Source organism: Mytilus galloprovincialis, chromosome 6 (assembly GCF_965363235.1).
Source record: "Mytilus galloprovincialis chromosome 6, xbMytGall1.hap1.1, whole genome shotgun sequence".
Taxonomy (NCBI): domain Eukaryota; kingdom Metazoa; phylum Mollusca; class Bivalvia; order Mytilida; family Mytilidae; genus Mytilus; species Mytilus galloprovincialis.
Window position 1 is genome coordinate 43688733 of NC_134843.1, and position 60948 is coordinate 43749680.

Here is a 60948-nt window from a genome sequence, read left to right on the forward strand (position 1 = left end):
GTTTCCATTTCTAGTTCCTGTCTACTGAATGTTTGTTTAGGTTGCCCTGTCACTATGTGAGTTGGTCTATCTAGATCAATGGTTAAGTTGTCTGCAATAGATGAAATAATAAATGCATAGCAAAATCCTAATTATCCAACCATAAAAATCTGCACTGACAAAATGAAATTGAAAATTTCTTGTTTACCCTCTCATGAAAGAGGGGGGATAGGACCTTGATCGGGACTGCGGGATCAGGTGTTTTTAAGCTCAGGCTTTGGGGATTATCCTTTCAGGATCCGGAGATTTTATTTTCAAATTTTGGGATGTCAGAATTTAAATTTCATTAAATTCAGGACCTCAGGATTTCATGTTTTTAAGCCTGGGACAATAGTTTGCAGATGACAAAAATGTCTTAAATTCATTGAATGGTGTTTATTAGTTAGAAATTTGTCTTTTAAAGTAGAACTTTCTAGTAAGGATTGTACAGATACAGTTTGAGTACATTTAAGTTTTTTAAGAGCTAAATTGACACCAATTCATCCTTACAATTGATTCCCTTATCCTTATTGTAAAATTCTGATCAAAAAGGGGAGACAATTCAGAATTGCTGAAGCTACAAAATTTTATCAATATCTTATTTCATACATTTTAATTAATAATTTTAAAGAAACTAGAGGCTCTAAAGAGCCTGTGTCGCTCACATTGGTCTATGTGAATATTAAACAAAGGACACAGATGGATTCAAGACAAAATTGTGGTTTGGTGATGGTGATGTGTTTGTAGATCTTACTTTACTGAACATTCTTGCTGCTTACAATTATCTCTATCTATAATGAACTTGGCCTGGTAGTTACAGTGGAAAATGTTAGTAAAATTTTACAAATTTTGTGAAAATTGTTAAAAAAAAAATGACTATATAAAGGGCAATAACTCCTTAGGGGTCAATTGACCATTTTGGTCATCTTGACTTCTTTTTAGGTCTTACTTTGCTGTACATTATTGCTGTTTACAATTTATCTCTATCTATAATAATATTCCAAGATAATAACCAAAAACAGTAAAATGTCAATACCAATACAGGGGCAGCAACCCAACAAAGGGTTGTCCAATTGGTCTGTAAATTTCAGGGCAGATAGATCTTCACCTGATTAACAATTTTACACCGTGTCAGATTTGCTCTAAATGCTTTGGTTTTTGAGTTATAACCCAAAAACTGCATTTTACCCCTATGTTCTATTTTTAGCCATGGCAGTCATCTTGGTTGGAAGGCCGAGTCATCGGACACATTTTTAAAACTAAATACCCCAAAGATGATTGTGGCCAAGTTTGGATTAATTTGGCCCATCAGTTTCAGAGAAGAAGATTTTTGTAAAAGATTACTAAGATTTACGAAACGTTGTTAAAAATTGACTATAAAGGGCAATAACTCCTAAAGGGGTCAACTGACCATTTCAGTCATGTTGTCTTATTTGTAAATCTTACTTTGCTGAACATTATTGCTGTTTACAGTTTATCTCTATCTATAATAATGTTCAAGATAATAACCAAAAACAGCAAAATTTCCTTAAAATTACCAATTGAGGGGCAGCAACCCAACAACAGGTTGTCCGATTCATCTCAAAATTTCAGGGTAGATAGATCTTGACCTGATAAACAATTTTCCTCGTGTCAGATTTGCTCTAAATGCTTTGGTTTTTGAGTTATAAGCCAAAAACTGCATTTTACCCCTATGTTCTATTTTTAGACGTGGCGGCCATCTTGGTTAGTTGGCCGGGTCACCGGACACATTTTTTAAACTAGATACCCCATTGATGATTGTGGCCAAGTTTGGTTTAATTTGGCCCTGTAGTTTCAGAGGAGGAGATTTTTGTAAAAGTTAACAAAGCAGGACGACGCCGGACGCCGGACGCAAAGTGATGGGAAAAGCTCACTTGGCCCTTTGGGCCAGGTGAGCTAATAAAAAGTTAAATATTGTTTATGCCTGTCAAAGACGAATTTAGCTTTACTCTTTGGATCCTATTGGTCAAATTGCTCTTCACGTTATTAACTATTTATACATCCTTAATTTCAAATGTATGGGTTTGAGCATACCTCATGAAAATAAATCAAGAAAACACTTTGGACATGCAAAATTTCAAACATGCTCTTTTTGTCTCACTCAGTATATTTCTGAATATGACTGATTTATATAAAGAGCAACTATCTTTAATGCCCTGTATACTTTTTAGATTGCTGTATGTTTTTTCTATTGTTGTTTTGCAATGGATTTTGTCTGTTTTTCATTAGTTTAAGGGTTTGTTGCCCACTCCCTCTTCCCAGTATAATAATCCCCTTACCTGTTGCTGAGTCATCCCCACTGTTTGTTTTAGCTATCTCTAATGCCTTTAAAGCCTGAAAAAGTTAAGCAGAATTACTTGTTAATTTATTATATAAAGGATAGCAAACCAAAAGTATTTCACTAGTTTAAAAATTTGCATTCTTCCAAATAGCTACATGTTGTAAATATTGAGTTAATTTTCAAAAGATATCTCTTTTCTGCTATGCTATATGCTTAAAATAACACCTTGTTCTAAATTGTAATGTAATATACTTTCAAAGTGGAATGTGAAAATAATCAAAAAGTCTTTAAGATAATTATAAAATACATATTTTGATTTATGAAAATACAGCATTTTGTTAACCTCAACTGTAACTTTCAAAGCTGCAATTTTTTTTTATAGAAAATTCTTATTGGATGAATTGATAGGTAAATTTTAAATATTCAATAGCAAATATTATATGCATATCAGAATAAGAAAATCTCAATGTAATTTACACAATAAATCAAGTTTTGTACTAGAACAACAGGCTGAGAAAGATTTTTAGTGTACCTGTACTAATTAATAAGTCCTCAAGAAGACTACTTGATGAAATCAAACAGTAGAAATATAATTCACACGTATAACCAAACTTTAAGGTACCATCTAAGTTAGAAGAGGTCTCATATACTTTATAAGTACTAAATAAAACACAATGCATAATTACATGTGACTGTATTACAGCCTCTACTTGATTTCTAATAGCCTCTTCTAAGCTATGTGTAGATACTGATGTTGGGCTGCCGCCATCCTGTACAACCTCAACCATCATTTCCTCCATTTGTTTCTCAGCAACTAAATTCTGTAATCTAGATGTTACCTCCTCCACACTACCATTTGGATGGACGATCACAACTTTGGGGGCGGAGCCTAATTTCCCATCTCTCATGTCATTGAGTAATGACCCTTGGATCAGATCCTCCGTTGACAAGGCAACATTTCCTCCGTCTCCTAACTTCTTGTTCCAGTATTCTGGATCATGGTTCTGCATGTGACGTAACAAATTACCTTTATTGGCAAAAGATTTATCACATAAATTACATTCATAAGTTTTCTCTTTGGGTTCTGGTCGGCTGTAGTCTGGTGTGTGGTACAAATTTTTGTGACGCTTAAGAAGCTGTTTTTGTCTAAATGTTTGTTCACACTCGTCACATTCAAAAGGTTTTTCTCCTGAAAAAGACAAGAACAGGGCATTAAAGTTTAATGAACTGATAAAATATTCTTATCTATTAACATTAGTAAACAAAGTTATTATTTCTATAAAAGCAGAAATTTTAAATGTTTTTAATATGTTGGATAGGAATTGAAATTAATTGTTATAAGAACATCTTTTTCTTCAACTTGGAAGATAAAAAAAAAATCCCCTTAGAAATTAATTTCAGAGCCAATACAATAAAATTTGACCACACACTTTTCTACAGTATACCATGTACATGTATACATTTGTACGCACATTCCTGAAAGAAAAATCAAATCCAAATACATTTAGTACTCCTCACAATGCATTTCAATTCCTTACATGGCTCAATTCAGTTTCAATTTGTTAAAAAAATTATCTGCCAATCAAACTGGCTGAACATGAAAGCAAAGTAGTTTAAATAACAACCTTTTGAAATAATTGTTTTTAAAGATCTGATCATGCTGATAAGGAATTATTGTCACCATACATTGAGGAGGCTCACATATAAATTCAAATATGGTAATTATAAGAAATTAACTCAACATTTCAAAAGAAATCTAAGCCAAAAGGTTTCCAAAACAAATAATGACCCCCCAATTTAATTGTTGCAACATAGAAAGTTAATACTAAGTTATATTTAACATACTTTGTACATTATAAAGTCATTACACTATTATGACTATAGGTAAACATTCTTGTGTAAAAATATATTTCAACAAGAATGTGTCCATAGTACACGGATGCCTCACTCCCACTATCATTTTCTATGTTCAGTGGACCGTGAAATTGGGGTCAAAACTTTAATTTGGAATTAAAATTAGAAAGATAATATCATAGGGAACATGTGTACTAAGTTTCAAGTTGATGTAACTTTAACTTCATCAAAAACTACCTTGACCAAAAACTTTAACCTGAACTTTGCACTATCATTTTCTATGTTCAGTGGACCATGAAATTGGGGTCAAAACTATAATTTGGCATTAAAATTAGAAAGATCATATCATGGGGAACATGTGTATTAAGTTTCAAGTTGATTGGACTTCAGCTTCATCAAAAACTCCCTCGACCAAAAACTTTAACCAGACGGACGGACGGAGGGACAAACGGAGACCAGAAAACATAATGCCCCTCTACTATCGTAGGTGGGGCATAAAAATAAGATTAAAACAAATATAACATTTCAAATCAAAGCAAGCTTCACAGTTCATTTTGTTACTGGTACTTTTTATATTCTTTCCTTTTTGTTATTTTATCGAGTAAATAAAAAAAACAACATTTATTTATTTTTCAAAACAAAAAATTGTACATGTTTTAATTATTAAACATGTTATTAAAGCTGTACATTTTTGTAGAAATTTTAGCCTCTTTCAATTTTTGTGGAAAGAATGTTAAAAAACACTATGCATCTGTTATAAATTTGCCCAGGTCATCAAGCTATGAAACTTGCATTAAATAAACTATTTAAACAGTAAAAATAACAAATTAATATATATATATGTATCATGTACATTACCAAACACATAAAAACCTAGATATAGAAAATGACCCTTTATTGAAGTATAAATATATGTTGAGAATAAAAATTTCGCATTTTATATATAAGGTCAGATGTACATGTACGTGTATATGTTCCGGACGATATGAGTATTTGGACCATACGCATATGGTCATGGCCATATGCGTATACTCATATGGTCGGACCGTATGCGTATGGTCGGGCCATATGAGTATAATACTCGTTTGGTTATTAACGGGCCGGACCATATGAGTATTTGGACCATATAGGTATTTTTTTTTAAATTACATTATAAAAGTTTTAATAATACAAAAACTTTATCTAAAAAAACCAATGATGGTTGCATGACAACGTATTATTTTTTTCTTTTTCAAATACTATGTAAAAATTAAATATTGATGACATAGTTAGTTTTCATCGCTAATAACATTCTTGCATGTAGGCTTGGGGTGACATTTACTTCCTCATGGTATCATAGATTTTTTGCATTTGCAAGTCTTGGTTGTGCACGATCCTTTTCATTTACACCTTTTGTTTGCGAGTGAAAATCTAGCCTTATTGTAGCTGCATACAGTTATACCGAGGTCTTGGGCCATTCTATATTTCTATGGTGTTTTAAAGAAGCTCTACATCATGATTGCATGAAGCATAAAAATGTCTTGCTTGCTATAATATATTTTTGGCTCTTTTGTGTTCATGACAAAAGAAAACTTGTGCATCAAGTGAAACATAACAACATTTAATTTGATTTACCTACATGACCTAACATAACTTAATTTAAATTATACACAGTCTAATTGATTTATCTAGAGGTAAAAGTTGTTAATAGTGGTTTAATTATGAATAATACTACCAATACAATTTAAGTAGCTAATCAATTTTGCAGTGCATTATGACTATTCTACTTCAAACTATACAAGATAAATTTTATTAATTAGGTTTTTCTAAAAATAATTACCTCCCCTTACCTGTATGTGTTAACAAATGACTTTCTAAATGACGTTGTGATAAAGCAGCATATTCACACTGGTCACATTTGAAACATTTCTCTCCGTCGTGAGTTTTCAAATGTAATTTAAAGCTATAACGATCTTGAAACACCATGCCACATTTCTTACAGTCTACAGGTTTGTCATTACTGTGTAATTTCATCATGTGTATTTTTAAATCAGTTTTTCTACCACATGTTGTAGGACAAAGTTCACATTGGAAAACAGGTTTTAGACCAGAGTGTATAAGTTTATGTGCCTTCAGACTGTTACTCTGTGTGAAACGTGCATGACACACATCACATTCATAGGGTTTCTCCCCTGTATGAATTCTTAAATGACGCTTAAGCTTGTATGTGTCAGGGCTCGCATACGGGCAGTGTGGGCATTGATAAGGCCTCTCTCCAGTGTGTGATCTCATATGCCTTTTAAGTTTACTTAATTCCACACTAGCATAATCACATTCTGTACATTTGTGTGGTTTTTCAAATGTGTGTTTGTAACGAATATGTCTGACAAGTTCCCCTGATGTAGTGAATGCCATTTCACAGTCCTTACATTTATGTGGCCTAACGCCAGTATGTGTATTCACATGGTTTTGAAGAGATGCATGTGTTTTAAAACTCTTCTCACAAAGATTACATTGATAAGGTCTGTCTTCAGAGTGTGTTTTCATGTGACGCATCATTAAGTAACGTTTTGGTGCAGTATAACTACAATAATGACATTGCAGCTGAGCAGCAGGGGATGGAACCATTTCAAACTTTTTAGGATTCACCGAATTCACCCGTATTATTTTCCTAGTGGTTCCGTCATCATCAACAACTTCTTCAACCATATTTTGTCCATCTTTAAAATCAAAGACTGGTTGAAACATTCCCATATCCAAGGCAAATTGTTTGGGAGAGCCACCTTCTTTTTCGCCATCTGGTTGTGAAACAATCAAAACATAATTCATTTCTCCACCCTGATCCACTGATGTAGGAACAATTGAAACAGTTTGGAAGTTAGCATTTGGTCCTGTCTCTGCATCACTAGTTCCTATCAATTGGATCTCCTGTGAATTATTTACTGTCACTAACTGTGGATTGGCATTCTCTGCATTCTGTAAGGCTATCAACTGAGCATTGGTTATATCTGCCTGTCCTATCTATATGATTAAAATCAAAGAAAATAATGGTTTGTTCATGTTTTTGTTCTTACTAAATTAGTAATATATTAGTACTATATATACATTATCTTGTTTTCATTAAATTTTTAAGTATAAAACTGGTGCAGGTGTATGATTTCATATTTATTTGTCATGTCTGTCAGGTTAATCATATGGTGACCGTGTTCATCAGTTTTTTTGTCTTTGTGTGTACATCTACATTATCAGGTCTGGTTTTATTAGACACAATGTACAACAAAACGTAGTGTGGTCTATTGTACTGTCCACTCTTTCCGGTCATTCCTGTAACCCTTTTTATGATTTATTAGGGAAATAGACTTCATTTAAACTATGGTGGATAATTGTTTCATTGCAATTAAACTACTTCTCCTTATTTTTGTATAGGTAATATCAATATGCAGACTAGATCATAATTTTAGTTTTAATCAAGAGTACCTGAATTCCTTGAAGTGATCCCATTCCAGCTGAATTTGAAGCTACTGTGGTAATCACATCAGTTTTCATAGCCTCTATCTGAAAGATACAGTAACAGTTTTCATTTTTTTCCCAGACCAGGTCTATCATATAAATAACAATAACATAGGGGAAAATTTTTAAATTTTCCAAAGTGAAATGTTATAGTTTTAAGGTATATTATATTCATTTTTGCAATTAAAACATGAATGTATCCATATACTGTGAAAGTACTTTAATTCGTGGGTATCAATTTTCGTGGATTGAGCAATATTTACATGTTCGTGGGTTTTTAAATTCGTGGATTTTAGTTTTCTAAAAAAAAATTGCAAAATTAAAGCTTTTAGAAACGAAGGTTACAAATAGTCAGGATTGAAGGAAATTGCAAAGTAAACATTGACCCGTGTAAATCATAGTGATAACACTTATTAACCCATGATAAAGTGATCAACAGATTAAAGACCATCAAAGGTGTTAATTAGGCCATAAACATGTCACCTATTGAAAATTGTTACATAAACAAATGCTTTAAACGTATCTTGAATTGTCAAATAATTCTTATCAAAATCAAGCCCAGCATGAAATTATCATTTTCCATATATACGAGAACTATGAGGATATAAAATGAACATTTTATCATACTAGCATATCAATACCGGAAATCTGACTTTCATCGATCAAAAATATTTTTTATGAGAATTAAAGGATCAAAAGTTGTACAGTTTAGGTTATTAAAGATTAAATGGGTATAATCCTGCATACGCTTGTAGTTCTGTGACTGCTATTATAGTATTCTCAGATTTGGCGTTAATCAATATATTCTCTAGATAATATCAGTGGTCAAAACTTCCGATGGGGATTTTTCCATGTCTTGATTTGGACAATGGTTGTTTTATTTCGTTGGACACTTAAATTCGTGGATAAAGTCATCCACGAAAACCACGAAAATTGGTACCCCACGAATAAAAGTACTTTCACAGTACATCAAAATTTAAATTCTTTTAAAACTTTTGATCAGCACTGATGTTGCAGACACATTCTTAAATCAGTGATTTAAGAATGTGTCTGCAACATTGCTGATATAAATATGATATAAGTTTCATAAAAATCTGCCAAAAATTGTATTCATGAGAGCACCCACAATTAAATTTTCCATATAACATGTAATAAATATTTCTAATGGAAATGACGCTTTTAAAAATTATCTAACTTGGCTGAAACACTGCTGAAATAAATGTATGTTATATAAGCTTTATAGAATTCTGGCAAGAATTGTTCATGTTAGAGCCCAAGCTCTCACCTTTTCAACTTTAATTTATATATGGTGAACCAACACCCAAAGTAGTAATGATGCGGTTTGGTAATTGTACAAAAGAAACATAACACAAAATTTAGATCCGACAGTAATTTTCATTATAAAGTAAATGAGTATGAAAAGGGTGTTTAGACTCTCAGCCTGCAACATATATATTTTATTTATAAAAGCAAAAATTTCCATTTCCTACCCCTGGTTGTAATATTTCTGATGGCTGAGATACATGAATTATCTGGGGAATAACCGTTGTCATGGAATCCATAGACACTTGCATCTGTTGCATCTGTTCTTTGCCCTCAAGGGAGACAACTGGTAAAACTTTCTTCCCAGGGACATTTACCTTAAATTATAATTAAAAGTAAATACATATTATGATCAGTTATAATAGGTCAGAGAATTAAATAATGTAAGAATGATGTCATAACACATCATAAATCTTTATTCAAACAATTTAATTTGTATGAGTCTAATACTACTGTATATCAAAATATATATCTGTAGAAATGATAATACTTGTGCACATGTGTGTTTTTCATAAAGATAAACTTTTCATGGATTTCACTAGTCAATATATACTTTTTTTCATAAAGATAAACTTTTCATGGATTTCACTAGTCAATATATACTATAAACCAGATGCTCTGCAGGGCGTAGCTTTATACGACCGCAGAGGTTGAACCCTGAACGGTTGGGGCAAGTATGGACACAACATTCAAGCTGGATTCAGCTCTAAATTTGGATTGTGATTAAATAGTTGACACAGCATAGGTTTCTGACACAGAATGAATGTGTTCTAATGAACTTAAAATTTTTGTTTTCTCTTAGAGCAATTCACTATGCTGTTGAATATTAATCCTCTCAAAAAAATGTTTGAAGAAATTTTCTTTTTTATTTATGAAATTTCAAATGAGAAAAATTGAACCCAATTTTTTTAATCACATCCCCCTTTCCCTTATTCCAAAACTAATCTCAATTAAAATTTCTAATGGAGTTTGCAACAATAACTACTCATTTAAATACATCATAAAATATTAAGATGTAAAAAAACTGCTTGTTATCACTGAATGGTAAAGATTATTTTAATTTATCAGTTGGTAGTAAAAAGTGAATATACATTGTATTTTGTATATAACAAAGATTTAAGTTGATTCTGGACAAAGAAAGATAACTCCAATTAAAAAAAAATCTTGCTATTGCACAATATTTTGCAATTAGATATTTCTTGCTTACTATTCTGGACAAAGAAAGATAACTCTAATTAAAAAAAAAATTTGCTATTTCACAATATTGTGCAATTAGATATTTCTTGCCATTGCGCAATACTGTGCAATTGAAAAGACTTGCTATTGCACAATACTTAATATAATAATTTTAGATCCTGATTTGGACCAACTTGAAAACTGGGCCCATAATAAAAAATCTAAGTACATTTTTGGATTCAGCATATCAAAGAACCCCAAGATTTCAATTTTTGTTAAAATCAGACAAAGTTTAATTTTGGACCCTTTGGACTTTAGTGTAGACCAATTTGAAAACAGGACCAAAAATGAAGAATCTACATACACAGTTAGATTTGGTATATCAAAGAACCCCATTTATTCAATTTTTGATGAAATCAAACAAAGTTTAATTTTGGACCCTTTGGGCCCCTTATTCTGTTGGGACCAAAACTCCCAAAATCAATACCAACCTTCCTTTTATGGTCATAAACCTTGTGTTTAAATTTCATAGATTTCTATTTACTTATACTAACGTTATGGTGCGAAAACCAAGAAAAATGCTTATTTGGGTCCCTTTTTGGCTCCTAATTCCTAAACTGTTGGGACCTAAACTCCCAAAATCAATACCAACCTTCCTTTTGTAGTCATTAACATTGTGTTTAAATTTCATTGATTTCTATTTACTTAAGGGAATACGATACAGTAGCAGGGGCAGATAATAACGTTTTCAAAACTGTTCATGTTGTTTTCGCGACGTTGGTAACCAGAACGTTGTAATTTCGCGATGTTTCTAATCAGAACGTTAACATTTCGCGACTTTGCTTGAAAAGAAGTCATATTTCGCGGAATATTCACTGACGTCATAAATTTCGATTGCGCGAATTTCAAAAAAGTACCTGCTAAAAAGGTGGTCATGCCGTTTCTAAAAGGCGGAGAAATCCGCCGAAAAGCAGTGAGATTAAAGGAAATACAATAAATCAAATACAATTTTGCATGACGAAATTGAAGAAATGGTGATAGACACAGAATAGAGTACTGACAGTTTAACATGGAAAGACGGAAGAAGAATTGTGGAGCTTTTTAGTCTGGCACTGAATAAGTGCCAAAACAGCACGGTCCAGCGGAATCTGCTTAACGTAGAGAAAGAAAAATTTCAAGGAATTGGGGTCTATCTTACTATTCGTTGCTTCAACTGTAACATGCTAAAAAACATTTTACCAATAACACAATGCGGAACTAAACGACCTGCAATATTTAATAATGAGTATTGGTAGCTGCTTAACATCCCGCGGCAAATATATAATTGCATATTTATGACATTCAAATGTTATTTTAATGAAACTTAAAGAATGAGAAAACTTAACGTTTGAACCCGTGATTAATGAGAAAAATTTAACAAAATGTATGGCGCGTAGGGTGACCGAATCGGGTTTGGTGTTGAAATCCATACACAAAAGGCATAACTACGGCGTGTTGTACAGCTGTGCAATATTTTTCATGACGAGAACAGTTATTTTCAATTATTGATAATGAATTCGAAGTAAATAATACTATCTTGAATTGAAAAACATCAGAATCAAAATAGTTAAGTTTGTGTCTTTTTTTTTCTTTTCTTGTTTAGCATTTGGCAGCCTCCAAATTTTACGGAGACTTGTCATTGTAAGGCCAAATTTAACAGACTATCAATGAAATAACAAAACCGACTGCATGTGTGAGACCCTCATTGGTGGACAAGGTCGCATAACACCCCTATTCGTAAAAAAATAATAAATAAAGAGAGTGTCTCATCCTGTTCTAGACTTGAAATTGGTACATAAAAAAAATAGCCGATTTTAATTCGGATATTTTAAAAACATATAATATTGTATGTGTATGTAGAAAAACTGTCAATAGTCCGTTAAAAAGATTTAAAAAAAAATATATTTGTGTCGTTTTTGGTTTGAATTTAAGCAAAACATTACCAATAGATGCAGAATTGTGACACGTTAGTTTGTTTGTAATTAGTTGTATTCTTTTTGTATATGACACTGGATGTAATAGACCAAAACAAGAACACGCCCGTTTACATGCTGTTAAAAGGACTTGTAATTAAATGGTGTCTTTTGGTATCATGTTCATCATATTTGTATTTTGTTCATTGTTTTGTACTTAAATCAGGTCGTAAGTTTCCCGTTTGAGTTGTTTTGCATTTGTCATGTAGGGGCCTTTCATAGCTTACTATGCAGTATGGGTTTTACTCATTGTTGAAGGCCGTCCGATGTACTATAGTCGTTTAGCCATTTGGTTTCTGATTGAGATTTGCCTCATTGGTAATCATACCACGTCTACTTATTTGTATAAGCATGTCCCTATTGTACTTCAATGTATTGAGAGATAAAAATTGAAGTACGGCAAATGTATACTAATTGCAGACAGACAGATAAGAAAGTGTACACACGTTAAAACTCGTCGTATAGTTAGACGATCGGACAGACGAACAAAGTGTTTTCAATATAGCTCTACTTCTAGACAAACAAATACGCCAATATTCATACGTATACGCCGTAAAAAAAGGTTATGCAACTTATCTATTGATAAAGACATCGTTCAATATTATTCTCTTATACCGGCTACTGTACTTCCTATGAAATAGTATATTACAACTTCATTTTCGGTCGATTGAGGCAATAATGGCATGATTTAAATTGCACAAAACAGCTCTTATTATAAAACAAGAAGTACTGCTTATAATTCAAATTTGAAAGATGACTATCTTTCGAATGTAAAAAAAAGAAAATCAAAGTACGTCGGAACCTTTTAAAGTTGACGATACGGTATCGGTTTTGTCATTGTTGAAGGTTGTACTGTTGTCAATTTATGGTATCGCCTCACTTAATGTATAGTTGGTTCACATTTTGTCATGTCAATAATGTTATCTATCCCCTTACAGTACATGAAGCAATTAAGAACTAATGTCGGACGGAGATGCACCTTTATACTTCTATCAGATTTTCTTTTTTGCCGTATATCTGATAAAGCAATCTGCTAGAATCATTTTTATAGTCTTTTTATATATTATGAAAAGGTTCCTGTCCAAATTTCGTTTCGTAAATGTTTAGCAAAAATATTTTTCCCTTTTTTTGATTAACCATCTTATAAATTTTTGTATGAACGCTTTGAAAAACACCTGCATATACTTGACAGCGAACTCGTGTACGGCGGGAATGATTACACGACGTTGTTGCGATTAAAACTTAATTTAATGTAATTTAGCGCCATACTGACAGACGTCGTAAAAAATTAAGGTATATGGCTTTTATTGAAAAAACAAGCACATGGACCCCAATTTTTTTCTTTTGCAGTCAATCAAGTACTGTTTCAAGAACACTCCGCCAAAATTTCAGGAAAAAATCAACGATCAAATTTTTTCTGCACTTCCGAAAAGACACAAAAATATGGTCAATTTCTTTATTTCGGATATAGCAATCAAAATCCGGAACATGATGATTTGATTTAACCTTATACTTGTTTCAGCATGTTGATGCCATGAATCAAGGGAATATTTTACAAAAAAACCGGTTAAGTTATGACTTTTCGTTCAAAAGTATTGTTACTTTCTTTAAAAGTCATTATTAATGAAATTTCAGGGATTTTCTTCCAAATATACAAATTTCGAACCAAATTATCTCAAAAAGTAAGTCATGAAGGTACTTTTTTCTTTGCATATTTGAAAAGTACACATTGAAATTGACCTTCTATCAAAATTTTAAGAAAAAATCAACGAGGGATCTCTACTGTATCGTATGCCCTTAAACTAAAGTTATTGTGCGAAAACCAAGAATAATGCTTATTTGGGCCCTTTTTTGGCCCCTAATTCCTAAACTGTTGAAACCAAAACTCCCAAAATCAATCCCAACCGTTCTTTTGTGGTCATAAACCTTGTGTCAAAATTTCATAGATTTCTATTAATTTAAACTAAAGTTATAGTGCGAAAACCAAGAAAATGCTTATTTGGGCCCTTTTTGGCCCCTAATTCCTAAAATGTTGGGACCAAAACTCCCAAAATCAATACCAACCTTCTTTTTGTGGTCATAAACCTTGTGTTAAAATTTCATAGATTTCCATTCACTTTTACTAAAGTTAGAGTGCGAAAACTAAAAGTATTCGGACGACGACGACGACGCCAACGTGATAGCAATATACGACGAAAAATTTTTCAAATTTTGCGGTCGTATAAAAAGTCCAACTTTCAAACAAAATATGAATATTGTATAAATTAGGGGTATATTGTGAACATTTATTATACCCCCGCTTTGAAAAAAAGGGGGGTATACTGTTTTACCTCTGTCTGTCCTTCCGTCAGTCTGTCAGTCAGTCCGTCCGTCCCATGAATATTTTTCGTCACATTTTTCTCAGGAACTACGTATACACTACCAGGATTTCTGAAATTTGGTTTCAGGCTTGATATAAGTCAGCTATACCGTGTGATGCGTTTTCAGATTCATCACTCAACAACTTCCTGTTTACCGAACACTTGTTTGATTTTACACATGATAGCCAAGTTGAAAATTTTTCGTCACATTTTTCTCAAGAACTACAATACAAGGATTTCTAAAATTTGGTTTAAGGGTTAATATAAGTCAGCTATACTGTGTGATGCGTTTTCAGATTCATCACTCGACAACTTCCTGTTTACCGAACACTTGCATATTTTTACACAATTAATATTATCCACTTGCGGCGGGGTATCATCAGTAAGCAGTAGCTCGCAGTTTCACTTGTTTATTCTAATACAAATGTATGATGACCTACTACATTATCGTCAACCAGTATAATCACAGTTTCTCTAATTTTTGTGCTATTTTCACATTTTCTGACCAGTGTGAGAAAAATATTTCTCCTCACTAGTGAAAAATCTGTTCTCCACAAATGATTGGTTGAAATTTAATTATGACTTTGAATTTTCTTGTTTTCTTCTGAATTTTCTTGTTTTTTTCTGAATTTTCTTATTGTGACGTCATGAAAAAAAGGCGATCATGCCTGATGACGTCACATCAAAAGGACACAACTTTCCTCAAATCTTTGAAAAGAAAGGATAAAAATCATTAGAGAAACAGGTTCCACCACTGTAACTCGTGTATTATGATATTTCTCCACTCTCAACAGTTAAATTTTAATTATTTAAAAAGCTTGGCAAGCCTCGCGCTTTAAATATTAAAATTTAACTGTCTGGAGTGGAGAAATATCGTAATACACTTGTTAAAGTTGTGGAATCTATATATATCTACTTTAAGCGCAAGCGCATAAATGCACATAACTGGTTGTTCCACCTTGTACCCAACTTAATTATACTACCAGGTATTCTCAAAATATCCGACATCAAAACCCACAGTTTACATAGGCCAAGATTTAGATACAATATATAGTTATTTCTTTTCAAAAGCAAAATAAACAAATCAGTCCATTTCAATTTATTTTTCTTGGTAAAATTTCATTAAACGAAAATTCCACAAAATGATGGTATCTTCTTCGCATGGCAATGAAACAAGGTGACGTCATATGTATGTTTCTGTATCTAAAAAAATCAAATGTAAACACCGGGCATTTTAAAGCTTGTTGTACCCCTTTGCCCTCAGAATGCAATAAAATTACATTATACGTCATGTTACAAGGTGAATTATTATTATTATTGAATTAAATAATATTACTAATATTAGCATATCAGGTATCTCTCTTAGGCGAGTCCATGAGTCCTGGACTCACCATTTTCAAAACTGGTGAATCCAAAGATGCATCAAGTTAAAATTTATTTGTATAAACTAAACACATACATTGTATCACACCATTTTATAGGAAAAGTTTAAGTAATCTGAATTTAATGTCATTTCATTGCTCTTTTGGGTCATTTGGACTAAAATAATTAATCATATTGCCATACAAGATCTTCTTGTTACTGGTGGACTCACAGAGGCCAAAAATGACGTGTCCTTGGACTCGATCATGAAAACAGTATCGTGCGGAATAGCGCTTTCACAGTTAACAAAATTACAGAATTTGTCCCATAAGAATTGAAATAATTCATGGCAGCCATAGATTTGTTTTCATTTAAACATCAGGTTAAATAATCGAATATAAATGCACAACCCATGGTTAGATGAAAACAAATCTTTGGCTGCCATGGATTATTTCTTAATTTATGCATATATTATCTATTATTGTCTTAACATTATCAAAATAAACCAATATTCTATTGTGTTTATCTCACCTGTACCAAAGTTCCTGGGGCCCCTGGTAATCCTTGTAAAACAACAGTTCTCTGCTGCTGATCTGGTGAATGTGACAAGGGAGATAACACACTTTGACTGATAACACTGTCAGTTTGATGTAGAAGTGCACCACTGTTAGACAGAGCCTCTGCTAACTTCAAGGTCTGACTCTGAGGGTCAAGGTTATCTGTTGTCATGGAAATTTCTACTTTACTATTATCACTTAAACTTGACAGTCCTGAAATAAAATTAAGCCAAATGCATGATGTAGCTGATATAAAAACTACATATTGGTGATACAATGTGTAAATGTTTTTTTTCTTTCAAGTTCAGACAAAATAACAAGGTACAAAATGATATTGAGATTGTCAAAGTATCATGAGATAATTAATGAAAATTATTGATGCTCACTTGAAAAATACAAGAAATTAAAAACATAACATTTTATGTCTTGGTTCATATTTTCTTCTCTAATACAATACATGTATGTGTTGTGTTTGTTTTGTTAGTTGCAGTTTCAATTGGATGCTCCTTTCATTGTGAATAAATTAAATTATTTCAAGTTCAACAGCAAATATAAAGCTTCATTACAAATTAAATTTAAATGCTGTACAATGTATTATTGATGCCAGTGACATCAAACTATAAATAGTATTGTTATTCATTGTTCAGCAAGAACGAAGCTTTTTTTTATTGTTCATCAAGACAACTGATAACACTTCTTTTTATCTGTTTGCTAAATTTAATTTATGAACATGTACTGTTCAACTAATGAGTATCATGGTACCTTGGCTAGGATGTAGACTTGTAGAAACATTTATTATCTGACCATCACTAAATAAAACAGGTCTTGCTGAATTTTGTAAATTATTAGAATCTACTTGTATTTCCCCTATGCTGTAACCTGTTGGCTGTCCTCCATGTCCTATTTCCTTGTTAAAGGTCACAAGGTAACTCTGAAGGTCACTAAGCTGGTCAGGACTAGTTTGGATAGAAGTAGGTACATTAGGACCGTGATTTTGAAGCTGAACTATAGTTTCATCTCTTATTATTACAGGACTTTCTCTGTCGTCAACCAGGTGTTTCAAATCCGAGTCATGACTTTGTGAATCAGCCACTAGATTGGAATCATTTGCTAGTTTGCTGCATCCATCTCCACTTGTGAATTCAGTATCTTGTTCATTGAGATCTTGTTTTATAGTATTCACCTCTAAGGAATCCATATCCTATTCTTCAAAACAATCATTCTGAAATGAATTTAATAGATCAATGAAAATGCTTATTTTATATAATAAGACAACATTGAAGTACAAAAAAAAAAATGTACACATGTTAAGACATGTTAGATGTGTGTAAAGACTAAAGACTATTTGTGAGTTGCAACATAATGTGGCACTCTTATATACATTGTATATTGAGTGTTGAGGAGAAAATACATGTTGCAACCCACAAAAATGTTTGTTAATCTAAAATTGATAACTGTATTTCGTGCATAGGACTATCTTTTCATATATTCAAAAAACAAAAAAATTGCTTTAATAAAATTGAGAATGGGGATTGTGTCAAAAAGACAACAACCAGACCAAAGATGTAACCTAGATTATAGACAATTATATAATTAGCATTCGATATAAATAATTATATTTGTGTTACTTGTTTTTTCTGCTATTATCAATAGTTAAAAGATCAAGGGAGAGTGTAATAAAATGGTAGTGACCGTACACAGAATGAATGTAGGCTTACATCATACAAAAATATCTACAGTACATTGTATGTCATGTACAACTCTAAATCATACAATCTTAAAAAGTAATAATTTAATATTCAACAGACACTATTAAACATGTACCGTAACTTTAATCAACACAGTGACACCTAATTCTCTAAATAACAAAAACAACAACATTAAGACTTGACAAGACACAAAACACTGACAAAATTCCTGACTTGGGACAGGCACATGAATTAATATATGGCTGGGTTAAACTAGTTTTTTTTAGATCTCATACCTGCCTCTTTTCATTTTGGTTGAGTCTTTGGACATAGAAAAGTATATCAAACTAAAGAACATAAAACGAGTACTAGCTGGTACAGAAAAGGCACTATATTCTAGAATTATGTTCTAACAGATGAAAAAAATATATACAAAAAGTACCATACATGTACATCATGTACATTTATCATACCATAGACAGATAGAGATAAATGTGTGCTAACCTGCTGATATCAAAACATACTGTCATAACCTCTAATATTATGTTATAGTAATGTCACTTTTTATAAATTTGATTTGGTGCAGGGGGAATCCTTCAAGCCATGAATATGCATAATAAATTAATATTACTTGAGTCAAATTGAATTAGACAGCGTTCACTGACTGTTCAAATGTCGTGAAATGAAGCAAGGTTTGGCCTTAAATTACATTATTGGACTGTGTCCACATATGGATATACTAGGTTAGGATATAGACCTTTAAAACTAACCATTATTTATACACTAAATTTTGAAGTCCCAGAAATGAGATGAAGCTACATGTAGTACTCCAAACTTTTGAATGCAATTTATTCTTACTTCAGGATTAACTTTTGAATGCAATTTATTCTTACTTCAGGATTAATAGGGGACCAAACCATTCATTCCCTCTCTGCTAATCTAACACCAACTCTAAATTAAAAAAAAGTATTTGAAAGCCAAATTTATTGTTTATCAATTTCGTTGCTGCCAAATATTTTCTTACACATATATAGAAAACCCACGCCTGATTTTTAAGATTAAATTAGATAATAGTGGGATGCATCCAATCAACCCGTTGATATTCGGGATTGGATAATATCATTATTAAACATTTTAAAAAGTAGTTATAGTTAGGAAGCTGAGAATTAAAAAAAAATGAACTCAACTGTTTCAGTGTTTGACGTTTGGAGGGGGTCGGCAGCGATTGCTTCATTTCAGCAATACTTCAGGTATATTTTTGCATATGCAGTCATTTCGTTTAAAACATATGGCATTTGTAGGATTAAGTGTTCCATAAAATATAACAATAATTTAGGGAAAAGAAGATAAAACGAAAGTAACTTGGGGGTCGCTGCAATAGCTTCGATACAGCGCCACCCTGATGGTCAGCGCCACCTTCATAGTGTTTTGTGTCACCGATAGGTGTCGAGTGATCGTTGAGAACCAGCAGCTGCGCGAAACACTCACAAAAGAGCACTCAAAGTGCAGAAAGCAATGAATATGTTTCAGTTTTCTTTTTGTTACCGTGGAAGTTCTTGTTGTTCCTTGTTTTGACTCAATATGGCGACGAAATTCGTGGGATTGGTGTAAATCGGTTGTGGAATCATAAATAAAATTAAGAAAATATTTCTTAAAGGACATTAGTTTTCATCTCAAAAGAACGTTTGGTGTCTTATTGCTCTATAGATAAGGTTTTCTTTGCTCTTAAATATACATGTAGGGCCAATATTAAAGAAAAAAGTCCACTTGCCCATGAATATACTACAAAAACAAAGCATGCGCATATATTTCAGCGGGAATTACAAAAATGAGGGAAGGTCTAAAACGCGGAAGTGAAAAATTGGTGTATTGCTAATATCTCTGGAACCGCTTAAGTTAAATTGATAAAAAAAAAACGGAATTTGAAATCTTATATAATAGTCTATAAAATAAGTTAAAAATATATATATTTGATAATGTGTTTTTACCGAAAAGTTGACCGGAAGTCTTTCTTAGCGTGACGGCTGCTGACGGCTGGCACTCGACTAGCAATACAATTTTGAAACACGAAAAAGCATTTAACCCGGTCAAAATCTGTAAAATGATTCTTCAAGACAATTTAATGACAAATAATATGATATAAAGAAAAGTTTAAATACATTACGTAAAAAGGGTAAAAAGTTGACCAGAAGTCCCCCTTGTCTATAAATGATGAAGTCAAATTTTCAACTTTGAACTAAAATTCACAAAATTTATATAATTTAATTTTTACCATATTGTAGCATAAATGTAAGCAAGTTGAGGCGCATTATAGAGCTGTCAGTTTTTTCTTCCAACTTTCCGGCGCTCAGTTTGTTTAGGGGAAGTGGTTTTAAGCGGCTTAATGTTCTGCATGGTAACTCAATTTGCAAAGTACTTTTGGTCACGGTAAAATATTTGTTCAAATGAGAATCCTTATTGAATGACAAAAAATTTTTAAATGAATCATTTCTTGTTGCTCATCATTTTTTTTTTTTTTTATTTCTACGTTTTATATAAGGAAATATTTCTTCGTATTGTACGAGGTCAACAATCATCTAAGTTCAAATATTCTGCCGGTATCTTAGCCCATAACAGAAACAGAATACTGTTTACAACACAAAAATAAGGAGACAAAATATTTTACGGAAAAAATTAACCATACAATATATGATTTACCATCTTACTAGAAATCTAGAGACATGACAAGCTCTCCCCAGCTACACAAAAAAAAAGTTTGGTGTGAATAGTCTTTATATAACCCTCAAATAACCATGTATCAGATAAACTCGAGAAAAAAAATATAGTTTAAGAAGTTAAAAGAATTAAAGCCACGAGAACCATCATAAAGTAACTCCGACACGTTTTTTTTTTTAAACTTTAGTGTCCAAAAATGACTTATACAATATATGTCTAGAAAATCTACAACCAATATGTTATTTTTTTTTTCATTATGTAAAAGAAGAGATGTGAGATAATTACTCCAAAACAGGTTGATAGATTTTTGTTGTCATAATCCTAGAAAAACACTTTGAATGATATATACCGTAAAAACGAAGTCGGTGACCCTATAATTAGTTTTTTTTTTATAATTTTAGACTAAATTATGGCGTGCCAACGACTGTCTAGATTTTATGTGATTTCACATTAAACTGTAAATATTCATAGTAGATCTTTAATCGTATAAACCTTGCACCTTTCGTAAATTGAATATGGGATTCCATCAATAACTAAAAATAAAACGCTTCAGGTATGACGCGATGTTTGCTCGTTTTGAGGATAAACTCTGTCGAATGACTATCTTTTAGTTACTTTTGCAAAGCAAATAAAAACACATACAACAGCACAATCCGCACATGTCTTTTGTCAATTACGGTTTTTTAAATATTAAGTATTTAATACCATCAAAAATAAATTTTCACTATAAATGTGCATATATGTATATTCCACCTAATGGTAGAGCCAAATGAATCAATATTCATCAAAGTTACCAGGCTTGATAATATTTAATATGATTCTTTTTATAAATGAGTGTTTCAATACACAGTTAAGAAGGAGGTAGAAACCATAAATTTTGCTTTTTGAAATCCTCTGACAATTTGTTTTAAATATCGGTAAAATAAATTATCATCAGAGGCTCTATCGTTCAAAAGTATTGATCGTTTGCAATTAAAAGTTTAAGTTCTTTTCTCTAAGCTTCAACGGGAACATATTTATTCTAATAACAGGGGAAGTAACTCATTTGTAAAGAGGTTTTTGCACTATATATGAACAATAAATCATTAAATTTACTAATAATATAGCTGTGTTTTGCTTGTTAAGCAATCCTTTATACTTCGTGTGTGGAAACGTAGTCACATAAGTTTTTAGATGTTTTTTAAAATGTAAGAATAAGATAAAAGTGGTAGTATTGTATGCTATAGTCATTAAACAGTTACGCTTTATTTTCATATCATAAACATATCATAAACATAGTGACAAACTCTATCAGTATTTGTTGTTTAAAAAAAACACTTTACAGTCTCAGGTTTAACCTAATTGATAAAATAAGAAAAAAATAACAAGAGAGCTAAAAGACATAGCGGGGGATTAGTATATGATATAAGAAAAACATTGAAAAGGGAACAATTTAACATATATAGAAAAGGACACTACTTTCCAAAACAGACTCTGGCTAAAATTAGATAAGACCTTCTTTGAATTTGATTTTGATTTATATTTTTGTGCATTATATATGCCACCAGAGGGGTCTACACAAACTGAAAATGATTTTCACAGACTAGAGAATGAAATTAGTTCCTTTACATCGAGAGGGAAAATCCTGGGAGACTTTAACGCAAGGACTGCTGAATTGGAGGATTTTATAAAACATGACTCTAGTGATCTAAACAAATATAGAGATACAAATATATTACCAGAAAATTATAATATAGATACTTGTCTAGACCGTAATAACCAAGACCTTGCACGTAACACATACGGAAACAACTTAATTGATTTATGCATATCTTCTAGACTCCGAATTTTGAACGGTAGATATATCGGGGAATCCAAAGGTTATTATACATGTATTACCCCAAATGGTTATAGCAGTGTGGATTATGCTGTAACTAGTGTGGCTCTCTTGCCCTCAGTTCAATACTTTAAAACATGTCCATTCAATTATCTATCAGACCATGCTCAGATAGAATATATAAAAAAGAAGATGTGGTATGATTGCCAATGAGACTATCCACAAAAGACCAAAATGACACAGACATTAACAACTATAGGTCACCGTACGGCCTTCAACAATGCCGAGCAAAGCCCATACCGCATATATAATTATAGTCAGCTATAAAAGGCCCCGATAAGATAATGTAAAATCATTCAAACAAGAAAACTAACGGCCTTATTTTTGTAAAAAAAAAATGAACGAAAAACAAATATGTAACACATAAACAATCGACAATCACTGAATTACAGGCTCCTGACTTGGGACAGGCACATACATAAATAATGTGGCGGGGTTGAAGTTCATTTAAAATCTAACATAAAATTGAAACAAACAAATAATTTTGACTCCTGGGAAACAACCAGAAGATTCTAATGGGAAAAAAATTCAAAACAAAAATTAAAAGAAGTACTAGCTTCAAATGAAATAAAAGAAAATATCATAAATTTTGAACTTGAACATTTTTCAAAAAATCTGTCTGGTATAAATGACTCTGAGCATCAGAAAAGCTGACTTCTATATTGGGTAAAATATCAGAAAAAGTATGTAAAGTAAAAGATAAAGTACTTAAAAGAAAGAATAGCAAAAAATATAAACAGCCATGATCAGACCATACTATTTATTTACACAAAAGACAAACTTAAATAACATTGGAAACCTTCTTCGGAAGAATCCAAGCGACAAAGTGAATAAAACTAAATATTATAACCTGAAGAAACAGTTGAAAACAATGGTCAATCAGAAAAAGAAATTATTTAAACAATATATATATAAAAACTAACTATTAATTTTGGTAACAATTCACAGGAATACTTGAAAAACGTTGAAGTCGCTAAGACCTAAAGATTGAAGATAGAGATGTGGGGTATATTTATGAAAATACTAAAAATGCTGAAAATCACTTTAAAAACAAATGCGCTTGTAAAAATGTGAACTTGGGTTTCCAAACAAACATAAAAAAATCATTAAAAGAAGCTGAAAATAACTTGACCCAAAATGAGAATACAGACTTCCCTATGACCCAAAATGAGAATACAGACTCCCCTATAACATATTCTGAAGTTAAAAAGATACTAATAAAAATTTAAAAAGGCAAATCAGCTGGGCCTGATGCAATTCCTAATGAAATATTCAAGTACACTAGTTACGTAACCTTAAAAGCTAAAACAAAACTTTTCAATTTAATACTTTCGTCTGAGTGCTACCCTACAAACTGGAACCTATCTTTTTTGATCCCGGTTCATAAATCAGGGGACAAATCAGACCCAAATAACTATAGGGGTATAGTATTAACTAATTCCATAGCAAAACTATTTAGTGCCATTATAACTAACAGAATAACAAATATTCTGGAAGATAAACTCAACAAATCCCAATTTGGATTTAGAGAAAAACATAGGACCACAGATAATATTTTTATATTGAAATCTTTGATAAATAAATATATACACAAAAAGACCCATTCCATATTCAAAGAGGGGTACCACAGGGGGATTCACTAAGCCCATCCCTCTTTAATATATAGAAATTTAAGTATTACTGAAAAATTATTACACCAGGGTTTTCGATATCACAAACTAGTCAAAACATTTACTAAATTTTATCATCGGTATAAGGACATCATTCGTAAATATAGCTCAACATGCAGACTTCTTATACGTTCAGGTATTTCACATCCAATTTTTTATGGAAATATTCTTTATAAAGCACAAAGATGTCACCAGTTGTTGGCATGACACGGGTTATGTTCTTCTCATATATGTTATGATGGTATGATACTAAACCCCTAACGGGAAGGATTGTGCCTGATGTTCATATGATGAAATCATAATCTTTCAGTCAATTTAATTGAAGTCTGGAGCTGGCATGTCAGTTAACTGCTAATAGTCTGTTGTTATTAATGTATTATTGTCACTTTGTTTATTTTCTTTGGTTACATCTTTTGACATCAGACTCGGACTTCTCGAACTGAATTTTAATGTGCGTATTGTTATGCGTTTACTTTTCTACATTGGCTAGAGGTATAGGGAGGGAGATCTCACAAACATGTTTAACCCCGCCACATTTTTGCGCCTGTCCCAAGTCAGGAGCCTCTGGCCTTTGTTAGTCTTGTATTATTTTAATTTTAGTTTCTTGTGTACAATTTGGAGTTTAGTATGGCGTTCATTATCACTGAACTAGTATATATTTGTTTAGGGTCCAGCTGAAGGACGCCTCCGGGTGCGGGAATTTCTCGCTACATTGAAGACCTGTTAGTGACCTTCTGCTGTTGTTTTTTTCTATGGTCGGGTTGTTGTCTCTTTGGCACATTCCCCATTTCCATTCTCAATTTTATAAATGATATTAGTGATCTCTTCGATAGCCAAGACTCAAACCCAGTCTCTCTTATTGAATCAAAAATAGGAAGCCTTCTATTTGCTGATGATCTGATCATTATCTCAGAAAGTCAAGAGGGACTTCAAAACAGTTTAAATAAATAAGATAATTACTGTGAAAACTGGCAACTTACAGTGAATACTAAAAAAAGTAAAACTATGACAGTAGGGCAATCAAAATACAAAAAAAGAGACAACTTCTTTGAGGATAAACGGAAAAACATTAGAGGATGTTTCTGAATATAAATGTTTAGGTAATGTTATAAAATGGAATGGTTCATTTCTACAAAGTACAATAGACTTGTCACACAAAGCTAGAAAAGTACTATTTTCTTTAAAGTCCTATACATCCTCTCTTGGAGAGCTGCCTATAAATGTTGCATGTAATCTATTTGAAACAAAGTCAAAACCAGTGTTAACATACAACTCTGAAGTATGTTATATGGACACATATATATCCTATTATAGAGCTAAAGAGAGAGCAAAGAAAACTAATCAGACAGTTGATAAGTTATCTTTTATTGACAAAAGTCACACTGGAAAAGTCCACCGTTCATTCTGTAAGCATATACTTGGGGTAAGAAAATCCTCATCAAATGTAGCAACACGAACAGAACTTGGTCGACTCCCTGTTGAAGAGTATATACTCTCTCAAACATTGCTATACTTTTCCCGTCTGGAAACCCAAAATGTAAACCCCTTATTAAAAGAGGCTTCTGAAGAAATGCACTCAGAGGGAATATATACATGGTATACTTACCTTACTGATATTTTAACAGAATTAGATATTGATCCAGAAATAATAACAACTGTACAAAATACAGGTACAGTATTAAATAACATAAAAAAGCAAATTAAATCTTATTGCAATGTCTTTTTCAATAATCTATTGGAAAAAAGTTAAAGGACTTAAATGAAAGTAATAAAATTTTCCTATACAAAAATATTAAGATTAACTTGAAACAAGAATTTTACCTAAAACATAACCATTCTGACTCGAGAAAACTATTAACAAAATTCAGAATTAGCGAACACACTCTTTTAAGAAAAGGGTAGACATCTTAAGATCCCTAGAGATCAGAGATATTGCAAGTTCTGTAATGAGATAGAGGACGAAAAACACTTCTTTCTCAAATGCCCTAAATATAACTTTTATAGAAACAAATACTTTGACTCCATGAAAATCAATTCGGAATGGAAAGATACTGCTAAAGATGACATGCTTAAACTTAAAATAATACTAAACCCCACATCTACAGTCAAATTAAAAATACAGTTTCCTTTATAAGACAGTCATTAGAAGTGAGGACGGGAGACCCAAAACAATAATTTGAACTGATACATTTTGTGTTTTAATATTGTATTGTTTGTTTTTATATATATGTTATGTTTGTCACAGATCATGTTTTTGATTTATATGGCAATAAAATTATTTGATTTGATTGATTTGATTTAATGCCTCTAATTTGGCTTTCCAAATAATTAGTCTGATGTACTTAATGACTACCAGAAACACATATTGAGCAGGTATCACACGTAAAGTTTCAGAATCATTCTCACTTTATATCTGGTTTACTGGCGCGACAAGTTGGTGAACGATAGATGTCAATCTCCCATGCAGAGTTATCGGTCCTTGCTCTCTCTCAAGATTTGATAGATGTTGGAATTCTTTTTTTTTTAATAAAAAAATATCAAAAAAACTTATGTGACTACGTTTCGACACCTGAAGTCTAAAAGATTGCTTAACAAGCAAAACACAGCTATATTATTAGTAAATTTAATGATTTATTTTTCATATATAGTGCAAAAACCTCTTTACAAAAGAGTTACTTCCCCTGTTATTAGAATAAATATGTTCCCGTTGAAGCTTAGAGAAAAGAACTTAAACTTTTAATTGCAAACGATCAATACTTTTGAATGATAAAGCCTCTGTTGATAATTTGTTTTACTTATATTTAAAAACAAATTGTAAGAGGAATAAAAAAGCAAAATGTATGATGTCTTCCTCCTTCTTCATATAATTTAAAGTATTGAAACTCTAATTTACAAAAAAAACTGTATTTGTCATTAACAATCCTGGTATCTTTAATAAGTATTTAATCATTTGGCTCTACCGTAAGGTGGAATAAACATATATGCATACTATTGAAAGGTGTTGGAGTTAAATTTTGAAATCCGTAAGTGGCAGTATACTCACTTTTCGAATTGTTTTATCGATGATCTCGATGGACATTTATAACTGATATATCAAAAAAGTATGATTATTAACTTTTAAAATATAATTTCATAATAATCATGCGCACTTATAAAGTTAAGATTTGTTTTCTCCTAATATGTATCGTAAAAACAAAATAAAGTTTGATCTAAGACTATTAAACTTCAAAATTTTGCATCTCCTGGTTTGAAAAAGTGTAATCATCCTACCTTTCGGGGGTATCTTATATCCCCCTTAGTTCTTTAAAAGTTTTTTTTTTTTAAATGTTTTAAAGATTGAACATAAAAATTATCGCAATATTTTCAACTGAAACATCCAACAAGCAATCAATTAAGCAAAAAGAATAGCAGGATAACGGAATGAAAAATAAATAATGTAGCATTTAAATCTTGATACAATAGTCATAATTCAATCATGTCGAACCTTTTAATAACTTTTCTATGAGTGCAACATTTTTTTATTAATTAAATACGGTAGTTCTGGTTTTTAACCTCTGTACACAGTAAATAATAAATTTAAATTAGTCTCCGCTTTCGGCAAACATGGCACGTTTTTTTTTTTTGAAATGTGTATCCGAAATAATCTTACTCATTTACACGGAAATATAGCATTTGTCAAGGTTTGATCTCATAATCTCTGAACATTTTTTTTGCAGACAAAATCATTGGAAGAGTAATGATAAAAAAAAATCTCAGAGAAATAGCAATCAGTCTATTAAACTACATTTTCTATAGATGAAATAAAATAAAAATACATTCAGTAATACAAAGAAGATGTTGCTTCAGGGCTATTTAAGTTATTAATGGACAAGGATGAAAAAGTCATTTTAATTATGTACCATGCGACAATTGTTGTCAAAAGGAGCATTTGGTAGTGTGAGAGTTTGTAATGTCCTGCATTTGTTTGTATAAAAATAACCCCTGGCGGTAAGCCAGACAGCATGTACATAACATGTACTTATTGACTAATATTCAGCTGTCATAAACCACTAAAGGAAAAGGACAGTCAACCAGAAACTCATTTATTTCAACAACTATCTTTAATTGTATAGTTGTTTTATTTTTGTCAAATTAAGAAAAGTTACATTTTCTATAAATAAAATTTGAAAAACCACTAGGATGTTGCTCCAAGGTTGTTTAAGTTATTAATGGATAAGGATGAAAGTAGCCATGTTTATCATGTATAATCCGACATAAATGGTGCATAGGACAACATGGTGCAATCGTTTGTGTATTTTGCGGTGTTATGGATGTCAATGTCTGGTAAGTAAAATTTATGTTTTCTAGTTATCAAGTTTTTTGTCTATGTATTTGCCATAAACAAATTGGTTTTTGTTTGTTCTGCAAATAAAGAATTTAAAAAGTAAAAATTGATTGAGTTAGAGCGTGTTTTACGTTAGTACGGAGTTCCGCTATGGTAGTGTGGTTAAAGTGATTTTACTACTGTACTAGCACAAGCATGTCGTCACTGAGTTCGAGCCTCAAATGTGGCAGTTGCATTCATCTGTAATCTGAATCGACTAGGATTGTCAACTTTCTTGTCTTATGTCTGAGGTTCTCACCGGGCACTCCCGGTTTTCCCCATCAATAAAAACTGGCACACACGAAAAAGTTAAAGGTGATGAAAGTGGCATTAAAACACTCAAAATCTATCAATCAATTATTATTAAGGCATCAAATTATGATATTTTTTGGGGGGTCATATATGTGCAAAGCAAATGAAAATAAGAAAGTGATAAAAACAACAGATCAACAGATGAATACCCTCCCCTCCCGCCGTTTAAAAAAAACTTTAAAAGAATGCCTAAAGTAAACCTAAGGCCACACCAATTTAATTTCTTGTTCTACGGATTTTTGGACTCCAAAATTTGGGGCGAGCGAGCGATTTGAAAATTTTAATAAAAAAATATTTAATTTGCAAATTTTTGAGGCGAAGCTTGAAAGGTAAAGGCGAGCGATTATATTTTTTTTTTTGTAAACATAAAATAGTAGGTTTTGACAATATTAAAACTTGATTTATCACAAGTACTTTGACATTTCTTTAATTTCTGAAGTATTTTTTCCCTGTTCACCAAGAAATAATTAAATCTGGTCTATGTATGTGTGACTGACAATGAGACAATTCTCCATCCAAGTCATAATCAGTTTGGGGGCAACCCCTTAATGTTATAAATATCCCTTTTACATGTTTTATGAGGGATCAATATTTATAGTTATATTTGTTTGTACAAAAGGGCTCATATTTTCTCAAAGAACTATATATCTAACTGGTATTAAATGGTCAAACCATGTCCAAGAATTTTGTAATATTCCTGGACTTTAACCATGTTAACACATTTACTTTAACAGTTTAATATTATTCAAAATAAGTGGACCCCTCTTTTAGAAAAAAGTTGTTTAAAATATGATGTAACTCTCCTCTTTTTGAGTTCAAAATTCTAAGTTTTCAAAGGTTTTGTATAGAAGAACTATACTAATCCTTGGTATTTCTATTTTCTTTTCTACATCAGTAAAATGACCCCTTGTCTGAGGGAGGGTTGTTCTCAACCTGATAATAACAAACACAGGTCAAAGTACGACCTTTAACACAGGGCTTTGATACAGACCAAACAGCAAGCTATAAGGGACCCCAAAATTATTAGCGTACACAATTCGAACAGGAAAACCAAGGATCTAATTTATATATCCAAACAGGAAAATACCAATGAACAACATCAACAAACGATAACTGCTGAACGACAGGGAACCTGAATCAATCGGGACAGGTGCATAAACATGCAGAGGCTATGGATAGTTTTGTTTCGCCAGCATACAATATAACTGCAGCTGAAGGCAAATCCTTCAGAAGTTCTTTGTACTTTATTCTATTAAACAACGAACATTTTTTGATAGGGAGTATAAGTAAGGGGGAAAGAAACCAATTTTTTGTTCTTTACAGGTATTTCCGCTGTTATAAATTTATATCGGAGCACTCCACTTTGGATAAATAGGTTTCATGCTGAAACAAATATTCTCACAGATATTTACATAGTGTGGTGGGGTACTTTTATGTTTAAAATCGTTATATACAGGTTAGACTGTGATTTTAAAAACAAATGTTGATATCTTTTTATAATATTTACCAAAAAAAAACGGTGCGTGAAATGGACATGATTACATTTCCGGATGCGGGAAGCGGGAATATAAAAAAAATAAAAAAATTCTGTTTTGAAAAAAATAGGTGCGGGCGGGTCCGTCGAACAAGGAATCAAATTGGTGTGGCCTAAGTTTCTTATTAATTCTAAACTTACCAACTTTAAAAAAAACGTCAATTTTGGTCCGTCGATATGTAAATGGTTCAAAGGCACCAAGTTGTGTTTAAAATAATGGACATAGGTTAACGTCTTTTCCTTTGGAAAAAGGTTACAGACAAGGACACCCTCTTACTTCCTATTTAATTTAGTAATAGTAATTAAAAGAAAAGTATGTTATAATTCATCTCAGTACCGATGCACCGACTGCTTATAAATATAGGGATGGTTATTTTGTATTTTTTTATGACTTTACAAGTTAGTCTTTACTTTCTACAGTTCGATTTTAACATTTCAAAAATTCTTTGACAAATTTCATTAGCAATAAAATCAAAGAAATAGGTCCCGTTAAGTGATACACATTTGATAAAAGTTTCATCAAAGATAGATTAATGGGTGATAACGCACGCCTTTTATATAATTTGATGCACTCTCTTGAGGAAAAAAAATAAAACAGGTCTTTTATAACCTGTTGATTTTGAAAAGGCGTTTGGTAACTATTAGAATGGTTATTTTTTTAATTCTTTAAAAAGGTTTAATTTTGGTCCGTCGATATGTAAATGGTTCGAAGGCAGTAAGTTGTGTTTTAAATAATGGACACATGTCTACGTTTTTCCCCTTGAAAAGAAGTTGAAGACAAGGAGATCTCTTACTTCCTATTTATTTGTACATGTAATTGGTGTTTAATTACTGTCTTTGAAATAAAAAGGTAATCCTGATAGAAGGGGAATTTCAGACAGTGATAAAGAATCGTTTTTAAGCCAGTATGCAGATAACACATTTCTAATGTTAGATTGAGAGGAACTGTCGATGAGCGAAACACTTTCATGTCTTAAATTTTTAATTTTCCTTCGCTGGATGATTTCCCATACTATATTCAATAGAAAAATAAGTGAGTATGTCCTGACTATTGAAAAACAAATAAAAGATTTAAAAAAAAGGTTCTGTAAAATGGGTTGATCGGCGACACGAAGGGCTGGAAATTTAACCTTTTGATAGTGGTGGAAATTACGCATACCAGACCCATCTACGGACCTCTAGAAGAGTTGAAAAAAATAGTTCTTTAAAGAAAAGAGAGGTTGAGAGTATCCATACGCCATGGATTTGAATGCAGCTTAACAATCAAGGGGTGCATTATCATTTTGTAAGATGTCGACTGCTTAGTTGAAATAATTCAACTGGTTACAGAGGAAAATTTGAGTTGTTTAGATGCACAGGTGTGCCTTATATGCATCTTCATATTAATGTGCATCAACATAATGATTCAAAATTGTTGTGCTAAATATTAAATTGTTTACGAGATCTTGTCTCTGTTGTTTGATTGGTTTAACATGTCAAGTTTAACAAAAGGTTTTTACCCTCCGGAAAAATTCTATAAAATTAACTATGTGCACTTTTTTAATATACCACTTCAAATATGTTTTACTGACTGTACGAGTTATATATTTATCTTCACGTACGGGGAAGTGAACTAAGATATAAACTTTCTTCAAAAGTAAATATGACCTCGTCAATTAATCATTATACATTCCATGTCGATAAGTTTCAAAATAGACATGAAAGAAAAAAGAGGAGCGTAAAGATATTATGACCCAACATTTTATTTTCACGCATGAGAAAAAAAAAATGTAATCCCTTGTATTTAGACAATCAGTCATGTGCGCTTATCGACAACATAACAACCTGTCATAATTTAAAGAAGAAAACAACGATATAAACAACACGCATCCCATTAAAAATCGGATGAACCAAAGAGATCCGGAAATTATTAATTCTTGTCCCACTATGTGATACTATATAGTCCGTGTTGCTGATGAGGTTTATTTGGTGATGTCATAATTTAAACGAGGAAAAAAAAACTAAAATAACAAATATACTGAACTCCAAGGATTATTCAACATGGAAAGACCCTTAATAAATGACAAAATCAAACCCCAAACACATCAAACGAGTTGAAAACAATTGTCAAATTTCTGACTTGGTGCAGGTATTTTTTATGTAGAAAAGGGACCATGATTGTAAATGTGTAAAGTTACTTGCTACTGGACATTAGAAAGAGAAACTTTATCAAACAATCCGTTCGCATTGCCAAAATAGTGTCCGCACTCTTGTTCCGGCGATTTTTTTTTATTGTCACCTTGAGGGGCATTGGTGATCGAGAGGTTGAAATAGTTAAACTGCTGTATCCCTAATCTGTTAACACAGGTTGAGTTTGAATCCTAAGAGGCAGGTGAATTCGACACCAATCCTAATCGACTCGGATTGTCAGTTTTCCTACCGAAGGTCGCCGGTTGTTCTTTCCGGTCAATCCGGTTTCCTCCACCAATAATGAATGACCTCAACAACATAGTCAATAGTGCCGAAAGTGTCGTTTAACACCAATCAATCATTGTAGTAATCTTGACAGCATATACCTTTTCTTGCACACATCGAAATCAACTGCAATTTTAGCTCTCATAGAATTATACCTGTAGTTAATTAAACTAATTATAGTAAATTAAACTTTCCGATGCAGAATTAATTACCTTGCCGGGGTCTTTTATAACTAACTATAAAGTGTGGGCTTTGCTGATTGGCGAAGGACGTACGATATCATATTTTTAAATAGGATTCTGTAAAAGCTGTGCCATCGCCAATCGTACCAATGCTCCTAATTTTATATATATATAAGAAACATTTATTGTCGAAATCCGGATCTGGTGTACAAAAAAAATATTGACACCTTATGTTTGTGGCATAACATCTTGGCCACAAGTTTATTGTTTTCTGTTTAGTATTAAATTTATATTAAGATCCATTTTGTTATCGAATCCTAGTCCTAGGAGTCGATATTAAGAATTGAACCATGGACAGTCAGTGCGTGAATTTTTCTTGCTACCTGATTGGAAGATATTACGAGGCGTGAATAATCAAAGTTTATTGATTGGTTAGGACAATCCAAACCTAGTAAATGTCCTTCAATCCCGTAGAGTATCGGATTTGTCCTCTCTATTTTAGCAATTAGATTTTGCCTGGTCATTAATCATGCATATTCATGATATTGGTACACAGGTAACTTTTATCTATAAATAGTCGAATCTTCTGGAGTTTCGTAAACAACAACGTTAAACGATATATACTACTTCATAACGTGTGACCTCACGTGTGTGGTAAAATTTGTTGATTGATGCACGTGGCTATTCTAGTAAATGAATTAATCTACAAAGCGAGAGCACTTTCCATTTTCATCAGCTAAGAGTCGACTAGCCCTTTTTGAAAGGCTAATGCTTGTTACATCTTGTGATCAATTTTATTTGGCAATCGCCAATGGCAGTCAGCAGGGTTAAGGAACATTAGTTGTTCGACCTGTTAGTCAAATGCGTTTTGTTTGAATATACTTTTTCACTTTTTTGGTCTTGGAAAATGTTGTTTGTGCTGTATTTAGACCCTTCTACAACGAAATTTGTTTTACATGCACACGTATAAAAATTGTGGTTTTTATCCAACGCAATCATAGGTTTGAACGTAGTTTTCAATTTAGACTTGTATATATATATATATTGTATAGTGTGTTACACTATATATTTTTTCAGGTGAAGGTTCAAAATGTTTAAACCCGCTGCATTTGTTTGCACCTGTCCTAAGTCTGGAACCTGACGATCAGTGGTTGTCGTTTGGTAGATTTTTTGTTTGAATGGTTGTATGTAATAATCGTTTTGGACTCTTTATAGCTTGCCGTTCGGTGTTAGCCAGCGCTCTGTGTTGAAGGCCGTACTTTGACCTATAATGGTTTTATTTCTACAAGTTGTGACTTGTATGGTGAGTTGCCTCATTGGCACTCCTACCACATATTCTTATTCATTTGCACTCCTACCACATATTCTTATTCATTGGCACTCATACCACATCTTCTTGTATATAATATGTTTGTATATAATTGACTGCATAAGAACAGAACCGTAGGGAAAGAATATTACGAGACATCTTAAAAAAATATAAACAAGAAGGCGAAATCTAAAAGAATGTACGAAATATATAACGAATATAACGAAAAAAAATCGTTCGAATCTGACACAGTGTAAATAAAATAAATGTGAGATAAACGTGACTAGGACAGCAAAAACACATCTAGAGGACAACGTATCGTAATCAACAATAGACAGGTGGTTATAAGATATATCAAGCTCTAAATCTTCCCGAAATACAATAAGGTTGTGAACGAAATAATACATTACAAATAGCTGTATAGTACTTTACCAAACATAAGTTAAAAATAACAATAATGATAAATACGTTCTTATCGTTCCAATGAATCCAAGCAATAATTGAAAAAAAACCAAGCTCAAATTCCTTATCATGTTGAAAAGATATAATTGAATCATAGAATGCTCGCATTCGTCTCAACTCGTACCCTCATCTAAGATAGAAGGAGAGTAGCGGATTCTACCGAGGATAGCCGAATGAGAATGCTCGCAGTAATTGAAATCAAAATCAAAGTACTTAACCTGCTGTAAGGGTCATCCTGCACACTAAGTAGAATGAAAGATTTCATACAGTCAAGTCAGCAACTCAGGAAGACATTATCGAAGAGTTGTTGTATTCGTATGTCAGACATGTACAGTGAGAAGAGATAATTTTTTTTTTAAATAATGAAAAAAAAAAAAGACAACACTGTGTTGTATGATTTATGACTTAACCACTTCTTGGCATATAATACATTGTAAAATGGTAAACTGTGTTCGTTCATTTGACGTCTTATTCGATAATCCTTGAACTTAAAATTATTTTGAAAATTGTATTTGTCCGATTTTTTTCTTTAAATTCCTGAAGATTTTTAGGGATATTTATAGTGCACCAAGGTGACTTACAGATGAATTAGTATTTAACTAGTACAACTAGTATTTCATATGCATTCTAAGAAATGTATAAACAATTCGGCTCCAGGCAGACACATTTTTTGTCGTCTTGACACATCTAGTCTATTCATAGATAATCTGTTCAAGTTATAAGAAGTGTCCACTTAATGTCAACAACGTAGGTACACTGACACTGGTAACAGAATAAAAAAGATAGTTTGATATATTATTATTATTTATAAAAAAAAACTTATATACAGTGTATGCAACCTTGTGAAAGATTTAATTTACACAAAGCAAAGAAAAACGTCTACTTCATATGTAGAAATAAAAGACATACGAATAAGGTAAATAAGTTAACTAATCAAACATACACGTGAATAATTGGGCATGTTTTGAAATATTAATGGACACCTGTTATTTTTACAAAACTGCATGGGAATTCGAAGGATTGTCTTTATGTTTTTGTTGTTTTTTTGTTTGTTCGTGTTTGGTTTTTATTTTGTGGAAGGGAAAGGGGGGGGGGGGTCCAATGAATGTCAGGTAATATACAACACGCCGACAACCCCTTTCCAGATTTAAAAAAAAAATGGATGAATCTAAGACTGATTTTAAGCTTGGTACTATTAATTAATATCAAGGATATAATCCACACGTTGCAACTTGAATTAGTAAGGCTTGTGATACTGGACGACGGCCAAAGCCATCATTTTACGCATATACAACAGATACTGTGTGTTCACCACTTTGAATTATATGTTGTTACATCTGATAAATACTTTTCTCGTCACTTCATTCGGCATTGTGCGTTCACCTGATGAAGGTAAATCCAGAAAAGCGGTTCGAACGCATATATAATTAATTAAGTGTTGTTTTATTTTTTCAAATCATCCGTTGTTACAGTTTGCAGAGAATCTAAATTTTGATATCGACTACTCCATTTATAGCTTTGTCGACGAAACTAGATAGACGGAGAAGCAGATTTTTTTTTAATTTTACCTCAATATATTAACAATAAATTGGCAAAATATCGAATAGAATTTAATTAGAGGCATCATAATTGAATAACATTTCGTTCCACAAAATTACTTTTTTTTTACCATAATAAAATTGAGAAAGGAAATGGGAAATGTGTCAAAGAGAAAACAACCCGACCATAGAGCAGACAACAGCCAAAGGCCACCAATGGGTCTTCAATGCAGCTAGAAACTCCCTCAACTGGAGGCGTCTGCTTGCTTGACTGTGTATAAATTAGAATTTATTACAATTTTACCTTAACGTGTGTACCATAAAGTTAGTCGAAAATATCGAATCAGCTTTTTGTTTAACAAAATAGCTTTTTAACCGTTGCTTGCATGTGGCTATATGTGACAAATATTCAAACAAATATAACTCAAACCTTTTATACATTTAGGTGTTGATGCATTGGAAGGCCAACTGACAAACAGTTTCATTATTGACAAACGGGGCAGACGTAGTACTAACAGTGATGATAGAAGTGGTCGACTAGAGGCAAAAACTATTATAGCTGGTGATGTGTCAGCAGGAATCGTGAGGGCTAAGAATATTATGGCAGATGGCATAAGGGCGAATACAATAAGAACAAAATATTTAAGAGTAACACGAAAACGGAACCGAGAACAACCTCGAGATAAATCACCGAGAAGAGCAGAATTTAATAAAGATAAAACTACACCATTAAATGAAAATGGGCTTAATTGGAAAGAAAAAAGTGAAAATTCTACAAAGTCGTCTGCAAATGATCGACCAAAATCGGAACAAGCGATTGACAAACGGAGACCTCGTACAAAGAAAATCCCGATGAGTCAAACATGGCCGTCTGAAAAGGATTTATCGAGAGAAGGAATTCGTTCAGTACAGCCAAAGGAAATTGAACCGTTAGTAAAAGCTGCGGAAACAATACATATGGATATTCTCCCTACACCAACACGACCCCCGGGGATAAACGAACAGTCTGGATTACTAAAAGCAAAAGAGATTAATTCAAGAAATATTCAATCAAGTTTTGTCAAAGCTAAAAATATAAAAGCTGATAAAATCCGTGCATCAAAAGTTCACAGTGATAGTGTTTTTGTGAGGAGAAAAGGTGGTCGCTCTGGGAGGCGGAAGCCAGTCAGGTCTGAATTCAATGTTGGGTCTGATATACCTGATAAAAACAAGAAAAATGATATAGTTAAACCAGCAACTGCTGAGAAAGTTCGTATTAAACCTTCACAAATACACATGAACGGGAACGAGCAGAAAAGACCATCTGAATTAAATGAAATAAATGCAAAGATCTTCCCAACAACCCCACCAGAGTTTAGTCCCCGCAAGAATCAGTTTCACACATTTGTTCCACATTCGACACATGTACGAGATAAGACATTTCCCCGTCTGAAGCAATCATTGCCGGGAAGGAATGACGAAGAAAAGGAAAACGATATCAATTCACATAGAATGAATTCAAAATTAGATTTCCTTCACTTTCTTGGTTTATCCGACGATTACTCTAGGAATTTACAAACTGAGAAACAGACAAACCGGAGACATCCCAGTTCAACTGGGGTTAAAAATAAACTGGATGCCAACAGATTCATAAAAAATCGTTCCTTTATGAATCCATTTTTGAACTGATATTGTTGTTTTAAAAAGTATTCATTATTTTGTGAGTAATCCGCTTCATATTATGGAAAAAACAGAGGAATAAAAATACATATGCATTAACAAAATTAACGAGAATATTTATTGTCACCGAGTATGTAATAAAGCATAATAAAAATGAACCACTTAGTGCATTTTAATCCAAAGCAAAAGCAAAAAAGGACGATGATATTGAGAAAGTTACTAACAAATCTTTCAACAACAAAACACAGTGAGGAAAATTAACATATGTACATACTAGGTTTACTTTATTTATTCGACCTAGTCTAGAATATGCTGACGTTGTATGGGACTCTCTCACTAAACTTGAGAACATCCAGCTTAGTTCTACATGCGTATTACTAGTGGGGTTACAAAACTAACAAACACCGACAAATCATATGCTGTAACTATATGTGATAAACTGTACAATGCATGAATTGATGCAGTCATAACTTAATAATTTTAAAAACAAAATTCTGAATAATAAAACGAGGGTCTGAAACGTTAAATGACTTCTATCGTTCGAAAAAGACATACAATTGAGAATGGAAATTGGGAATGTGTCAAAGAGACAACAACCCGAACAAAGAGTACACATATTTGAAGGCCACAAATTAGTCTTAAACATAGCAAGAAAATCCAACATCCGGATGCGGGACTTCAGGTGGCCCAAAATAAAATGTGTACTTGTTCAGAAAAATGGACGTCACACTAAACTCAAACACATATAAATGGACTAAATTAAAAACAAAACACAAGACTATCAAGGGCTGGAGGCTCCTAACGTGGGATAGCTAAACATGCGGCGGCGTTAAACATGTTTTGTGAGATCTCATCACTCCGCCTAAATCTTTAGTCATTTTAGAATAAACAAAAACAGTAATATGCACAATAAAACTCAGTTAAAAGAAGTCCGAGTCCGATGTCCGAATAGGTATCAAAAGAAGTTCAGCAAAATGACCAATGACTCATTAATTAACATAGGACTACAAGTAGTTACTGACATGCCAGCTCCAGACCTCAATTAAACTGATAAAAGATTATGTCTTCATTATATGAAAATGACCCTCCCGTTAGGAGTTTAGTATCACACCATCATAAAATATACGAGAAGAACATAACCCGTATGCCGACAACTGGTTTTAACACAAATGTGCTTATTTTCGATGCAAAGACACAATGCGCGAATCAATATTAATGTATAAAATATGCCATCTTTAATGAACTGACAACAGTATCGTAACTATTTCCCTTCTGAAGAAGTTTGTTCCAAAGTTTGGTTAGCTTTTGAGGTGAATGCCGACATTTGTGTGCTTTGGATAGAGTATTACCATTAAGGATTGGATGTGAAATACCTGAACGTTTAAAATTTCTGCATGTTGATTTACATTTACGAATGATGTCCTTGTATCGATGATGAAAAGTAGTAAATGTTTGACAAGTTTGTGATATTAAAAACCCTGGTGAAATAATTTTTCTATAGCACAGAGATTTCTTATGTTAAAATCTATAAAACGTTGTTACATACAGGAGTAAATCTATCAAGTTGAGATAATTATAAAAACACCATAATATGATGACAAGGGAACGTCACCTTATAAAAATGGATAATTACCAGAAGGAAATGATTTCATTTATCTGTTTTATCATACATTTTGGTATTAAGCTTCCAGTTAAAGATATAAATATCAAGATCCAGGAAAGGACAGTGTTCATTGTTAGTATTAGCTCTATTCAAAGTTATTTCACCAGGATATATCTCTTTAGTGTAGAAACTGAAATCGTCATTATTGAGAGCCACTCAATATACAGAAAATATGTCAATATATCATCCAAATATCTAAAAGTTATTAATATTAAATTGTTGTATCAGATGATGTTTCGATGGATCCCAACAATACAGAAATAGGTCCGCATTATGTGGTGCACAGTCATTTCCCGTTGAAATTCCGATAATTTGACAATCTACGGTATCTCCAAAGTGAACAAAAGTGTTATCTGGTAAAATTTTCGTATCAAAGCAGGTCATAACCATAACACAAGACAACCTAATACTGTCATACAACTTGATACATGAACCCGTCTATTTTCTGTATTTTTTAAGTGAATATCTGTCTAATTCTAAAAGACATATTCGTACTCGTAATGCATATTGTCGTGGGGATACGTTCTTAATATAAAAAGAAGATGTGCTCACTTAAATATACACAATACGTGTTCATTAAATACACATGTTTTTGTAGTGACTTAAAAATAATTTCTTGATTCTTACTGCTCGTTATCATGTCCACTATATACCAATTTTAGGCAATACGTTTTGCCTTCCCTTTTAAAACTTCCTATTCCTTTTGAAGCCAATATCTTGCTTTTTGGCTCAACTAACAGCACCTATGGTATGAATTTTTGTACATAAATAAATTATCAAAACCAGACGCTCTAATCTATAATATAAATGATATAACACACTGTTAACAATACACTATTTTTCAACTGCATGGTTATGACATACTTAATGTAATTTTTAACATCCTATCTATTTCATGCATACTATTTTGTATTTATACAAAATGAGAAGTGAAGATACAAAAGGGATATTCATCAGACGAAATCAAACTGACAATAATTTAATGCCCTGGCAAAGCAACGAAAACAGACCAAAAGACACACATCAGTCGGCAAAACCCAACGCAAAACACTAAAGACTGAGCAATACGAATCCCACCAAATGTGAAGATTTAATTCATAAAAAAGTTTAAACTACACATCAATAAAAAAAAATTAAGACTTTTATTCTCAGCTGGTCAGTTTTCCTATTGATGAACAAATACCAAGTCGGAATTATGAAAATTACTCAACTTAAAGAGAGAACATTTACTTTCAGTACTGACATGACTTATAAATTACCTTTTTAAAATTGTCTGTTATGAACTTAGTAATTATTTAGAAACTAAAGTTGCATCTTCCTTAGTGAAAGATGACCGTATATAGATTTTGATATATAAGTTCGCTCCCTGTTAGTCATATAACTCATATAGCTCCTCAACTGTTTTGGTTCTTATACATCCTCGGATTTCAAATATTCAGCATTCACCAAGGTAAATTCAGAAAAGCCCTTCTGTCGCAAGACATTTAAAAAATATTGTTTATCTTTTTTTACCATAAAAATTTTATAAATCTGTAAATAATGCTGAATTCATTTTTTTTTACAACGAATGTAAGCTAAACAAATAAGTAGATTCATGTGTTGCACGAGTTTAATGTGTTTGAGCTTCTGATTTTGCCATTTGCTTAGTGACTTCCTGTTTAGAATTATCCTCAGAGTTCCGTATTTTGTTTTTTTACTGCTTTGTTAAGTTTTCCTGTTGACACTACATGTTGGATACACATCTCTAGTTGTTGTATTGCTCATGACTGCTTGTAAAATATCTTGCAGTTCAGTACTTTTTAATAGTAGATCTATTTGTATCAGTTGGATAGTTTTAATGTAGTTTTATTCAGACATTTGACAAATTTAATGTCTCCATTAAACAAAGATTAATGCAGTTAATGGACATACTACAAACAAACAACTCTCGATGTAGGTTGGATATTGGTGTCAATTAGCAGCTGGACGTATATCTGATATCTCTAATTCATATAAACAAACATTATAGGCACTAACGAATGGAGAGTAGTGTAATAACATGCTATCGACAATCATATTGTTATTAAATACATAAAAAAACGACTAGGATGAAATTAGTATTACTACGTTGAAGTGGAAAAGAGAATGACACAAAATATTATTTAAATATTATGATCTCTCGAATTAACAAACAGGGATCCTTCACTAGAATGTAAGACTAGTGTGGTAAATTGTAAAGAACAATATTTTTTTACATGCAAAAAGAATGAGAAGGGGAGGGGGGCTAATGATAATATTTAAGGCCAAGGATATATTTAATGAACAGCTAAATTTATAATAATCTGATGCGTCTTGACTTTATCTTCAGTTTATAAATAATGTTACTTTAGTTATATATATACAAAATATGCATCTCCCTCGGGCAAACAAAGACGGAACTATGATTAAGACAAATTAATTGCTCCTGAATTACAAAAAAATGAACTAACGAAGCCTTTCAAAGTTATGTCAATTTAATTTACAAATGAACAGACTGACATAACTTTGAACAAGTTTTTGATGTTTTGAACACGATACAAAATGTAAAATCACCAAAAAATACTGAACTCCGAGGAAAATTCTAAACGGAAAGTCCCTTATCAAATGACAAAATCAAATGATAAAACACATCAAACGAATGGACAACAACTGTCATATTCCTTACATGGTACAGGCATTTTTCAAATGTAGAAAATGGTGGGTTTCACCTTGATTTAAAGCGCTACTCTCACCTGTATGACAGTTGCATCAAAAAGGTTGAATTCATTAGCAAATATTCGAAACAAAACAAAATTTATATATTATGGGTCAAATTAGGTAGTTAATTGAAAGAAGTTAATGATTTCGCTAGTGTTTATGATAGAAAAAAGTAAGACGTTATAGGCTACACGCTCTTAGAGAATAATTTGATTATCTCAGGAATATGAGACAGCACTCTTTTAAGATTTAAAACAAATTAAAAGTATCTTTTCTAAGGAAATAGAAAACAAAATGTTTGAACAAATACATGAACCTAATGGTAAAAGACAGGATAAAGATTCCAAAAAGAGAAACAAAAATCATTAGTAAAAGGTACATTATTGATGGCGGAGTTTTGAATCTTGTAGAATATTGGTTAAAAGTTTACACCACTAGATGCACTTTACACCAAACGAAAGTATCGTCAGTGATGCTCATAAAAAACGATTACTATTGTTTACAAGGCAACTTCCTATAAACTAAAAATTCACCAAAAATGAACACCTAAATGATATTTGATGTGATAACTGACCAACGATTTAGATAGCAGAGCTTAGTCGAGCCAATGCGGTATTCAAATCCTGAAATAAAAATGCCATCTTTCTCTGACTAATCGTTCAAATATAAGAATGCAATACATTTTACAAAACAAACTGAAATTAAATAACAAAGAAACTCTATCTCCAAAATATTAGATGATTCTTTGAAGCCTCAATTCCACCAAACCATGGACTAAACTGGTACCTGTATTGTGAATCTGTGCGGAAGCTACTATATAATAATCAAATCTACATATGATTTATATGGCGAATGAGTTTTGCAATTACATTACTACCATTTTACCAAATACAGAAAAGAATATAAATATGTTTATGTATATTGAGAATGTGAATGTTGTGAATAAATAAAAGGCAACAGTAGTATACCGTTGATCAAAAGTCATTAATCGATTTAGAGAAAACAAATTCTGGTTACAAACTAAAACCGAGGGAAACACATCAACTATGAGAGGAAAACAAAGGAACAACGGGACAACTGAATTGCAAAAAAAAGACAAATGCCAACATACATAGAAACCAACTATTTGACAACAACTGCCATTATTCCGACTTCGTACAGGACATTTTAAGAAAAATGGTAGGTTGAACCTGGTTTTATGGCTTCAAACCTCCCACTTTAGATGTTAAAAGATATAACAAAACAATGTACTTTTAAAATCGAATAAAGTTTGTATGGTAAAACATGATATAAGCCAATTTTCATATAATTTTTTATTTATACTTTATAATAGAAGACGTCATGGTATTATAATTATAATTTCAAGGTACCTCAAACTCCCATTTCTTTTTTCCCTGACAATGGGGAATTGCTACACTAACATATTTATAACCAAGCGCAAATTAACTGCTTACGGCTATTGTATACCAGCTGCTGTTATACTAGTATATAATAAAGTGTGCTTTTTGTTATAAATTGTTTTTTTACCTCGGTTGCAAAATGTTATAGGTCATTAAATTAACTAAGGCTTTCGTGACATTTGTATTTATAATTCATGTGTTGATTTGATGTAATTAAAAGATAACAGTAAGGCGCAATGGTTCTTCCGATATTGAACATTATTTGTTTTTGTAATATTGCTCGACAATTTTGTCATGGTTGTATGTAATAATGAAGTGCATTGTAACGAGGAATATTATTTCATCAGTGTGTTGGAATTATTTGCCATTTTGTAATGAATTTCTTTGATATGTATGTGGTTTTGCTGTAAAATTAAAATTCCTTTAAAATCATTCGAAACAGTACACCAGAAATTTCACTGTTTCTTGTTATGCTTGGCTTAACTGAGCTACCAAGATCATTAAACATCATTTCGCATTCATTCTTAAATTAGGTATACTAACATGATTTGGAACTGAAAAAAGGACATTATTGATAGATAGTCTTGTCAAATTATACTAATAACTTGTTCCTGAAAGAGTTAGACTGAATTTGAATTTCTTTAAGGTTCCACTAAAGTCAAAATATAGAAATTTCATCAACTTTCTAACTTTGCCTATATTTTTCAACCTATGAATAAAGTCCTAAACTATGGGAACATATGCTCATTTAAACATACTTAACAGATGCACACTGTGTAAATTGTAAATAAACTTGAAATTGTTATGTTGTGGCCAAACCGGTTCTTGTGGTGATCACTAAATTTTCAAAAAAATCTGGAGGCCTGCGAGACGACTTAATTTGTTTAAAATTTGTATGGACTGTTACATCTAATGCAGTACAAGCTAATGTTGATTTTTCAAAATAAGTATTGATGAACGAATATCGAAGGTACAATACAGAAATTGGACAAATATTCCATAGAAACATATGTATATGACAAATCAAGTCCAGGTGATCCGTTCCTTCTCCTTGTCGGTTCGGCTCTGAGATGGACCAATATTCAAACTCCGCATTTTCATGTAAGTCACATATTGTAATTTGACAATGGTGTCAAAGAAACATAAGGTGATTATATGGCGCTTAATAGCTCTATTGTCCTATGACCGAAAAAAACCATGACCAACCTTTTATTATTAAATCATAGTTTCTACAAGTCTCGTATATACAATACCTGTACAAATATTGTCAATTAATCCAGAAGTGAGTACAGTACTTATATATTTACTCCGAAAAACTGTTAAGAAACTCTCAGTGGGATTTGTTGATAAATAAGGCGCTATATTAATACCAACGATAATACTTCTACTTGCATCACAAAATATAGATTAAGTAAAATCAACACTTATGAAAGACAATAGTTATTCGTTTGCAGTGTTTTTGAGTGTAAATCTACATTTACCAATAAAGCAAACAAAAAAAAAACTTTTTCAATGTCGTGGCAATGTGCCATATCCATATATACAGAAATCTTCTACTCATGCTTTTAAATGTAACTTTTCTCCACTGAATCTTTTTGAAATACTGACAGTGAAATTGATCCCTTGAGATAAGTAATAACCCAAGAAAAAAGATTTATATTGTGATGTCAAAGCTAACAGAAAACAGTACATATGATGTTTTGTCATTTTGTCAAAATATACAAGCACGTCATCTAAATGATCTACAAAGAGTTTGCGCTTAAAGAATATCTAGCTAGACATTGAGGAGGATACAGATAAGCTCATAAAGTTGAATTATACGCTATTATACAATATTCAACGCTAAATAAGTTGATAAAGCTTTATGCGCGAAACACCTACCACAACAGGATATTAAAACTACAGTTTAATTAATACTTGCTAAGAATGTTGATTTTCCCAGAAAGAAAAACAAATTGTCAGTGCAATTGAAAATGAAGTATGAATAGTCCATACAACTAACAGGTAACGGTATGCTTTCAGTTGGCCATTTTTGTTACGGTCGTCTTTGATTTCAGAGTATAAAAAATCAAAATCCTGATCAAAGATCCTGTAAATCGCGGCTGGAAAATTCAAAATTAATAATCTAAAATATTTCAAAAACTTTATTTCATCACGACAAAAATCATATGAGTGCGTGAGCTTTTAAAATTGCCATTTGTTGAGGGACTTTTTTGTATGAATTTTACTTGGAGATTGGTATTTTGGTCATTTTACTATTTTTATACATACTAGTCTGTCCCTAATGACCAACAGTAACGAAATTACTTTTTTCCCAAAGTAAAAGATGCTTTTGAAAATTATAAGATAGGATTGATTGCTAATAAACAGAGGAGACATGCATGCTATTTGATCAAATAATAAAGACTATAAAAACTATTAACCTGGATAAAAAAAAAAAAACCTGTCGACAATTTAAAAATGGCGCTATTATATCTTAACCTCATTGACATTTGAAGAAAATCAAATGAATTACATGGACACAGAAAACATAGCCAAAAGAATCTACTCGTATAGACAACTTTCTGATTTTTGATGGGTTCAGAAATAAGAATACTGGTTATGTCAGCTGACATCAGACGGTCCAGCAATGATAACACATACATATCAACAATCAATTTTAATAAAATGAGATAACGTCCGAAAGTAGAAGTAAAGGGTCCTTTAACGATCTATAACTTGCGTTTGTTGCTGTTAAACAACAATTACAATTTCTTTGGCTTTATCAAGGCAGTAAGTTTTTATTGGTGGAAGAAGCGGGAGTATCCGTATAGAACAATTGATCTGCTTCAAGACAAATTAGTGACCCTTTTCTAGTTGGATCTAAGCTAAAGTCATTTGCGGAGATTATTGATTAAGAACGACTTAGGCCTCTTTACAAACCACCTATATATCCCTTTCTATTTGAATACTGTCGACTTCCTAAGAAATACTGGATGTTCTGTTTACACTCTTTTGGTTTGCATGCTATAAAATGATTTCCTTTTTCGAAGTTTATTGCATCTCAAAATTAAAGCGTAACTGTTTATATAATATCAATATCCCAGAAACATTTTGTGAACACGGTCATCCGTGTAATATTTTGTATTAAAATATCAAGTAAACATTTGTAATGATAGAAGTCATAAATTCCCTTAAGTGTTTATGATAAACATGTTATTTAACTAGGCTGCATGCTCCAGACGAACAATTTAATTATTCAAACTTTACACGACAGTTTGTTGCAGAAATAATATGATTTACTATCACATAAAAACTAAATTTTGCTAGCCATCTATTAAATGAAGAAATCAAGCAAAAACAAAAACAATTTTAATATAACAAATTCCTTGTAAAGAACAAAGCTAATAAAGTGTCCCTCGTGTGTTATAAAATTACTCAAAACTCGTTTACGTTGGATGTTAATGACCCGACAATTTTATATATTATTCATTTTAGATTTATGTATTTGAAATAATGTAAAAGTACACTGTTTCTTTTTATATCGATCACATTACCTTGCTTGACATTTTTGTTCTGATATGGTTTGTTTATTGGATCTATAAAAAGAGCGTAAATAGCTGAAAGATTTGTACAACAGAGTTAGTTTGCAAACAGATAATTGCACATGTGTCGAGGTTGTGCATTTGCTATTGTGGAATTGTTTGGGTAATATTTTCTTATGCCACTGATATGGAAACTTAGTATTTTTTTTAGCAAAATTTATTAATAAATTTATATAAGTTGCTTTTTTATACAAGAGAAAGCAACACTCTCTATAGTTCTTGCGTAATAAATTTATATGTTGCTTTTTTTATACAAAAAAGAGAAAGCAACACTCTGTATAGTTCTTGCGTGATAAATTTATATAAGTTGCTTTTTTTATACAAAAAAGAGAAAGCAACACTCTCTATAGTTCTTAAGTAATAAATTTATATAACTTGCTTTTTTTTATACAAAAAAGAGAAAGCAACACTCTCTATAGTTCTTGCGTAATAAATTTATATAAGTTGCTTTTTTATACAAAAAAGAGAAAGCAACACTCTCTATAGTTCTTGCGTTCGAAGCGCATTTATATAATTACCACCACCAGCAACGTACAAAGCCGAATATTTAAAAGCCAGGGATGAATAAGAACCAAAAATAGTTTCATAATTTTAAAACAAAAATATATGCAACTTGCCATATTTTTGGAAGACACAAGCAAAAATTATCATCTGTCTGAAAAGAAAGTAAAAATGATTAAAGATGTTGAATATAAAAAAATGAGATATTTAATAGTGAAAAACTCATCATAGATACCGGGATTTAAATTTTGTAAGCCAGACAGGCCTCTAGTCTACCAAAATATAATCAGTGAAGCTCCAATATTTTTTTTAAAAGACCAAACAAGTGTGGACACAGATGAGTGTGGATAGTATGTTTGGATGTTTGACAGTGTTTTATGATAAATGTAGTTCTATGATTTTCCTACATGTGTTATTAACTGTGTTGCAAGATGACAACCAACCTGAGCATTAGGAGTGTTGTTTATTTTATATTTTTAAAAGACCAAATAAAGCACGAAGTTGAAGAGCATTGAAGACCAAAAATCTATAAAATGTATGCCAAATACAGCCCTGGTAAAAAAGTTTTAGTATTTCGAAAATTCATAGTTAATTTATAATTATGACCATATCAATGATAATTCACGTCATCACAGAAGTGCTGACTCCTGAGTTGGTGATACCCTCGACAAGAAAAGCTCTTCCCAGCACTGGCATCGACCCAGTGGTTGTAAATTAACTCACCATAGATACAAGAATTGAATTTTGTATCTGAAAAACCGAAAGATGTCAATAATGGATGTCGAAAAGACAGTCAACCATTTAATTATATTAACTTCCTTACCTAGTTTTTTGGAAAAGAGCCCAGAATGTACCTTTAATTTCGTAAAAGCATCACAGAAAACAATCTGAAATCAAATTTGTAATTTGGACGGAATAAGGTTCCTGGCATGACTTGTATGCAAAAACAAAATTGCAACTGATAAGACAATATCCCTTCCCTTTAAATAACTGCAAACTTTCTTTGCTTAGTTAAGATGCTTCATAATGGTGTTTAGTAGCCAGATTTTAAACCCTTCGTCCAAAGATATCTTTCCAATTATTGGAGGGATATTTTCATCGCAATCTGATTAAAATCAAATGTTGTGATATGGTATGCTCCCTCTCATGTGTAGACATAGAAATATAATGTCGTACCGAAATCTAACAGCAGATTTAAATGAGATTTTTTATACGGTATATCGAGATAGTCAAATCCCCAGTCCTTATTCTCCGTCAATTCCTTATATGAATTATAAACCATACATCAGCAAGATCTACAACATGGATCAATTTGATCAGGGCAAGACTTTTGGACTTTCACCACAAAAGTTGGTGTGACTGGTTGGAACAAAATTCAAAACACCTACTATCTTTAGATAAACCCATTACTAGGTTTCTATCGTATTTACATACAGAAAGCGTTGTATGCTCTAAACAAGGAACGTCAGATTTAACTTTAAGATTTTAACAAGACGTCGCTGAGTATAAAAAAAAAACATCAGATACCGGACGTTCTCTTGACATTAATCTTACTGTAACACAGAAGTAGTCTATGTGACCATATTTCTATATCGTAGTCAATCTGATTGGGTTCATTAATATATCTCCCAGAACTAGAGATTAAAGAAACAATAGACACGGCTTCCTCCGCCTCATTTTTAGACTTATATCTCAAATTTGACTTACACAGTCATCTCAGTACCAGAATCTATGACAAACGAGACGATTTTAATTTTGAAATTATAAATTTTCCCCACCTTAGTAGCAATATACCAACCTGCATATGGGATATATATTTCTCAACTTATTCGATATTCAAGAGCTTGCAGCTCCTACTCAGAATTTGTAAAACGTCATCAGTGTCTGAGTAGAAAGTTGATGAACCAGGGGTATGTCAAAGAACGTCTTGTCCTTTTTCTAAAAAAGTTCATCGGAAGGTACCAAGACCTTGACCTTGTTGATAAATATTCCTTATCAACTTCACAAATAATACAAGATGAACTTGATGTATAGATTCTGCGTACTGATGTTGTTTATCATCTTAACAACGTGTTTTATAGTTCTTTCATTTGTCTTTGTTTGTTCTATTATTAATATTACTTTTACTGTTGAATGGTTTTATGTGATATCCGTTTGACGTGGCTTGGTACTTATACATCTCGTCAATGTGTTTGTATTGTCTTTCATTTATTGGTGGCGTGTTTTGTGTATGCGACTTTTTGTATTTCTTTGATTCTTATAACGTGACTCTGTACCTTAAAAGATCCCGTCAGTATGATATTGTTCTAATTATGTCATAATGATATATTTCTGTTATGAAAATACGTTGAACCATAAACGTCAAAATCATTCAATCGCGTAGTGGAATTAACTATTTGTGGATTCTTATAAATTCTATATGTAATTTTTGGACTATTTTCAATCTCGGTCTATTTCTGAAATTTCTTCTTACATACTTTTGTTTTTTTTAACCCTATATGCTAACATTGCCTTTGTAAATTTTAAAAATGTTTGTATACACATTGAACGACAAATCTATGTGACGTATAATTTTTTCTGACGTCAGACACACAAATCAATGAATGTGTTTGTAGATAGATGTTTTTGTGTTCTGTTAAATTGTTCCTTTTAAAATTGTTATACGATGATGACTGATGTACCCATATTTTGACTATTTTATATATTGTGTCTGTTTAGTTAATGCATCAATGTAAATATAACGGAATTTGATGAGACTGTCATCAAAGTTAGAGGGTTAGCGCTATAAAGCCAGGTTTAATCCACCATTTTCTACATTTGAAAATGCCTGTACCAAGTCAGGAATATGACAGTTCTTGTCCATTCGTTTTTGATGCGTTTTGTTATTTGATTTTGTTGTGTGATTATGGACTCTCCGAATTGATTTTCCTCTAAGTTCAGTATTTTTGTAATTTTACTTTTTAGGTATAAACTTACTTTTACATTATACATGCGAAATGTTATGTAATTGTCTCTATAGACATAAATAATTCAGATGATGAAAAGTATTTGTTAATTTTTTCCATCAATATACCACTTGCTGCTGTACATTTCAGTGCCATTCCTATAATTGAATATGGAGGTGTGGTATTTTGTTTCTAATTTTGAGTTTTCGTTGACAATAGCACGGAATAATACAAAGTCGACACATTTCTATAAACAAGTTTTTTCTACGTGTAACTGAATTTCAGTGTAAAACACGGAGATTTAAATAGATATCTGTACATAAAGTACTTGCAGAGTAATGCTATTTATTTTGACCGTAAAATTAACAGTATATTAATATTGTTTTGGAAAATGAATTAATTACAATAACTTTTGCTGTCTTGTATATGCAGGATAGTAAAGCATCACTGATGAGTCTTCTGTAGACGAAAAGCGCGTCTGGCGTACTAAATTATATTAATCCTAGTACCTTTGATGGCTGTTACGCAGAAAAGTCCGGTCAGAATGAAGATTATTACTCTGATACCCTATGAAGAGTGAGTGCCCAGCACTCTGCACGTTAGATTATCCTTGTAACATCTCTCTGAGGGATCCGTTTATATCCTTGTTGCAAGACAAAATTGATGGCCCTACCAAACCTTCATTTTCCACTGACAGACCGAATTCCTCGTATTTCATCCCGTTCGGCCTTCGTGTACCTGACAGAAGCTCCTATTGTATTATTTACTTCAAATTTGTTCTTGATCTTAATAATGCTTATAGACGTTAAGCAAGCTGCAATCTTTCAATCAATATTTTTTTTTACCTAAACTATGTAGCCTTAGTAATGACTTGATTTGTTACATATACATGTAACAACAAACAGTTCTCGTTGATGAATTAAAACATTACTACGAATTCCCAACTCCATCAGGAAAAGTTGACCTATTAACCAAATATGCTATTTTTAAATTGTTTACAAGGTTGCTAGGTTTTCATAGATCCCAGCCTTAAAATATTTAGGTATGAATGCTTCAGATGCAGGCTACTTCAGACGAATTTATAAGGTGTTGTATTCATTTAGCATGGCCATGACCAATAAAATGTAATTAAACGAGGCACAATGTGTCAATGTCTGACTAAACCATTACCCTGTTACATTTCCATAACGCTTTTACAGAACTAGTTTCTGAAAATAAATTCCAAAATTATGCCCGTGTATAAATTGTATTCAATACCAAAATCTAAAATTATTTCTGTTATATTTCGTTACGTTCTTTGAAAGGGTATAATCTAGATACTTTCCCTGGAGTAGAAAAAAAAATCTTTCAACAGCAGTTAAATTTTTCCATGAATAACGGCATCATTATATACGACATCAAAGTAAAATTATTACATGTGAAACAATAACTTGTCAACATAGGAAAACCTACATGTGATCAAAATCAGGATACAATTGGTTTAAACATTAATAAAAGATAAAAATACGATATGTTAAGTTACAACGGTCTATGAACGCAAACTGATTGTTCATTCGGGATGGTAGAGCTAACATTGTTAATTGCAGCTGCAGTTGTTGGAACAATGACGTAAAATAAAAATAATTTGTCAAATATAAATCAATTCCTTAAGGTCTGTAATGTTTTTGTTTTATTACGTAACCTTTATGTTATTGTTGGCCAGACCTCCTGTCTTGATAATTAAGTCATCATTTATTTTAACAAAAATTGGAATATCTATGATTAACACATTTAAATTGGAAAAAGCAGCAATGTGAAGAGATGATTGCAGTAAACAATGCTATACATCAAAGATGTGTTTAGATAACATTACTTAATTTTAATTTTCTATTATCAGTAACCAAATGCTCAAAAGTACATGAAATTACTTTCATTATAAAACTAGAGAAATTCATTTAAAAATTTATCAGTATTTTATCTCAGATAGAATATAAAATGAGTGACTGTTGTGGTCATAACTGGAATTATCCATATCTAATAGATGGCCTAAACTGGGTTTCAATATAATAAGACATTTTACAATTGTTACAAGTATTCTTTATGAAATTAACTTGATATTATTAAATGAACTCATCATAGATACCAGTATTGAAAATGTGTACGATAGACGCGCTTTTCGTCTACAAAAGACTCGCCAATGACCACGGGTGTCATTCGGTTTAACGAGAGAAATAGTCGTGAAAGAATATCTAACGGCGGTCAAGTATTGAGAGACGATCGTGAAAGTTCTGGTAACGGATCGTGAAAGACATTTAATCGAGAAGACATATGAAAGGTCAATACATATTCTAATTTAATTAATTACACAGACAAATTTACGACAAAATAAAACTGTCTGTCAAAATGGTTCAACATTATGATCAGTATGTGAAAATATACAGTTTTAAAAGTACATAGTTATTACAAAATAACAAAAGGCAGATTGCTTCTCGACATTTCAATGACATGAAAAATGTAAACAAACATGATTTTTTCACAAATTCGACTAGAAAAACTACTTTAATACAAATAAGGGCATTCTATTTGAATTAATCAAATGGTTCTCATAGTTATTTTGTATAAACATAATCTGAAATTTGGTAAATAAAGAACTATTTACACAAAAATTGATTTTTCGGATCGTGAAAGATCACGTACCGCATTTTTGAAGATCGTGAAAAAGGATCGTGAAAGATCTGATGCTACGAAGACGTTCAAATTATTCTTCAATTATATCATAATTAATATTTGTTGTTGGTATTGAGAAAAGCTATTTAGGTCAACATCCTCAATAGTTTTAAGCTTTTCAAAGTATTAACATTTTCAGAAAATGAAATGTAAAATAGTTGGATGATTGTAGGACGAAGCTTTTTATTGTCATGTGAAGTACTCACTTATCACGAGTTATAGGATACCCACATTTTGTATATTGGATCCTATAAACTACATGTCCGTCAGACAGGATTCACCTGACCACGAATTTGCCTTATTTCATGGATGAAGATTCATTTTTGTGGTCAAGTCCGTATCGCGGATTCGTTAAGCTTAAGGCTAACTGTCTGTTGTTATGATTGTGAGGTGTATATTTTCGACTTCTGCAAGGTTTCAAATAACATCGAACTCATTGTCATGCATCATTCGGCAATGCTCGTTTTATGTTGTCTAGCCTTTTGGATATATACTTGTATGCTATACCGCCATGGTATTTCGTGTATGGTATACATGTCTGTCTGCATGTTTCATATATGACCATGATAGTAAGATGTCTATGTCTGGCTGTCGGTCAGGGTTCATATACTATTGACCTTATGTTTCGAATTAATTGGCCAAGCATAACTTTTACATTTGTCAGTTTCTAAGGCACTGTAAGGATCGGAACACATTTATTTGGTCTACGGGATATTTGTAGAGATCTGTATGTCATGGTTCATCTGACCTTGCACTCTTTTTATGAACCATTGACAATCATAATTTTAAAAAAAGAATATGTAGTATGATTGCCAAAGAGACAACTATCAACAAGAGACCAAAATGAACCAGACATTAACAACTATGGATCGCCGTACGGCCTTCAACAATGAGCAAAGCTCATACCGCATAGTCAGCTATTAAAGGCCCCGATAAGACAATGTAAAACAATTCAAACGAGAAAACTAACGGCCTTATTTGTATAAAAAAAAAATGAACGAAAAACAAATATGTAACACATAAACAAACGACAACCACTGAATTACAGGCTTCTGACTTTGGACAGACACATACATAAATAATGTGACGGGGTTAGACATGTTAGCGGGACCCCAACTCTCCCGTAACCTGAGACAGGGGTATAACAGTACAACAAAAGAACGAACTATAAAAATCAGTCGAAAAGACTTAACTCATCAGATGGATCGCATTAAGCGCATTTGACACTTCTAGTAAAACCCTTGATATCATAGACGTTCCAAAAATTAACTATCATAAGTAAAGCAGACGAGACATTACAGCATTTGCGCTCTGGTATTCTGTAGTCTGTAGTATATAGTTAAATCAATCCACATCTGCGTTGTATATACAGAACTTAAGAAAGCACTGTTACACAAAATGTTGGTTATCGTTCAAATTACTCATGAAAGATGCTGTTTTGCTGTAATTTTTTGTTTGATGGATATTATTTTGGTTTAAACGTTGCATATCCATATTATTGGCTAAATAGTGTCGGTCTGCCTGAATTGCACTTGACTGATTCTCATAGCTGAATCTTTCAAACTTATTTAGAGACGTTTTTAGTTGTTTTTTAACTTTCGAGGTAAAGTGTTGAATAAAAAAATAGGTTTAATGTTCATCCTTATCAAAATATTTACAGGCTATAACCAGTTGCAGGTTTATCAAATGGTAAAAGAATTACTGATTTCTGATTACTAGTAATAAGTCTGGTCACGCATTATCTTTCGCGATCAAAATAATGCGTTGCCTGATCTTTCACGATCAAGTTTGATGGATATTCAACAAATTCAAGGTTTTCATATACAAATTAATGCTTTTAAGAGAAGAACATACCTTCATTTTACTGTACTATCAGATACACCACAGATTAAATTTCAAATATATCACGATAAACTGCAATATGACCATTATAGGTACAAAAAGCGTATTATTTGTAATTAATTTCATAGACATGCATTGTGCCTTTTGTGTTTTTTCATGAAGTACTGCATATTATTTTCTCTATCTTATTTCACAGTTATGTTGAGGAAGTTAAACCATTTTGACAGACATATTTTTTTGTTCGGATTTGTTCCGCGTATTGAAAATTAGGCGATTTTTTCAAAGATTCTGACCTAGAATTTCCATTAAATGTCTTTCACGATCCGTTACCAGAGCTTTCACGATCGTCTCTCAATACTTGACCGCCGTTAGATATTCTTTCACGACCATTTCTCTCGTTAAACCGAATGACACCCGTGATGATGCTTGAATAAAGAAAATTAAAAAGACAAAATAAAGCTAGAAAGTTGAAAAGCAATGAGGACCTATTGGAGTGATACGGTGGGTTGCAATCACAAACGTTTATGTACAATGTCTCGGGATCCATTGAAACCAATTATTTCAACTTCTTATATATCGTTTCTGATGAAAATCTGGGGGTTAAGTTTGATATTGACGCTTTTTTACTTCTGTCGATCACAACTCATACATATGGTCCTTTCTTTATTAAGTGTTGATTAGCCGTCGTGTTGTTAACATGTTATAACTTGAAATATTTGAAAATAAATGGAATCAGTTTTTCCAGTTGTTTCTATTAAAAATAAAATACCGAACTTTAAGGAAAATTCAAAACAGAAAGTCGCCATAAAGAATTGAAAAATCGGAAACTAAAACACATGTATTAAATGGAAAACATTTTCCTGACTTAGGCGACGACCAATTGATATTATGGGGGGGAGGGGGAGCAGGAGGATTTGTTTTGTATCGGTTATTTATTTTTATAGACTAAAAGGAAAGGATAATTTATTTTCAGCAATGTTGAAGCATATTCTTCGTTTTCATTACAACCAGTGACTGATTATTTATTTTTACAATCATATTTATACTATTTGAAAACTCATAATTTTTTAATTCATTTTTTTTTATTCTTAAATAAAAATACATGAACAGTCAAGTCATTTATGATGTACCATTTAATCAAAATTAATCCTCCTCCTCTAGACATGCTGGAATTGAATCTTCAGAACTCCAAACTACATATATTGCATACGTACAAGGTATTAAAGCCGGGTTGTAACTAGCCTCTTTGAACGATAATGTCAAACATATTTGACAAGCGGAGCGTGGTTGAAAACAATTTCGACGAAGGGTTTGGAGGGTAATTAAATGTCCCAATAAGATATAAAAAAATGATGCAAATCATGCAATCTGCGCGGTTTCAAGACCCTTTCTTAATCTGAAACACAAGTTCTGTTTAAAGTATTTTTTCGACAATATTTTAGTCTAAAAGCAAAATATATAGATTCAGTGTAATACTTTTAGTTTTTAGTGACAACACCACGAGATAAATTTGTAAGATAAAGCAAAAAATGTTATTAAGTATTTGGCAACAGATTTCTTTTGGTGATGCTTTGGCTTGCAGAAAATCTTTCATATTTGTTAATTATTTGTTTTTTATTTAAAAATCAAGGTAAGAGGGGGCTGATTATCATCTAAAGCAAAAGCAACACAATACTATTTAGAGATGAACTCCCATGCTCTGTGAGGGTAATCAGTTCATGAGCTCGTCAACAATTGTTATACATGTAACTATGTCAGGGTAAGTTTTTATAACACATTTCAATTACAGCTTAATGTAGTTCCTTACTGCGATACAATTCAAAGAAGTTTGCAAAATTAGATAAAAAGTTCTTAAATAAAATAACACTCAAGCTTAAAACAAAATTACAAAATTACAAATGGAATGCAACACTACTAAGAGAATAAAGAGGGGCAATTATTGACCAAAAGACAAACCCAGGAACAGATAAAGCACAAATTATACACAATAGACAAATAAAATTGAAATTAAAAAAAGACGAGAAACATGGATCCCGAAAAACTGTGGCTACCTCAGAGGGTGAACAGAACTTGCTTCTTGCTAGACACCAGACTTGGGGTCAATTACATTGGAATGTAATTAATTAAATTTACACATTACATTGCTAAAATGATCAATTACACTAATTACACATTACACAATTTTTGAAATGTAATATATTAAATTACAATTACTTTACTAAAGTAATTAATTAAATTACACATTACATTTCATCATAATATTTTTTAACAATATTATTCATGTATACTTTTAATAATAATGCTTGTGTAAAATATTCATGTAAGTAAAGTTTAAGCAGTGCATTTGATAATTATAAGTTATTTTAATGTTTTGTCATTAAGTCCGAATCTCTCAGGTCTGAACATTTTGACAGCAATTCTAAATAGTCTTTCGACAGGAGCTAACAGGGCAGTTCCATGATCAGAAGATCATCATATCTATAGGAGAGGGAATGTGTTACTATTAACAATGATTACCTTGCCAATACATCAAGGGGTATTTTGACATCTCAAAAATGAAGTCATTGAAATTAAACATAATATAATAAATAAAGAAGTTATAATAAATTAAGTTTTTATTTTTACTTTAAAAAAAAAAGTGTGCGTGTCACAATATTCAAAATAATTTTTAGTACAAGCAATGTGCATAATGTCTAAATATTAGCAATATTTTGCTAATTAGATACAATACATGTAATAGTGGCATTGCCCCTGGCCATTTTAATCTGATTAATTGCTGTTTGTTTTTACAGCTGTTCATTTCTATTTCTATAATCCTTTTGTGTCTACTATTCAAATTTGTCAAAATTATTGTGTGCAGTGATTTTAAATTCTAAATGAACTGTCTAAGAAAGATTTTTCACAGTGACACTTTTTTTGTTTTTGTTTAACAACGTGCTTAATTACTCATCAATCTATTTACTTAAAAGATCTTTCTTTAAAACTGAACAACAATAATATAGGATTCTCACATTTTTAAAAAAGATTATAAGACTATTCAAAAAAAATCTGTAGTCAAATAAATAATATAAAAATTTCAGAAATGAATTATAGACTTCATATTTTAAAAAAGTATGTGATATCATTATTTGAAAAATGAATATAATTTTACAATTCATATTATTAAACACATATCCTTAACTTTAACACCATAAAAGTACATGTAATTGAAATGTAATTCAAAAGTAATTGAGCATTACATGCTTTTTTCAATGTAATTAACTAAATTACCATTAAATGTAAAAAAAAAAAATATGCTCAATTACACATTACATTCAATTACATGGAAAATTGTAATGCATTACACTTAAATACCATTACATTTTCAATTACCCCATCCCTGCTAGACACTCACCATGCAAACAATTTGATATGAAGACAATCGTTTGCCTAAAAGTAGTTACAGCCCTGTAATAAAATGGAGGTAAATGTTCCTGAGACAACATATCTCAAGTTAAATGAAACCCATTTTCAGACACTTCAAGTACACTAATATTTATACATTGTATTATTATTATCCCCCTACATGCATTTCCTTCTGTAGAATGTAGGATCAAACGTTGTTTTATAGCTAGCTCTACCTCTCAACCTGTTGTTGTTTTTTTTTTATGATAGAATGAAATTCAAAACAGTGTGGCTGTGGCCATTGATTGACACATTAAATTCATCCATTGACTGGGACAATTTACGTGAACGTTTGTCTGTAACGACCATTGTTCACGACGTACCTACGATAGACATTTAAACTGTGGCCGTGTGGGGTCACCAAAGGTTTCTTAACGACTTCAATTATAAAATAATTCGAAAAATTAATCAGGAATAACCTTTATGTTTTGATTTATATAATTGATATAAATTAAAACATCGTGTTATTTCTGATTAATTTTTCGAATTACTTTATTAAGGTGTTGAGAAGGTGACCCCATAGTTTAAGTGTCTTTAAAAAGTACATAGTGAGCAGTGGTCGTTACATACAAACGTTCACCCCTAAATTGTCCCAGTCAATGGATGAATTTAATGTGTCAATCAATGGCCACAGCCACACTGTTTTGAATTTCATTCTAAATAGAAGTCAACCATGATTTTGACAAATTTTACTTGTGTTGTCCAGGTGTTGTGACCTTGATTGTTTTATCAGCAAATGCAGTTGAACCTGGTTTGCTATCATTTTGATATTTTTGTCTGAAATAAAATGGAAGACATTGACCATGTAAGACATCTTAAGACCACAAAGCAGAAACTGGCAGACGTCACCGTAATCGTCTTTTGGCTTTACACTGGTTATATTAAAGCTTAATGAAGAAAATTTCATTAGGCAAATCAAACATCGAACATGGCAGATACAAAAACTACAGTCTGTTATGTATTCATAATTGATAATTGCATGATGCCAAATCTTAGATTTCCGGTGAACCTGTATGCGAAGAATGCGTGCTTAATATTTGTTATTTTATATCTACCAATAAAGAAACAGACTGTTCCTTTGCTAATTAAGTGAGTTTTTTTTTACTGTGTATGTACAGATTTTGTGTCATTAATGGATATCCATCGGGCCATTTCCTTTGTTTTTTTCAATTCTTTGAAGTATTGTATTTTCATCTGAATTTGTCATTTTACCATTCTTGTCATAGCACATTGACGTTACGCACGGTAATGCGTTCGGATTAAGATTTCGATAATATGATTTTAGAACAGCAACCATTCGCCTATACAAAATAAATCCACCAACATGCATGTATCTACAGAAAGATCTGGACATGTTTTTCTTATTTTAAGTTAATTCTATAATTTTTTACACCATACATTTATTCTATTGATCACGCAAATCTTACGTTTACGTTAATAATTGCATGACCGGCGTAACATTCCAGATTGAATAAATTGCATTTTCCTATGTTCCGTTGTAATTTTGCACATAATATCTACGAAATTTGGTATATCAACTTCCTGCTAGATTATATTCTAACGTCATACCAGTTGTTTTGGCAGATTTTAATAAATCGCATGTCTAGCCACTATCTCCACACGTATTTTTTTTATATGTATCTTTTAAATATGTTAATTTTGTATTATAGATGCACATTTTCTATTTATATCACATATTTCACCTAAGGAATGGAAAAAAAATACGTATGGAGATAGTGGCTAGACATGCGATTTATTAAAATCTGCTTCATGAAGAAGTTTTTTTTTTACGTTTGAAACTTTGAAAATGCTTATCTTTTTCAGAACTTTCTATTGAGTATCTATATAGTATTAATATAATTTGAGTATATTAGAGTGATAATAATAAAATTTAAAATTTGATTAACTTTCCTCATAACGCATAAAGACAAGT

The 60948-nt window shown here is 31.9% G+C and overlaps 2 protein-coding genes across 6 annotated transcripts in view; one reads left to right on the top strand and one right to left on the bottom strand.

Moving 5' to 3' along the window:
• Positions 1-19751, bottom strand: part of LOC143079655 (uncharacterized) — a 22482-nt gene extending 2731 nt beyond the window's left edge. Inside the window, exons 1-10 of one of the 5 annotated variants that reach the window (XM_076255115.1) lie at positions 19687-19751; positions 17216-17675; positions 16428-16666; positions 9154-9303; positions 7631-7708; positions 6004-7174; positions 5033-5047; positions 3007-3509; positions 2319-2373; positions 1-91 (exon numbers count right to left, since the gene is read on the bottom strand). The exon at positions 1-91 is cut by the window's left edge and continues 2731 nt beyond it. In XM_076255115.1, coding sequence (XP_076111230.1) covers positions 1-91; positions 2319-2373; positions 3007-3509; positions 5033-5047; positions 6004-7174; positions 7631-7708; positions 9154-9303; positions 16428-16666; positions 17216-17651 — 2738 coding nt within the window. In that variant the 5' untranslated portion in view covers positions 17652-17675; positions 19687-19751. Of the gene's footprint in view, positions 92-2318; positions 2374-3006; positions 3510-5032; positions 5048-6003; positions 7175-7630; positions 7709-9153; positions 9304-16427; positions 16667-17215; positions 17676-19328; positions 19547-19629 lie in introns of those variants that run through there. The other 4 variants (XM_076255116.1, XM_076255117.1, XM_076255120.1 and 1 more) reach the window with 4 other exon arrangements.
• Positions 19752-28459: 8708 nt separating this feature from the next.
• LOC143079656 (uncharacterized) lies at positions 28460-38373 on the top strand. Its single transcript, XM_076255121.1, has 2 exons — positions 28460-28725; positions 37002-38373. Exons 1-2 carry the CDS (start codon positions 28677-28679, stop codon positions 38222-38224), a joined length of 1272 nt encoding a protein of 423 aa, XP_076111236.1. The 5' UTR covers positions 28460-28676; the 3' UTR covers positions 38225-38373.
• Positions 38374-60948: the final 22575 nt, after the last annotated feature.

What these genes read in the sequence shown, in the direction of transcription:
- LOC143079656 (XM_076255121.1), top strand. Translation starts at nt 28,677, where the DNA reads ATGGTGCAATCGTTTGTGTATTTTGCGGTGTTATGGATGTCAATGTCT. An exon ending in GTTATGGATGTCAATGTCTG is followed by an intron (nt 28,726 to 37,001) that starts GTAAGTAAAATT and finishes TTATACATTTAG; the next exon opens with GTGTTGATGCATTGGAAGGC.